At 40.2% G+C, this 72,089-nt stretch overlaps 3 protein-coding genes and 1 pseudogene across 3 annotated transcripts; 2 read left to right on the forward strand and 2 right to left on the reverse strand.

Annotated features, from left to right (window-relative positions):
- Nucleotides 1–23,221: 23,221 nt before the first annotated feature.
- On the reverse strand, nt 23,222–27,564 carry LOC140372006 (uncharacterized). The gene is made up of 2 exons (XM_072459250.1): nt 26,477–27,564; nt 23,222–25,853 (listed from the first exon to the last, which is right to left on the reverse strand). Exons 1-2 carry the CDS (start codon nt 27,402–27,404, stop codon nt 23,776–23,778), a joined length of 3,006 nt encoding a protein of 1,001 aa, XP_072315351.1. The 5' UTR covers nt 27,405–27,564; the 3' UTR covers nt 23,222–23,775.
- A 1,388-nt stretch (nt 27,565–28,952) lies between these two features.
- On the reverse strand, nt 28,953–34,412 carry LOC140371573 (GTPase IMAP family member 4-like). The gene is made up of 4 exons (XM_072458741.1): nt 34,276–34,412; nt 33,328–33,387; nt 29,168–29,824; nt 28,953–29,089 (listed from the first exon to the last, which is right to left on the reverse strand). The coding sequence occupies exons 1-4, from the start codon at nt 34,295–34,297 to the stop codon at nt 28,953–28,955; spliced, it is 876 nt and encodes a 291-aa protein (XP_072314842.1). The 5' UTR covers nt 34,298–34,412.
- A 783-nt stretch (nt 34,413–35,195) lies between these two features.
- Nucleotides 35,196–39,390, forward strand: LOC140371574 (coiled-coil domain-containing protein 39-like). The gene is made up of 2 exons (XM_072458742.1): nt 35,196–35,264; nt 36,532–39,390. Exons 1-2 carry the CDS (start codon nt 35,196–35,198, stop codon nt 39,388–39,390), a joined length of 2,928 nt encoding a protein of 975 aa, XP_072314843.1.
- A 2,190-nt stretch (nt 39,391–41,580) lies between these two features.
- Nucleotides 41,581–42,729, forward strand: LOC140371773 (radial spoke head protein 3 homolog pseudogene; annotated as a pseudogene).
- Nucleotides 42,730–72,089: the final 29,360 nt, after the last annotated feature.

Consider the following 72,089-nt stretch of genomic DNA (forward strand, 5'->3'; position numbering starts at 1 on the left):
TACTAGTAATCAGAATGCAGTACAAGTAATCAGAATGTAGTACTAGTAATCAGCATGCAGTACTAGTAATCAGAATGTAGTACAGGTAATAAGAATGTAGTACTAGTACTAGTAATCAGCATGTAGCACTGGTAATCAGAATGCAGTACTAGTACTAGTAATCCGAATGTAGTACTAGTAATCAGAATGCAGTACTAGTACTAGTAATCAGAATGTAGTACAAGTAATAAGAATGTAGTACTAGTACTAGTAATCAGCATGTAGCACTGGTAATCAGAATGCAGTACTAGTACTAGTAATCAGAATGTAGTACTAGTAATCCGAATGTAGTACTAGTAATCAGAATGCAGTACTAGTACTAGTAATCAGCATGTAGCACTAGCAATCAGAATGTAGTACTAGTAATCAGCATGCAGTACTAGTAATCAGAATGTAGTACAGGTAATCAGAATGTAGTACTAGTAATCAGAATGCAGTACTAGTACTAGTAATCAGAATGTAGTACAAGTAATCAGAATGTAGTACTAGTAATCAGCATGCAGTACTAGTAATCAGAATGTAGTACAGGTAATCAGAATGTAGTACTAGTAATCAGAATGTAGTACAGGTAATCAGAATGTAGTACTAGTAATCAGAATGTAGTACTAGTAATCAGCATGTAGTACTAGTAATCAGAATGTAGTACAAGTAATCAGAATGTAGTACTAGTAATCAGCATGCAGTACTAGTAATCAGAATGTAGTACAGGTAATCAGAATGTAGTACTAGTAATCAGCATGCAGTACTAGTAATCAGAATGTAGTACAGGTAATCAGAATGTAGTACTAGTAATCAGAATGCAGTACTAGTAATCCGAATGTAGTACTAGTAATCAGAATGTAGTACAGGTAATCAGAATGTAGTACTAGTAATCAGCATGCAGTACTAGTAATCAGAATGTAGTACTAGTAATCAGAATGTAGTACTAGTACTAGTAATCAGAATGTAGTACTAGTAGTACAGGTAATCAGAATGTAGTACTAGTAATCAGAATGTAGTACTAGTAATCAGAATGTAGTACTAGTACTAGTAATCAGAATGTAGTACTAGTAATCAGAATGTAGTATTAGTAATCAGAATGTAGTACTAGTAATCAGAATGTAGTACAAGTAATCAGAATGCAGTACTAGTAATCAGAATGTAGTACTAGTAATCAGAATGTAGTACTAGTAATCAGAATGTAGTACAAGCAATCAGAATGCAGTACTATTAATCAGAATGTAGTACTAGTAATCAGAATGTAGTACAAGTAATCAGAATGTAGTACTAGTAATAAGAATGTAGTACTAGTAATCAGAATGTAGTACAAGCAATCAGAATGCAGTACTATTAATCAGAATGTAGTACTAGTAATCAGAATGTAGTACAAGCAATCAGAATGCAGTACTAGTAATCAGAATGTAGTACTAGTAATCAGAATGTAGTACAAGTAATCAGAATGCAGTACTAGTAATCAGAATGTAGTACTAGTAATCAGAATGTAGTACTAGTAATCAGAATGCAGTACTATTAATCAGAATGTAGTACTAGTAATCAGAATGTAGTACAAGCAATCAGAATGTAGTACTAGTAATCAGAATGTAGTACAGGTAATCAGAATGCAGTACTAGTAATCAGAATGTAGTACTAGTAATCAGAATGTAGTACAGGTAATCAGAATGCAGTACTAGTAATCAGAATGTAGTACTAGTAATCAGAATGTAGTACAAGCAATCAGAATGCAGTACTAGTAATCAGAATGTAGTACTAGTAATCAGAATGTAGTACTAGTAATCAGAATGCAGTACTATTAATCAGAATGTAGTACTAGTAATCAGAATGTAGTACAAGCAATCAGAATGTAGTACTAGTAATCAGAATGTAGTACAGGTAATCAGAATGCAGTACTAGTAATCAGAATGTAGTACTAGTAATCAGAATGTAGTACAGGTAATCAGAATGCAGTACTAGTAATCAGAATGTAGTACTAGTAATCAGAATGTAGTACAAGCAATCAGAATGCAGTACTAGTAATCAGAATGTAGTACTAGTAATCAGAATGTAGTACTAGTAATCAGAATGCAGTACTATTAATCAGAATGTAGTACAAGTAATCAGAATGTAGTACTAGTAATCAGCATGCAGTACTAGTAATCAGAATGTAGTACAGGTAATCAGAATGTAGTACTAGTAATCAGAATGTAGTACTAGTAATCAGCATGTAGTACTAGTAATCAGAATGCAGTACAAGTAATCAGAATGTAGTACTAGTAATCAGCATGCAGTACTAGTAATCAGAATGTAGTACAGGTAATAAGAATGTAGTACTAGTACTAGTAATCAGCATGTAGCACTGGTAATCAGAATGCAGTACTAGTACTAGTAATCCGAATGTAGTACTAGTAATCAGAATGCAGTACTAGTACTAGTAATCAGAATGTAGTACAAGTAATAAGAATGTAGTACTAGTACTAGTAATCAGCATGTAGCACTGGTAATCAGAATGCAGTACTAGTACTAGTAATCAGAATGTAGTACTAGTAATCAGAATGTAGTACAAGTAATCAGAATGTAGTACTAGTAATCAGAATGTAGTACTAGTTATCAGAATGTAGTACTAGTAATCAGAATGTAGTACAAGCAATCAGAATGCAGTACTATTAATCAGAATGTAGTACTAGTAATCAGAATGTAGTACAAGCAATCAGAATGCAGTACTAGTAATCAGAATGTAGTACTAGTAATCAGAATGTAGTACAAGTAATCAGAATGCAGTACTAGTAATCAGAATGTAGTACTAGTAATCAGAATGCAGTACTAGTAATCAGAATGTAGTACTAGTAATCAGAATGTAGTACTAGTAATCCGAATGTAGTACTAGTAATCCGAATGTAGTACTAGTAATCAGAATGCAGTACTAGTAATCCGAATGTAGTACTAGTAATCAGAATGTAGTACTAGTAATCAGAATGTAGTACTAGTAATCCGAATGTAGTACAAGCAATCAGAATGCAGTACTATTAATCAGAATGTAGTACTAGTAATCAGAATGTAGTACAAGTAATCAGAATGTAGTACTAGTAATAAGAATGTAGTACTTGTAATCAGAATGTAGTACAAGCAATCAGAATGCAGTACTATTAATCAGAATGTAGTACTAGTAATCAGAATGTAGTACAAGCAATCAGAATGTAGTACTAGTAATCAGAATGTAGTACTAGTAATCCGAATGTAGTACTAGTAATCAGAATGTAGTACTAGTAATCCGAATGTAGTACTAGTAATCAGAATGCAGTACTAGTAATCCGAATGTAGTACTAGTAATCAGAATGTAGTACTAGTAATCCGAATGTAGTACTAGTAATCAGAATGCAGTACTAGTACTAGTAATCAGAATGTAGTACAAGTAATCAGAATGTAGTACTAGTAATCAGCATGCAGTACTAGTAATCAGAATGTAGTACAGGTAATCAGAATGTAGTACTAGTAATCAGCATGTAGTACTAGTAATCAGAATGTAGTACAAGTAATCAGAATGTAGTACTAGTAATCAGAATGTAGTACTAGTAATCAGAATGTAGTACTAGTAATCAGAATGCAGTACTAGTAATCCGAATGTAGTACTAGTAATCAGAATGTAGTACTATTAATCCGAATGTAGTACTAGTAATCAGAATGCAGTACTAGTACTAGTAATCAGAATGTAGTACAAGTAATCAGAATGTAGTACTAGTAATCAGCATGTAGTACTAGTAATCAGAATGTAGTACAAATAATCAGAATGTAGTACTAGTAATCAGAATGTAGTACTAGTAATCAGAATGTAGTACTAGTAATCAGAATGCAGTACTAGTAATCCGAATGTAGTACTAGTAATCAGAATGTAGTACTAGTAATCCGAATGTAGTACTAGTAATCAGAATGCAGTACTAGTAATCCGAATGTAGTACTAGTAATCAGAATGTAGTACTAGTAATCAGAATGTAGTACTAGTAATCCGAATGTAGTACTAGTAATCAGAATGTAGTACAAGTAATCAGAATGTAGTACTAGTAATCAGCATGCAGTACTAATAATCAGAATGTAGTACAGGTAATCAGAATGTAGTACTAGTAATCAGAATGTAGTACTAGTAATCAGCATGTAGTACTAGTAATCAGAATGCAGTACAAGTAATCAGAATGTAGTACTAGTAATCAGCATGCAGTACTAGTAATCAGAATGTAGTACAGGTAATAAGAATGTAGTACTAGTACTAGTAATCAGCATGTAGCACTGGTAATCAGAATGCAGTACTAGTACTAGTAATCCGAATGTAGTACTAGTAATCAGAATGCAGTACTAGTACTAGTAATCAGAATGTAGTACAAGTAATAAGAATGTAGTACTAGTACTAGTAATCAGCATGTAGCACTGGTAATCAGAATGCAGTACTAGTACTAGTAATCAGAATGTAGTACTAGTAATCCGAATGTAGTACTAGTAATCAGAATGCAGTACTAGTACTAGTAATCAGCATGTAGCACTAGCAATCAGAATGTAGTACTAGTAATCAGCATGCAGTACTAGTAATCAGAATGTAGTACAGGTAATCAGAATGTAGTACTAGTAATCAGAATGCAGTACTAGTACTAGTAATCAGAATGTAGTACAAGTAATCAGAATGTAGTACTAGTAATCAGCATGCAGTACTAGTAATCAGAATGTAGTACAGGTAATCAGAATGTAGTACTAGTAATCAGAATGTAGTACAGGTAATCAGAATGTAGTACTAGTAATCAGAATGTAGTACTAGTAATCAGCATGTAGTACTAGTAATCAGAATGTAGTACAAGTAATCAGAATGTAGTACTAGTAATCAGCATGCAGTACTAGTAATCAGAATGTAGTACAGGTAATCAGAATGTAGTACTAGTAATCAGCATGCAGTACTAGTAATCAGAATGTAGTACAGGTAATCAGAATGTAGTACTAGTAATCAGAATGCAGTACTAGTAATCCGAATGTAGTACTAGTAATCAGAATGTAGTACAGGTAATCAGAATGTAGTACTAGTAATCAGCATGCAGTACTAGTAATCAGAATGTAGTACTAGTAATCAGAATGTAGTACTAGTACTAGTAATCAGAATGTAGTACTAGTAGTACAGGTAATCAGAATGTAGTACTAGTAATCAGAATGTAGTACTAGTAATCAGAATGTAGTACTAGTACTAGTAATCAGAATGTAGTACTAGTAATCAGAATGTAGTATTAGTAATCAGAATGTAGTACTAGTAATCAGAATGTAGTACAAGTAATCAGAATGCAGTACTAGTAATCAGAATGTAGTACTAGTAATCAGAATGTAGTACTAGTAATCAGAATGTAGTACAAGCAATCAGAATGCAGTACTATTAATCAGAATGTAGTACTAGTAATCAGAATGTAGTACAAGTAATCAGAATGTAGTACTAGTAATAAGAATGTAGTACTAGTAATCAGAATGTAGTACAAGCAATCAGAATGCAGTACTATTAATCAGAATGTAGTACTAGTAATCAGAATGTAGTACAAGCAATCAGAATGCAGTACTAGTAATCAGAATGTAGTACTAGTAATCAGAATGTAGTACAAGTAATCAGAATGCAGTACTAGTAATCAGAATGTAGTACTAGTAATCAGAATGTAGTACTAGTAATCAGAATGCAGTACTATTAATCAGAATGTAGTACTAGTAATCAGAATGTAGTACAAGCAATCAGAATGTAGTACTAGTAATCAGAATGTAGTACAGGTAATCAGAATGCAGTACTAGTAATCAGAATGTAGTACTAGTAATCAGAATGTAGTACAGGTAATCAGAATGCAGTACTAGTAATCAGAATGTAGTACTAGTAATCAGAATGTAGTACAAGCAATCAGAATGCAGTACTAGTAATCAGAATGTAGTACTAGTAATCAGAATGTAGTACTAGTAATCAGAATGTAGTACAAGTAATCAGAATGTAGTACAGGTAATCAGAATGCAGTACTAGTAATCAGAATGTAGTACAAGTAATCAGAATGTAGTACAAGTAATCAGAATGTAGTACAGGTAATCAGAATGTAGTACTAGTAATCAGAATGTAGTACAAGTAATCAGAATGTAGTACAGGTAATCAGAATGCAGTACTAGTAATCAGAATGTAGTACAAGTAATCAGAATGTAGTACAAGTAATCAGAATGTAGTACAGGTAATCAGAATGTAGTACAAGCAATCAGAATGCAGTACTAGTAATCAGAATGTAGTACTAGTAATCAGAATGCAGTACTAGTAATCAGAATGTAGTACTAGTAATCAGAATGTAGTACTAGTAATCCGAATGTAGTACTAGTAATCAGAATGCAGTACTAGTACTAGTAATCAGAATGTAGTACAAGTAATCAGAATGTAGTACTAGTAATCAGAATGTAGTACTAGTAATCAGAATGCAGTACTAGTAATCAGAATGTAGTACTAGTAATCAGAATGTAGCACTAGTAATCCGAATGTAGTACTAGTAATCCGAATGTAGTACTAGTAATCAGAATGCAGTACTAGTACTAGTAATCAGAATGTAGTACTAGTAATCAGAATGTAGTACTAGTAATCAGAATGCAGTACTAGTACTAGTAATCAGAATGTAGTACAAGTAATCAGAATGTAGTACTAGTAATCAGCATGCCTTACTAATAATCAGAATGTAGTACTAGTAATCAGAATGTAGTACTAGTAATCAGAATGTAGTACTAGTAATCCGAATGTAGTACTAGTAATCAGAATGCAGTACTAGTAATCCGAATGTAGTACTAGTAATCAGAATGTAGTACTAGTAATCAGAATGTAGTACAAGTAATCAGAATGTAGTACTAGTAATCAGCATGCAGTACTAGTAATCAGAATGTAGTACAGGTAATCAGAATGTAGTACTAGTAATCAGAATGTAGTACAGGTAATCAGAATGTAGTACTAGTAATCAGAATGCAGTACTAGTAATCAGAATGTAGTACAGGTAATCAGAATGTAGTACTAGTAATCAGAATGCAGTACTAGTAATCCGAATGTAGTACTAGTAATCAGAATGTAGTACAAGTAATCAGAATGCAGTACTAGTACTAGTAATCAGAATGTAGTACAAGTAATAAGAATGTAGTACTAGTACTAGTAATCAGCATGTAGCACTAGTAATCAGAATGCAGTACTAGTACTAGTAATCAGAATGTAGTACTAGTAATCTGAATGTAGTACTAGTAATCAGAATGCAGTACTAGTACTAGTAATCAGCATGTAGCACTAGTAATCAGAATGTAGCACTAGTAATCAGAATGTAGTACTAGTAATCCGAATGTAGTACTAGTAATCAGAATGCAGTACTAGTACTAGTAATCAGAATGTAGTACAAGTAATCAGAATGTAGTACTAGTAATCAGCATGCAGTACTAGTAATCAGAATGTAGTACAGGTAATCAGAATGTAGTACTAGTAATCAGAATGTAGTACAGGTAATCAGAATGTAGTACTAGTAATCAGCATGTAGTACTAGTAATCAGAATGTAGTACAAGTAATCAGAATGTAGTACTAGTAATCAGCATGCAGTACTAGTAATCAGAATGTAGTACAGGTAATCAGAATGCAGTACTATTAATCAGAATGTAGTACAAGCAATCAGAATGCAGTACTAGTAATCAGAATGTAGTACAAGTAATCAGAATGTAGTACAGGTAATCAGAATGTAGTACTAGTAATCAGAATGTAGTACTAGTAATCAGAATGTAGTACTAGTAATCAGAATGCAGTACTAGTACTAGTAATCAGAATGTAGTACAAGTAATCAGAATGTAGTACTAGTAATCAGCATGCCTTACTAATAATCAGAATGTAGTACAAGTAATCAGAATGTAGTACTAGTAATCCGAATGTAGTACTAGTAATCAGAATGCAGTACTAGTACTAGTAATCAGAATGTAGTACAAGTAATCAGAATGTAGTACTAGTAATCAGCATGCAGTACTAGTAATCAGAATGTAGTACAGGTAATCAGAATGTAGTACTAGTAATCAGCATGTAGTACTAGTAATCAGAATGTAGTACAAGTAATCAGAATGTAGTACTAGTAATCAGAATGTAGTACTAGTAATCAGAATGTAGTACTAGTAATCAGAATGCAGTACTAGTAATCCGAATGTAGTACTAGTAATCAGAATGTAGTACTATTAATCCGAATGTAGTACTAGTAATCAGAATGCAGTACTAGTACTAGTAATCAGAATGTAGTACAAGTAATCAGAATGTAGTACTAGTAATCAGCATGTAGTACTAGTAATCAGAATGTAGTACAAATAATCAGAATGTAGTACTAGTAATCAGAATGTAGTACTAGTAATCAGAATGTAGTACTAGTAATCAGAATGCAGTACTAGTAATCCGAATGTAGTACTAGTAATCAGAATGTAGTACTAGTAATCCGAATGTAGTACTAGTAATCAGAATGCAGTACTAGTAATCCGAATGTAGTACTAGTAATCAGAATGTAGTACTAGTAATCAGAATGTAGTACTAGTAATCCGAATGTAGTACTAGTAATCAGAATGTAGTACAAGTAATCAGAATGTAGTACTAGTAATCAGCATGCAGTACTAATAATCAGAATGTAGTACAGGTAATCAGAATGTAGTACTAGTAATCAGAATGTAGTACTAGTAATCAGCATGTAGTACTAGTAATCAGAATGCAGTACAAGTAATCAGAATGTAGTACTAGTAATCAGCATGCAGTACTAGTAATCAGAATGTAGTACAGGTAATAAGAATGTAGTACTAGTACTAGTAATCAGCATGTAGCACTGGTAATCAGAATGCAGTACTAGTACTAGTAATCCGAATGTAGTACTAGTAATCAGAATGCAGTACTAGTACTAGTAATCAGAATGTAGTACAAGTAATAAGAATGTAGTACTAGTACTAGTAATCAGCATGTAGCACTGGTAATCAGAATGCAGTACTAGTACTAGTAATCAGAATGTAGTACTAGTAATCCGAATGTAGTACTAGTAATCAGAATGCAGTACTAGTACTAGTAATCAGCATGTAGCACTAGCAATCAGAATGTAGTACTAGTAATCAGCATGCAGTACTAGTAATCAGAATGTAGTACAGGTAATCAGAATGTAGTACTAGTAATCAGAATGCAGTACTAGTACTAGTAATCAGAATGTAGTACAAGTAATCAGAATGTAGTACTAGTAATCAGCATGCAGTACTAGTAATCAGAATGTAGTACAGGTAATCAGAATGTAGTACTAGTAATCAGAATGTAGTACAGGTAATCAGAATGTAGTACTAGTAATCAGAATGTAGTACTAGTAATCAGCATGTAGTACTAGTAATCAGAATGTAGTACAAGTAATCAGAATGTAGTACTAGTAATCAGCATGCAGTACTAGTAATCAGAATGTAGTACAGGTAATCAGAATGTAGTACTAGTAATCAGCATGCAGTACTAGTAATCAGAATGTAGTACAGGTAATCAGAATGTAGTACTAGTAATCAGAATGCAGTACTAGTAATCCGAATGTAGTACTAGTAATCAGAATGTAGTACAGGTAATCAGAATGTAGTACTAGTAATCAGCATGCAGTACTAGTAATCAGAATGTAGTACTAGTAATCAGAATGTAGTACTAGTACTAGTAATCAGAATGTAGTACTAGTAGTACAGGTAATCAGAATGTAGTACTAGTAATCAGAATGTAGTACTAGTAATCAGAATGTAGTACTAGTACTAGTAATCAGAATGTAGTACTAGTAATCAGAATGTAGTATTAGTAATCAGAATGTAGTACTAGTAATCAGAATGTAGTACAAGTAATCAGAATGCAGTACTAGTAATCAGAATGTAGTACTAGTAATCAGAATGTAGTACTAGTAATCAGAATGTAGTACAAGCAATCAGAATGCAGTACTATTAATCAGAATGTAGTACTAGTAATCAGAATGTAGTACAAGTAATCAGAATGTAGTACTAGTAATAAGAATGTAGTACTAGTAATCAGAATGTAGTACAAGCAATCAGAATGCAGTACTATTAATCAGAATGTAGTACTAGTAATCAGAATGTAGTACAAGCAATCAGAATGCAGTACTAGTAATCAGAATGTAGTACTAGTAATCAGAATGTAGTACAAGTAATCAGAATGCAGTACTAGTAATCAGAATGTAGTACTAGTAATCAGAATGTAGTACTAGTAATCAGAATGCAGTACTATTAATCAGAATGTAGTACTAGTAATCAGAATGTAGTACAAGCAATCAGAATGTAGTACTAGTAATCAGAATGTAGTACAGGTAATCAGAATGCAGTACTAGTAATCAGAATGTAGTACTAGTAATCAGAATGTAGTACAGGTAATCAGAATGCAGTACTAGTAATCAGAATGTAGTACTAGTAATCAGAATGTAGTACAAGCAATCAGAATGCAGTACTAGTAATCAGAATGTAGTACTAGTAATCAGAATGTAGTACTAGTAATCAGAATGTAGTACAAGTAATCAGAATGTAGTACAGGTAATCAGAATGCAGTACTAGTAATCAGAATGTAGTACAAGTAATCAGAATGTAGTACAAGTAATCAGAATGTAGTACAGGTAATCAGAATGTAGTACTAGTAATCAGAATGTAGTACAAGTAATCAGAATGTAGTACAGGTAATCAGAATGCAGTACTAGTAATCAGAATGTAGTACAAGTAATCAGAATGTAGTACAAGTAATCAGAATGTAGTACAGGTAATCAGAATGTAGTACAAGCAATCAGAATGCAGTACTAGTAATCAGAATGTAGTACTAGTAATCAGAATGCAGTACTAGTAATCAGAATGTAGTACTAGTAATCAGAATGTAGTACTAGTAATCCGAATGTAGTACTAGTAATCAGAATGCAGTACTAGTACTAGTAATCAGAATGTAGTACAAGTAATCAGAATGTAGTACTAGTAATCAGAATGTAGTACTAGTAATCAGAATGCAGTACTAGTAATCCGAATGTAGTACTAGTAATCAGAATGTAGCACTAGTAATCCGAATGTAGTACTAGTAATCCGAATGTAGTACTAGTAATCAGAATGCAGTACTAGTACTAGTAATCAGAATGTAGTACTAGTAATCAGAATGTAGTACTAGTAATCAGAATGCAGTACTAGTACTAGTAATCAGAATGTAGTACAAGTAATCAGAATGTAGTACTAGTAATCAGCATGCCTTACTAATAATCAGAATGTAGTACTAGTAATCAGAATGTAGTACTAGTAATCAGAATGTAGTACTAGTAATCCGAATGTAGTACTAGTAATCAGAATGCAGTACTAGTAATCCGAATGTAGTACTAGTAATCAGAATGTAGTACTAGTAATCAGAATGTAGTACAAGTAATCAGAATGTAGTACTAGTAATCAGCATGCAGTACTAGTAATCAGAATGTAGTACAGGTAATCAGAATGTAGTACTAGTAATCAGAATGTAGTACAGGTAATCAGAATGTAGTACTAGTAATCAGAATGCAGTACTAGTAATCAGAATGTAGTACAGGTAATCAGAATGTAGTACTAGTAATCAGAATGCAGTACTAGTAATCCGAATGTAGTACTAGTAATCAGAATGTAGTACAAGTAATCAGAATGCAGTACTAGTACTAGTAATCAGAATGTAGTACAAGTAATAAGAATGTAGTACTAGTACTAGTAATCAGCATGTAGCACTAGTAATCAGAATGCAGTACTAGTACTAGTAATCAGAATGTAGTACTAGTAATCAGCATGCCTTACTAATAATCAGAATGTAGTACAAGTAATCAGAATGTAGTACTAGTAATCCGAATGTAGTACTAGTAATCAGAATGCAGTACTAGTACTAGTAATCAGAATGTAGTACAAGTAATCAGAATGTAGTACTAGTAATCAGCATGCAGTACTAGTAATCAGAATGTAGTACAGGTAATCAGAATGTAGTACTAGTAATCAGCATGTAGTACTAGTAATCAGAATGTAGTACAAGTAATCAGAATGTAGTACTAGTAATCAGAATGTAGTACTAGTAATCAGAATGTAGTACTAGTAATCAGAATGCAGTACTAGTAATCCGAATGTAGTACTAGTAATCAGAATGTAGTACTATTAATCCGAATGTAGTACTAGTAATCAGAATGCAGTACTAGTACTAGTAATCAGAATGTAGTACAAGTAATCAGAATGTAGTACTAGTAATCAGCATGTAGTACTAGTAATCAGAATGTAGTACAAATAATCAGAATGTAGTACTAGTAATCAGAATGTAGTACTAGTAATCAGAATGTAGTACTAGTAATCAGAATGCAGTACTAGTAATCCGAATGTAGTACTAGTAATCAGAATGTAGTACTAGTAATCCGAATGTAGTACTAGTAATCAGAATGCAGTACTAGTAATCCGAATGTAGTACTAGTAATCAGAATGTAGTACTAGTAATCAGAATGTAGTACTAGTAATCCGAATGTAGTACTAGTAATCAGAATGTAGTACAAGTAATCAGAATGTAGTACTAGTAATCAGCATGCAGTACTAATAATCAGAATGTAGTACAGGTAATCAGAATGTAGTACTAGTAATCAGAATGTAGTACTAGTAATCAGCATGTAGTACTAGTAATCAGAATGCAGTACAAGTAATCAGAATGTAGTACTAGTAATCAGCATGCAGTACTAGTAATCAGAATGTAGTACAGGTAATAAGAATGTAGTACTAGTACTAGTAATCAGCATGTAGCACTGGTAATCAGAATGCAGTACTAGTACTAGTAATCCGAATGTAGTACTAGTAATCAGAATGCAGTACTAGTACTAGTAATCAGAATGTAGTACAAGTAATAAGAATGTAGTACTAGTACTAGTAATCAGCATGTAGCACTGGTAATCAGAATGCAGTACTAGTACTAGTAATCAGAATGTAGTACTAGTAATCCGAATGTAGTACTAGTAATCAGAATGCAGTACTAGTACTAGTAATCAGCATGTAGCACTAGCAATCAGAATGTAGTACTAGTAATCAGCATGCAGTACTAGTAATCAGAATGTAGTACAGGTAATCAGAATGTAGTACTAGTAATCAGAATGCAGTACTAGTACTAGTAATCAGAATGTAGTACAAGTAATCAGAATGTAGTACTAGTAATCAGCATGCAGTACTAGTAATCAGAATGTAGTACAGGTAATCAGAATGTAGTACTAGTAATCAGAATGTAGTACAGGTAATCAGAATGTAGTACTAGTAATCAGAATGTAGTACTAGTAATCAGCATGTAGTACTAGTAATCAGAATGTAGTACAAGTAATCAGAATGTAGTACTAGTAATCAGCATGCAGTACTAGTAATCAGAATGTAGTACAGGTAATCAGAATGTAGTACTAGTAATCAGCATGCAGTACTAGTAATCAGAATGTAGTACAGGTAATCAGAATGTAGTACTAGTAATCAGAATGCAGTACTAGTAATCCGAATGTAGTACTAGTAATCAGAATGTAGTACAGGTAATCAGAATGTAGTACTAGTAATCAGCATGCAGTACTAGTAATCAGAATGTAGTACTAGTAATCAGAATGTAGTACTAGTACTAGTAATCAGAATGTAGTACTAGTAGTACAGGTAATCAGAATGTAGTACTAGTAATCAGAATGTAGTACTAGTAATCAGAATGTAGTACTAGTACTAGTAATCAGAATGTAGTACTAGTAATCAGAATGTAGTATTAGTAATCAGAATGTAGTACTAGTAATCAGAATGTAGTACAAGTAATCAGAATGCAGTACTAGTAATCAGAATGTAGTACTAGTAATCAGAATGTAGTACTAGTAATCAGAATGTAGTACAAGCAATCAGAATGCAGTACTATTAATCAGAATGTAGTACTAGTAATCAGAATGTAGTACAAGTAATCAGAATGTAGTACTAGTAATAAGAATGTAGTACTAGTAATCAGAATGTAGTACAAGCAATCAGAATGCAGTACTATTAATCAGAATGTAGTACTAGTAATCAGAATGTAGTACAAGCAATCAGAATGCAGTACTAGTAATCAGAATGTAGTACTAGTAATCAGAATGTAGTACAAGTAATCAGAATGCAGTACTAGTAATCAGAATGTAGTACTAGTAATCAGAATGTAGTACTAGTAATCAGAATGCAGTACTATTAATCAGAATGTAGTACTAGTAATCAGAATGTAGTACAAGCAATCAGAATGTAGTACTAGTAATCAGAATGTAGTACAGGTAATCAGAATGCAGTACTAGTAATCAGAATGTAGTACTAGTAATCAGAATGTAGTACAGGTAATCAGAATGCAGTACTAGTAATCAGAATGTAGTACTAGTAATCAGAATGTAGTACAAGCAATCAGAATGCAGTACTAGTAATCAGAATGTAGTACTAGTAATCAGAATGTAGTACTAGTAATCAGAATGTAGTACAAGTAATCAGAATGTAGTACAGGTAATCAGAATGCAGTACTAGTAATCAGAATGTAGTACAAGTAATCAGAATGTAGTACAAGTAATCAGAATGTAGTACAGGTAATCAGAATGTAGTACTAGTAATCAGAATGTAGTACAAGTAATCAGAATGTAGTACAGGTAATCAGAATGCAGTACTAGTAATCAGAATGTAGTACAAGTAATCAGAATGTAGTACAAGTAATCAGAATGTAGTACAGGTAATCAGAATGTAGTACAAGCAATCAGAATGCAGTACTAGTAATCAGAATGTAGTACTAGTAATCAGAATGCAGTACTAGTAATCAGAATGTAGTACTAGTAATCAGAATGTAGTACTAGTAATCCGAATGTAGTACTAGTAATCAGAATGCAGTACTAGTACTAGTAATCAGAATGTAGTACAAGTAATCAGAATGTAGTACTAGTAATCAGAATGTAGTACTAGTAATCAGAATGCAGTACTAGTAATCCGAATGTAGTACTAGTAATCAGAATGTAGCACTAGTAATCCGAATGTAGTACTAGTAATCCGAATGTAGTACTAGTAATCAGAATGCAGTACTAGTACTAGTAATCAGAATGTAGTACTAGTAATCAGAATGTAGTACTAGTAATCAGAATGCAGTACTAGTACTAGTAATCAGAATGTAGTACAAGTAATCAGAATGTAGTACTAGTAATCAGCATGCCTTACTAATAATCAGAATGTAGTACTAGTAATCAGAATGTAGTACTAGTAATCAGAATGTAGTACTAGTAATCCGAATGTAGTACTAGTAATCAGAATGCAGTACTAGTAATCCGAATGTAGTACTAGTAATCAGAATGTAGTACTAGTAATCAGAATGTAGTACAAGTAATCAGAATGTAGTACTAGTAATCAGCATGCAGTACTAGTAATCAGAATGTAGTACAGGTAATCAGAATGTAGTACTAGTAATCAGAATGTAGTACAGGTAATCAGAATGTAGTACTAGTAATCAGAATGCAGTACTAGTAATCAGAATGTAGTACAGGTAATCAGAATGTAGTACTAGTAATCAGAATGCAGTACTAGTAATCCGAATGTAGTACTAGTAATCAGAATGTAGTACAAGTAATCAGAATGCAGTACTAGTACTAGTAATCAGAATGTAGTACAAGTAATAAGAATGTAGTACTAGTACTAGTAATCAGCATGTAGCACTAGTAATCAGAATGCAGTACTAGTACTAGTAATCAGAATGTAGTACTAGTAATCTGAATGTAGTACTAGTAATCAGAATGCAGTACTAGTACTAGTAATCAGCATGTAGCACTAGTAATCAGAATGTAGCACTAGTAATCAGAATGTAGTACTAGTAATCCGAATGTAGTACTAGTAATCAGAATGCAGTACTAGTACTAGTAATCAGAATGTAGTACAAGTAATCAGAATGTAGTACTAGTAATCAGCATGCAGTACTAGTAATCAGAATGTAGTACAGGTAATCAGAATGTAGTACTAGTAATCAGAATGTAGTACAGGTAATCAGAATGTAGTACTAGTAATCAGCATGTAGTACTAGTAATCAGAATGTAGTACAAGTAATCAGAATGTAGTACTAGTAATCAGCATGCAGTACTAGTAATCAGAATGTAGTACAGGTAATCAGAATGCAGTACTATTAATCAGAATGTAGTACAAGCAATCAGAATGCAGTACTAGTAATCAGAATGTAGTACAAGTAATCAGAATGTAGTACAGGTAATCAGAATGTAGTACTAGTAATCAGAATGTAGTACTAGTAATCAGAATGTAGTACTAGTAATCAGAATGCAGTACTAGTACTAGTAATCAGAATGTAGTACAAGTAATCAGAATGTAGTACTAGTAATCAGCATGCCTTACTAATAATCAGAATGTAGTACAAGTAATCAGAATGTAGTACTAGTAATCCGAATGTAGTACTAGTAATCAGAATGCAGTACTATTAATCCGAATGTAGTACTAGTAATCAGAATGTAGTACTAGTAATCAGAATGTAGTACTAGTAATCCGAATGTAGTACTAGTAATCAGAATGCAGTACTAGTACTAGTAATCAGAATGTAGTACAAGTAATCAGAATGTAGTACTAGTAATCAGAATGTAGTACTAGTAATCAGAATGCAGTACTAGTAATCCGAATGTAGTACTAGTAATCAGAATGTAGTACTAGTAATCCGAATGTAGTACTAGTAATCCGAATGTAGTACTAGTAATCAGAATGCAGTACTAGTACTAGTAATCAGAATGTAGTACTAGTAATCAGAATGTAGTACTAGTAATCAGAATGCAGTACTAGTACTAGTAATCAGAATGTAGTACAAGTAATCAGAATGTAGTACTAGTAATCAGCATGCCTTACTAATAATCAGAATGTAGTACTAGTAATCAGAATGTAGTACTAGTAATCAGAATGTAGTACTAGTAATCCGAATGTAGTACTAGTAATCAGAATGCAGTACTAGTAATCCGAATGTAGTACTAGTAATCAGAATGTAGTACTAGTAATCAGAATGTAGTACAAGTAATCAGAATGTAGTACTAGTAATCAGCATGCAGTACTAGTAATCAGAATGTAGTACAGGTAATCAGAATGTAGTACTAGTAATCAGAATGTAGTACAGGTAATCAGAATGTAGTACAAGTAATCAGAATGCAGTACTAGTACTAGTAATCAGAATGTAGTACAAGTAATAAGAATGTAGTACTAGTACTAGTAATCAGCATGTAGCACTAGTAATCAGAATGCAGTACTAGTACTAGTAATCAGAATGTAGTACTAGTAATCTGAATGTAGTACTAGTAATCAGAATGCAGTACTAGTACTAGTAATCAGCATGTAGCACTAGTAATCAGAATGTAGCACTAGTAATCAGAATGTAGTACTAGTAATCAGAATGTAGTACTAGTAATCAGAATGCAGTACTAGTACTAGTAATCAGAATGTAGTACAGGTAATCAGAATGTAGTACTAGTAATCAGCATGCAGTACTAGTAATCAGAATGTAGTACTAGTAATCAGAATGTAGTACTAGTACTAGTAATCAGAATGTAGTACTAGTAGTACAGGTAATCAGAATGTAGTACTAGTAATCATAATGTAGTACTAGTAATCAGAATGTAGTACTAAGACTAGTAATCAGAATGTAGTACTAGTAATCAGAATGTAGTATTAGTAATCAGAATGTAGTACTAGTAATCAGAATGTAGTACAAGTAATCAGAATGCAGTACTAGTAATCAGAATGTAGTACTAGTAATCAGAATGTAGTATTAGTAATCAGAATGTAGTACTAGTAATCAGAATGTAGTACTAGTAATCAGAATGTAGTACTAGTAATCAGAATGTAGTACAAGCAATCAGAATGCAGTACTATTAATCAGACTGTAGTACTAGTAATCAGAATGTAGTACTAGTAATCAGAATGCAGTACTATTAATCAGAATGTAGTACTAGTAATCAGAATGTAGTACAAGCAATCAGAATGTAGTACTAGTAATCAGAATGTAGTACAAGTAATCAGAATGTAGTACTAGTAATCAGAATGTAGTACAAGCAATCAGAATGCAGTACTATTAATCAGAATGTAGTACAAGCAATCAGAATGCAGTACTAGTAATCAGAATGTAGTACTAGTAATCAGAATGCAGTACTAGTAATCAGAATGTAGTACAAGTAATCAGAATGTAGTACAAGTAATCAGAATGTAGTACTAGTAATCAGAATGTAGTACAAGTAATCAGAATGTAGTACAAGTAATCAGAATGTAGTACAAGTAATCAGAATGTAGTACTAGTAATCAGAATGTAGTACTAGTAATCAGAATGTAGTACAAGTAATCAGAATGTAGTACAAGTAATCAGAATGTAGTACAGGTAATCAGAATGTAGTACTAGTAATCAGAATGTAGTACTAGTAATCAGAATGTAGTACAAGTAATCAGAATATCAGAATGTAGTACTAGTAATCAGAATGTAGTACTAGTAATCAGAATGTAGTACTAGTAATCAGAATGTAGTACAAGTAATCAGAATATCAGAATGTAGTACTAGTAATCAGAATGTAGTACTAGTAATCAGAATGTAGTACTAGTAATCAGAATGTAGTACTAGTAATCAGAATGTAGTACAAGTAATCAGAATGTAGTACAGGTAATCAGAATGCAGTACTAGTAATCAGAATGTAGTACAAGTAATCAGAATGTAGTACAAGTAATCAGAATGTAGTACAGGTAATCAGAATGTAGTACTAGTAATCAGAATGTAGTACAAGTAATCAGAATGTAGTACAGGTAATCAGAATGCAGTACTAGTAATCAGAATGTAGTACAAGTAATCAGAATGTAGTACAAGTAATCAGAATGTAGTACAGGTAATCAGAATGTAGTACAAGCAATCAGAATGCAGTACTAGTAATCAGAATGTAGTACTAGTAATCAGAATGCAGTACTAGTAATCAGAATGTAGTACTAGTAATCAGAATGCAGTACTAGTACTAGTAATCAGAATGTAGTACAAGTAATCAGAATGTAGTACTAGTAATCAGAATGTAGTACTAGTAATCAGAATGCAGTACTAGTAATCCGAATGTAGTACTAGTAATCAGAATGCAGTACTAGTACTAGTAATCAGAATGTAGTACTAGTAATCAGAATGTAGTACTAGTAATCAGAATGCAGTACTAGTACTAGTAATCAGAATGTAGTACTAGTAATCAGAATGTAGTACTAGTAATCAGAATGCAGTACTAGTACTAGTAATCAGAATGTAGTACAAGTAATCAGAATGTAGTACTAGTAATCAGCATGCCTTACTAATAATCAGAATGTAGTACTAGTAATCAGAATGTAGTACTAGTAATCAGAATGTAGTACTAGTAATCCGAATGTAGTACTAGTAATCAGAATGCAGTACTAGTAATCCGAATGTAGTACTAGTAATCAGAATGTAGTACTAGTAATCAGAATGTAGTACAAGTAATCAGAATGTAGTACTAGTAATCAGCATGCAGTACTAGTAATCAGAATGTAGTACAGGTAATCAGAATGTAGTACTAGTAATCAGAATGTAGTACAGGTAATCAGAATGTAGTACTAGTAATCAGAATGCAGTACTAGTAATCAGAATGTAGTACAGGTAATCAGAATGTAGTACTAGTAATCAGAATGCAGTACTAGTAATCCGAATGTAGTACTAGTAATCAGAATGTAGTACAAGTAATCAGAATGCAGTACTAGTACTAGTAATCAGAATGTAGTACAAGTAATAAGAATGTAGTACTAGTACTAGTAATCAGCATGTAGCACTAGTAATCAGAATGCAGTACTAGTACTAGTAATCAGAATGTAGTACTAGTAATCTGAATGTAGTACTAGTAATCAGAATGCAGTACTAGTACTAGTAATCAGCATGTAGCACTAGTAATCAGAATGTAGCACTAGTAATCAGAATGTAGCACTAGTAATCAGAATGTAGTACTAGTAATCCGAATGTAGTACTAGTAATCAGAATGCAGTACTAGTACTAGTAATCAGAATGTAGTACAAGTAATCAGAATGTAGTACTAGTAATCAGCATGCAGTACTAGTAATCAGAATGTAGTACAGGTAATCAGAATGTAGTACTAGTAATCAGAATGTAGTACAGGTAATCAGAATGTAGTACTAGTAATCAGCATGTAGTACTAGTAATCAGAATGTAGTACAAGTAATCAGAATGTAGTACTAGTAATCAGCATGCAGTACTAGTAATCAGAATGTAGTACAGGTAATCAGAATGCAGTACTATTAATCAGAATGTAGTACAAGCAATCAGAATGCAGTACTAGTAATCAGAATGTAGTACAAGTAATCAGAATGTAGTACAGGTAATCAGAATGTAGTACTAGTAATCAGAATGTAGTACTAGTAATCAGAATGTAGTACTAGTAATCAGAATGCAGTACTAGTACTAGTAATCAGAATGTAGTACAAGTAATCAGAATGTAGTACTAGTAATCAGCATGCCTTACTAATAATCAGAATGTAGTACAAGTAATCAGAATGTAGTACTAGTAATACGAATGTAGTACTAGTAATCAGAATGCAGTACTATTAATCCGAATGTAGTACTAGTAATCAGAATGTAGTACTAGTAATCAGAATGTAGTACTAGTAATCCGAATGTAGTACTAGTAATCAGAATGCAGTACTAGTACTCGTAATCAGAATGTAGTACAAGTAATCAGAATGTAGTACTAGTAATCAGAATGTAGTACTAGTAATCAGAATGCAGTACTAGTAATCCGAATGTAGTACTAGTAATCAGAATGTAGTACTAGTAATCCGAATGTAGTACTAGTAATCCGAATGTAGTACTAGTAATCAGAATGCAGTACTAGTACTAGTAATCAGAATGTAGTACTAGTAATCAGAATGTAGTACTAGTAATCAGAATGCAGTACTAGTACTAGTAATCAGAATGTAGTACAAGTAATCAGAATGTAGTACTAGTAATCAGCATGCCTTACTAATAATCAGAATGTAGTACTAGTAATCAGAATGTAGTACTAGTAATCAGAATGTAGTACTAGTAATCCGAATGTAGTACTAGTAATCAGAATGCAGTACTAGTAATCCGAATGTAGTACTAGTAATCAGAATGTAGTACTAGTAATCAGAATGTAGTACAAGTAATCAGAATGTAGTACTAGTAATCAGCATGCAGTACTAGTAATCAGAATGTAGTACAGGTAATCAGAATGTAGTACTAGTAATCAGAATGTAGTACAGGTAATCAGAATGTAGTACAAGTAATCAGAATGCAGTACTAGTACTAGTAATCAGAATGTAGTACAAGTAATAAGAATGTAGTACTAGTACTAGTAATCAGCATGTAGCACTAGTAATCAGAATGCAGTACTAGTACTAGTAATCAGAATGTAGTACTAGTAATCTGAATGTAGTACTAGTAATCAGAATGCAGTACTAGTACTAGTAATCAGCATGTAGCACTAGTAATCAGAATGTAGCACTAGTAATCAGAATGTAGTACTAGTAATCAGAATGTAGTACTAGTAATCAGAATGCAGTACTAGTACTAGTAATCAGAATGTAGTACAGGTAATCAGAATGTAGTACTAGTAATCAGCATGCAGTACTAGTAATCAGAATGTAGTACTAGTAATCAGAATGTAGTACTAGTACTAGTAATCAGAATGTAGTACTAGTAGTACAGGTAATCAGAATGTAGTACTAGTAATCATAATGTAGTACTAGTAATCAGAATGTAGTACTAAGACTAGTAATCAGAATGTAGTACTAGTAATCAGAATGTAGTATTAGTAATCAGAATGTAGTACTAGTAATCAGAATGTAGTACAAGTAATCAGAATGCAGTACTAGTAATCAGAATGTAGTACTAGTAATCAGAATGTAGTATTAGTAATCAGAATGTAGTACTAGTAATCAGAATGTAGTACTAGTAATCAGAATGTAGTACTAGTAATCAGAATGTAGTACAAGCAATCAGAATGCAGTACTATTAATCAGACTGTAGTACTAGTAATCAGAATGTAGTACTAGTAATCAGAATGCAGTACTATTAATCAGAATGTAGTACTAGTAATCAGAATGTAGTACAAGCAATCAGAATGTAGTACTAGTAATCAGAATGTAGTACAAGTAATCAGAATGTAGTACTAGTAATCAGAATGTAGTACAAGCAATCAGAATGCAGTACTATTAATCAGAATGTAGTACAAGCAATCAGAATGCAGTACTAGTAATCAGAATGTAGTACTAGTAATCAGAATGCAGTACTAGTAATCAGAATGTAGTACAAGTAATCAGAATGTAGTACAAGTAATCAGAATGTAGTACTAGTAATCAGAATGTAGTACAAGTAATCAGAATGTAGTACAAGTAATCAGAATGTAGTACAAGTAATCAGAATGTAGTACTAGTAATCAGAATGTAGTACTAGTAATCAGAATGTAGTACAAGTAATCAGAATGTAGTACAAGTAATCAGAATGTAGTACAGGTAATCAGAATGTAGTACTAGTAATCAGAATGTAGTACTAGTAATCAGAATGTAGTACAAGTAATCAGAATATCAGAATGTAGTACTAGTAATCAGAATGTAGTACTAGTAATCAGAATGTAGTACTAGTAATCAGAATGTAGTACAAGTAATCAGAATATCAGAATGTAGTACTAGTAATCAGAATGTAGTACTAGTAATCAGAATGTAGTACTAGTAATCAGAATGTAGTAGTACCGAATACACCGAATACAAGTACAAGTTTCCAGTAAATCTTCTCTTTCATTTGGTGGTTTTCGGAAACAGTGACTTTTCTAAAATCTGAGGAAATCATCACGGTATTTGAAATAGTATGAAAATTGTATTTCTTTTTGAAACGCAGCTGTTGTATAGTATAGTGTGTATGTGTGTGCTATATTTATTATTTATTAAAGTTTGATAAAGTCCACGTGAAGGATCGTGTTTTCCTAATTCTGACGTTGTTGAGTTTGTGGTAAATATTGATTGGACAATTTTGTAGAAGTTGAAGAAAGATTGAAATTTTATTTGTCACAAATGAATACAAATTAACATTCCATCAACATCGTAGAGTAAAAAAAGTGAGTTTTGATAATCAGTCAGTAATTTAAGTCAGTTTATTGTGTATTTTCTACATGCCCCGGGCACCACAAGCCACTAGGGGGCGCCAAGGCTTCATCTGTGGATCCAAGACAGTTGAATGTGTCCAACACACAATAATCAACAAGCCATGTAGTGATTGTATTTATAATAATAATACACTGTCATAAAATATCTCTTGACCATAATATGTCTATGAAGTGTTTTTGCTCGAGTCATTTGAAATATTTTTTTTTTAAATAAAATCAATCAATGAATATTTGACATATTCTATGACTTTGCCTTTCATCGCTTCCATAGATATCACAGAATCTCAAATGTGTAAAACACTCTTTTACAACTCGCATTAATTTGGAAAATCACAATTAAAAGACACTGGGAAAATAGAGCCTCAACAGCTTCATCATTTACTGCATCATTTGACTCTTTTAATTAATTATGCAAAATATTGAAAAACAAAATCCCTTGGATGACGTTTCTGTCTCTGAGCGTTTCACCAAAAGTGAAAAAAGTTTTCTGTAAACATGTGAAATAGAATAAAAACCATATATGACACAATAAGTATGAATCCATAAATCCATAAATCCATGCAGCGTTTACAGCACGGAGCAGCGTCCTTCCTCCAGAAACATCCTCCTCTTGATCTGATCCATCTCCATTTGGTGTTTGGTCTTGAGTCGGTCCAGTTCCACCTCGTTCACTTTTCCTCCAGCTTTTCTCTCAAATCTCTCCATTTCCTGTTGCTGTTTCTTCTCTAACTCTCTCGTTTTTCTGGCCCAATGATTTGTATTTTTCTCTAGAAGCTTCTTGGTGACGTTGTTCATCTCTTTCTCATGTTTTTTCTTTATTTCGTCCACCTTTTCCTTCAGCTGCTGCTTCCTCTCGTTCCACAGCTTGGATTCTACATCTTTTAATTGTTTTTGGTGTTTCTCAGACAGTTCTTTCTTTCTCAGTGAGAGGTCTTCTTCTTCCACTTGCTCCAGGTCTTCCACTTCCTCCAGGTCTTCCACTTCCTCCAGGTCTTCCACTTCTAGCTTCTGCCTTTTCTTTAGCTTCTCTACTTTCCGTTTACGCTCTTGTTCAAACTGATCCGAAACCTCTTTTTCGCACGTTTTTACCTCTTGTTTGTGCTTTCTCTGGATGTTCCTTATCTCCTCGTTGTTCTTCTTCTCTTCCATCAGGGCGATTATTGCCAAATCGATCAGTTCTTGCTTGTGTGCGCTCTGCAGTTTTTCCATGTCCGTTTTCAAAGTGGTTTCGTTGTGAGTCTTAAGGACTTCCAAGCTTTTGTATTCGCCCTCTTTTCGCGTGACGTCCTCTTTCAGGCGCTGAGCTTCTTCCAGGTGTCGGTTTATGAGCGCCGCAAAGTCGATCTCCTTTCCCTTCTTGAACTCGTTGAATTCTTCCGCCTGTTTCCGCGCCTCGTCCTTGTACTTCCTTTCCAGGTCGTCGATCTGTCGATGATGTTCCTTCTCCAGCTCCTTCCTCGTCGTCTCCTCTTGTTCGCGCAGTCGTCGATCGTTCTCTCTTTCCTTCGTCCACGTTTCCAGCTTTTCGTTGTACTCCTGCTCCTGCTTTCTGAGCCTCTCTTGCTCCTCCTGCCACTTCCTTTGCTCCTCTTCGTATCGTCTTTCGCTCTCCCCCCGTTCTTCCACCCAGGCTTTCCTTTCCCGCTCAATTTGATCTTTGCTCTCCAGAGATTTCAAATCAAAACTACGTAGAAGGTTCTCCTCCAGTTTCTGAATGTTCTGTTCATACTCCTGTCGTTGATCTTCCTCCATTTGTTTTTCCTTTCTATATTCCTCCTCTTTCTTCTTCTGATTCTTGCTCCACTGCTTCCGATCCTTTCTGATTTGAGTTTTCATTGCTCTCAGTTCTCTGTCCTTCTCTTCTCTCACTCTCTCCGTCTCCTCGCGCTCTTTGTCCATTTTGGTTTGGATTTCCCAAATCTCTCGTTCGTGTTGATCTCTCATTTCTTGCATTTCTCTCCTCAGCTCGTCCTCCTTTTCCTTCAGCAGCCGTTGCACCTCTTCCTGAATGGCGGCCTCGGCTTCTTTGAGCATGTCGTTTGTGTAGCAGCTTCCGCCGTTTTCCTCCACCAGAGCGTCAATCTTTTGGATCAGCTCATCGACCTGGACTTGTGTTTTACTCTCGTCGCAGTTGTTGAAGACCTGGTACCTGTTCCCACATTCGGAGATGAGCCTCTGACACAAAGGGTCACACTTGTTTTCAATAAAATCTTTAATGGTCGTCTTATTTTTATCCAACACATCTCCGTGAGTGAAGAGAACAATCGTGTATCTCTGCGCGTCTTTTCCAAACCCTTTCTTGATCAGGTTGAGGGTCTCGTTCTCCTCTGGCGTGAACCTGTCGATTCCCAGCACCAACAGAAAGACGTGCGGCCCCGGAGCCAAAAGACTGATGCATTTCATCATTTCATCGTTGATCTCGTGATTGGACATGCTCATGTCGAACAGGCCGGGCGTGTCCACGACATCCACGCAGCAGCGCTTCAGTTTGCTCTGCTCTTTCTGACAGAACTTGGTGGTGGCTTTTTGGCCGTAATCGCAGTTGAACACTTCTCTTCCCAGGATGGTGTTTCCAGAGGAGCTCTTGCCCCGGCCGGTCTTTCCAATCAGAACGATCCGCAGAGTCTTCTCGCTCGTTCTGCCCTCTGCAAACAAAGAAATCTGGGGTTACGACAGTTTGACAAGAACTGCATCAAAACACAACAGGCAATTCGGGATTCTAGTGTTTCTAGAGATTCACTGATACAGATATGACAAAGTGCAGGCAAACTCGACTTTAAGGAGCTTATCACCAGAGCAAGACTGTTTTCCCTTCTCGTTTATCCACTGGGACTTGTATTTGGAGTGATTTGGGTCATCTTTAGTCTACATTCAAGACGCAGTTGCCCTTCGATCACACGCTCGCTGATCCAGACTAAGCTCGTCAAACACATTGGATTTCTTGCCACCTTCACATAATAAATACGTGAAAACTGGAAGCGTGATCTGGTCATGATGTCTTTGAGTCTATTACAACATCTCACCACAGTTTTGAGTCTCAAAAGTGGATTATGTCGTCAGAAGATCTATCATTGTGGGAGAAGTTCTTTTGTCCTGTCATGTGAACACATGAAGTGATGTTTTATAAGTGCGTGTTTTACTCTCCTTCTGCGTTTGTCCTTGTCAGATTGTGTCCGAAACATCTAGAGCAGGACGTCAATCAACATGAACTGTGTCAAACGACTGATTAAAGACAAAGAATAGTGCAGTTTTTAATTAAAGTACTCACGTTTGACGAATCTTGTTTGAGAAGAAGATGCTCGAGTAAATCTTTCTATTTGAATCTTTGCAAATTCTTCTGTTGTGTACCGGTTCCTGGACTTTTCTATTTCTTCCACCACTTGAGGAACTTGTGCTTTGTCGTTGATGTTGAAGAAGACGCTTCCTCTACAGCTTTCACACAGACTCCGGAGGTCCTCGTGTCGGTTCACAAACTCAGTAAAAGCCGGGCTGTTGGGATCGGACTCCACGGTGAAGAGGACCACAGAGCAGTTGTTGATCCTGGAGCTGAAGGCGTCCTGGAGGGTTTTAAACTCTGCCTTGTCTTCATCGGTGAGAGCTTTCAGAGGTAAAACCATGACAAAAACGTGGACTCCATCTGGACCACACATGGAGATGCAGCTCAAACACTCCTCCATCACCTCCTTCTGGGTTTTCCCCGACAGCGCCGGCAGCTTCACGATAGAAACCGGTCTTGAGGACACTTCTCCGTCACGCTTCGTGCACTTTGATGGACTCCGGGCCGAATAACAGACTGCTTCACCTAAAATGGCTTGAGCCACAGACGCCTTCCCTGATCCTTGTCTTCCAAAGAAAACTAAGTTCAGACGCATTTTTGTTTCTCTGGTTAATGTGACGCAAGATCCATGGTTTTTATCAACCATCGTTTCTATAATATTCATTAACTGGCTGCGGTTTTCTTTGAACATCTTGTAGAATCGTCCTTCGCAGTCACGAAGCAGCTGAGAAGCACCATCACTCTCTTCATCATGAGTAAAAACCACGACGGCAGATTTAAAAGCATTTGGCTCAAACAAAGTCAGGATGAAGTTGAGTGTTTGTCTGTGTCTCTCTTTGAATTCAGAAGGCTTCACTAAAAGCAGGAGCACGTTTGGACCTGGATCACACGCTCTCACACATCTCCTCATGTCGTCCATCACTTCTGGAACAGTCACACTGAAGACGTCTGTCGATCTCACTACTTTCAGGAGCTTCCCTCTCCATTCATCAATGTCTACTTTAGAGCTACTTTGATGACTCGATCTTTGGCATATCAGTTTAAGAAGGGCTTTCTTTTTCTCATCACTTCTTCCGATTAACAGAATTCGACCATGGCAGTCTGAGGGGAGAAACAGAATGACAGGTTAGTACACAGCTATTTGAAAATGAGTTTCAGTTGATTCTAGTGTAAAAACAGGACTATTTTGGAATAAACCAGGTCTGAAATAAATGTAATGTAATTCTTATACTAAACAAGGGTTATACAAAGGAGGACAAAATGTGGATTAAATTGACTGAATATTTGAACTGTGGAAACCACCAGAAGCTCTCGTGCTTCCAGTGGTACACGCACCAGAGTTTTAAAAACACTGCTCTAGACTAGAGCTTCTCACTCTGCATTTGAGTCAAACCTTAAACAGAAGAATTATGTCTCTGCATATTTTATCTCAAATAGTATTTATTATTATTACAGTGTATTTATATAGCTCTTTTCCACCTTCAAGGCCCTCGACGTGCTTCACGTGGCAACGACATTCCCTGACCAGGTGTGGCAGCAGGTGTGGCAGGTGTGACAGCAGGTGTGGCAGGTTTGACAGCAGGTGTGGAAGCAGGTGTGGCAGGTGTGGTAGCAGGTGTGGCAGGTGTGACAGGTGTGGCAGGTGTGACAGCAGGTGTGGCAGCAGGTGTGGAAGCAGGTGTGGCAGGTGTGACAGCAGGTGTGGAAGGTGTGGTAGCAGGTGTGACAGGTGTGACAGCAGGTGTGGAAGCAGGTGTGGTAGCAGGTGTGGCAGGTGTGACAGCAGGTGTGGAAGGTGTGGTAGCAGGTGTGGCAGGTGTGACAGGTGTGGCAGGTGTGACAGCAGGTGTGGCAGCAGGTGTGGCAGCAGGTGTGGAAGCAGGTGTGGCAGGTCTGGTAGCAGGTGTGGAAGCAGGTGTGGCAGGTGTGGTAGCAGGTGTGGCAGGTGTGACAGGTGTGGCAGGTGTGACAGCAGGTGTGGCAGCAGGTGTGGCAGCAGGTGTGGCAGGTGTGACAGGTGTGGCAGCAGGTGTGGCAGCAGGTGTGGCAGCAGGTGTGGCAGGTGTGGCAGCAGGTGTGGAAGCAGGTGTGACAGCAGGTGTGACAGGTGTGGCAGTAGGTGTGACAGGTGTGGAAGCAGGTGTGACAGGTGTGGCAGTAGGTGTGGAAGCAGGTGTAACAGCAGGTGTGACAGGTGTGGAAGCAGGTGTGGCAGGTGTGGCAGCAGGTGTGACAGGTGTGACAGGTGTGACAGACGTGATTTGAGTTGTTCATTCTGGTTTGGTGTTTGGCGTTTGGGACTAGAAGAACGGGGCGGATCTGAATCTGTGACTTGTGGCTTAACATCCACAACCCTTGAAACATGAAAAGTTAAGAAAATATATCTCAACATTTCCTAGCAGACTAAATGGATTTAAAGGACCTGAAATACTTGTTTCATGGCACTTTTTGTCCAATACATCTGGTTTCAGTACAAACATGACAGAAGAACTGCAGTGACGTTTCCACAGAAGTTCTGTTCTATAGTAAAACCGATCTCGATTCTCATGGAATAATTACCTTGTGGGTCACTTTTACTGGGACTGGATTGGATCCCAGTCAATCCTGTAATGAAATCACAATGACACTTTACAAAACAGTAAGCAGAAAATGCACAGAATATATCTTAGTTGTTAGACTTACCAGAGTTTTTAACAGTTTCGACGAGCCCAGTTAAACCTTCTTTCATTCTGAGGGCGAGATTAGGCTTTTCTGAAGCTGCAGGTGTGACGGTATCTTCAAACCTCTCATACTTTAAATGTTCTCCGGAATTCTCTTGAACTATCTGCGCCAGTCGTGTAAACAACACTTTGCGTGTAAAACCCTTCAGTTCTTCGTCCTCAGAGTGTTCCATGCACATAAACCTGAATCTGCATTCTGTGATCAGGCTTTGTAAATGAGGCTCCTTCAGCACATTCAGTCGGCTGGTGGACAACAGCACCAGCGCGTGCTGGAACCACTGCTCGCAGAACCTGGTCAATGACGTCTGAAGCCGCAGACGTTGTGGTTCTGTGAAGTTCTCTGGCTTTAGAACCAGCAGGAGCACATGTGGCCCGGGTTCAGCGGCCTGTGCAGCCTCAGAGACTAAGACGCTCAGCCGGGCATCGGTCAGGTCTGGGCGGAGCAGGTCTGCAGCGTTAGTGACGGTTATGGTCTTGTCCTTTGATAGAACCGCTCGTTCTGTCACACAGTCCTGCGGGTCTGCGTCCTCATCGAAAACACGAGCGTTCACTAAGAGGTTCCCCACCACAGCTCGGTCAGTCCAGCTGTTCCCCAGAAGAATCACGCGCAGTTCAGGAACTGGAATGAAAACATGCATTAGTTTTAATGCAGCATCTGAAAATCAGCCTCATTTAAAGAAAACAACAAAATATTCATGTTTGAGGCGGTCTCACTAAAGGGTCTCCTGAGCGGCTTTGACCGTTCGCAAAGTTTATTTGTAGAACACATTTCACACACACGGCAATTCAAACACAACAAGAGGCCGGTCCATGTTTAGTCCTGACTCTGGCACCAGCAGGAGGCCGGTCCATGTTCAGTCCTGACTCTGGCACCAGCAGGAGGCTGGTCCATGTTTAGTCCTGACTCTGGCACCAGCAGGAGGCTGGTCCATGTTTAGTCCTGACTCTGGCACCAGCAGGAGGCCGGTCCATGTTTAGTCCTGACTCTGGCACCAGCAGGAGGCTGGTCCATGTTTAGTCCTGACTCTGGCACCAGCAGGAGGCTGGTCCATGTTTAGTCCTGACTCTGGCACCAGCAGGAGGCCGCTCCATGTTTAGTCCTGACTCTGGCACCAGCAGGAGGCCGGTCCATGTTTAGTCCTGACTCTGGCACCAGCAGGAGGCTGGTCCATGTTTAGTCCTGACTCTGGCACCAGCAGGAGGCCGGTCCATGTTTAGTCCTGACTCTGGCACCAGCAGGAGGCCGGTCCATGTTTAATCCTGACTCTGGCACCAGCAGGAGGCCGGTCCATGTTTAGTCCTGACTCTGGCACCAGCAGGAGGCCGGTCCATGTTTAGTCCTGACTCTGGCACCAGCAGGAGGCCGGTCCATGTTTAGTCCTGACTCTGGCACCAGCAGGAGGCCGGTCCATGTTTAGTCCTGACTCTGGCACCAGCAGGAGGCCGGTCCACACACTGATCTGTTGATGCAGTGACAGAGTGAATGGTCCATATTCACCTGTGACAGTGAAACATAGATCTGACTCGTCTGCATCATGTGATTCATTTTCACTGCGTGTCATGTGACCTAACAGCAGCATGTAGAGGTTGAACAGAAGGGGTCCCAGGACTGACCCTTGGAGCACCCACAGGTCAGGGGCATATGGTCTGAGACACAAAGTACTTCCTGTCTTCCATGATCGACAAAGGAGAATGTCTTAAGGAGAATGATAAAAGTGTTTGTGTGAAAAACAGATCCTTAAACTAGAAATGTTGTAATGGCAGAAACTGTTGTGACTGTGGAATGTTGATGATGATCGAGTGAAAAGTCTAGAAAATATGGAGAAAATGATCAATTAAAAAAAGGTGTGGGTGTAATTCCTCATTCGTCCAGGAGGGTTCCATTGAAGGAAAAGATTCAGTTTCATCTGGACTCAGTTTGTTGATGAGTCGAAAAGTTTTGTTTTTTCAGATCCAGATGAAAAAAAACATTTTTGTTTTGATTTGTTTTTTTTTAGTACGGCGAATAAAATACTGAAAAGATTTGGGGGGGAAACCAAAACATTGTTTGACAGTACTTTTGTTTTTTAAACGTGTAAATGTTGAAAACTTTGAAAATGTTTAAACTTTTAAAAATCTGAAACATTGTAAATGTTGAAACATTTGAAAGTCTTTACAGTTCTGCAAAGTCAGAACCATTTGAAACAGTCCAACATTAGAAGCATGCGTTGCCATGGAAACCAATGGAAACAAATAGGGAAACTTTTAACTTGTCATTCTGAAAAAACGACAGGATGAAAAAATACAAAAATGAACACCAATAATCACAAGGTCAACTTCTCGACCAAACATGTGACCTGCGAAGGAGCCAGTGAAACATGTGACCTGCGAAGGAGCCAGTGAAACATGTGACCTGCGAAGGAGCCAGTGAAACATGTGACCTGCGAAGGAGCCAGTGAAACATGTGACCTGCGAAGGAGCCAGTGAAACATGTGACCTGCGAAGGAGCCAGTGAAACATGTGACCTGCGAAGGAGCCAGTGAAACATGTGACCTGCGAAGGAGCCAGTGAAACATGTGACCTGCGAAGGAGCCAGTGAAACATGTGACCTGCGAAGGAGCCAGTGAAACATGTGACCTGCGAAGGAGCCAGTGAAACATGTGACCTGCGAAGGAGCCAGTGAAACATGTGACCTGCGAAGGAGCCAGTGAAACATGTGACCTGCGAAGGAGCCAGTGAAACATGTGACCTGCGAAGGAGCCAGTGAAACATGTGACCTGCGAAGGAGCCAGTGAAACATGTGACCTGCGAAGGAGCCAGTGAAACATGTGACCTGCGAAGCAGCCAGTGAAACATGTGACCTGCGAAGGAGCCAGTGAAACATGTGACCTGCGAAGGAGCCAGTGAAACATGTGACCTGCGAAGGAGCCAGTGAAACATGTGACCTGCGAAGGAGCCAGTGAAACATGTGACCTGCGAAGGAGCCAGTGAAACATGTGACCTGCGAAGGAGCCAGTGAAACATGTGACCTGCGAAGGAGCCAGTGAAACATGTGACCTGCGAAGGAGCCAGTGAAACATGTGACCTGCGAAGGAGCCAGTGAAACATGTGACCTGCGAAGGAGCCAGTGAAACATGTGACCTGCGAAGGAGCCAGTGAAACATGTGACCTGCGAAGGAGCCAGTGAAACATGTGACCTGCGAAGCAGCCAGTGAAACATGTGACCTGCGAAGGAGCCAGTGAAACATGTGACCTGCGAAGGAGCCAGTGACCTGACCCACATCCACCAAGAGTAATAGCAATAACCAGAGTGAAGAGTGAACACATTTAGAACAATTATCACATGTAAAAACAGACAAAAAATGGGGAAAATGGAAAATGAAAAAAGAAAAATAATAAAAACAGCAGAAGAAATCGTGACAGCAGAACTGGTGGTAATAACCGTCATGTAATAAAGAGTTTATAAATACATCGTTTGCAGCTGAAACAAAGAGTTGTGGTTTTGTCTTTCGTTCTGAGATAATCATGACGTCCAGAAGTCTTTGTTTCCCTTCATCCTTCTGGTTCATGTGACTGGATTATTTGGGCAGTTTAATGTGACGGTCAGTGGAATGTGGAGCTGGACAGAGAAGAGCGGTCAGCATGTTCCAGCGCCTCCTGCTGGTGCTGCTGGTGCATTACCAGTCCATGTGGCGTTGCCCTTGTGGCTGTTTTGGCTCATATTTATTCCCCCGTTTGACAATTGAGTGAAAGTTTGTATCTACATTTTGGGTTAAATTGCGTAGGTTATTTAAATATTGTGTCCATGAGTTATTAAATGAAGCAGGTTACAGGTAGGCCTACATTCTACACACGGGCCTATAATACTTATTCTCAGCACCCCTAAACCAAAATATGATCCTCAGTCTTTTTATCATTTCCATTCCATGAAAAATGTACCGAACAACAGTAATAACACAGTAATAACACAGTAATAACACAGTAATAACAGTAATAACACAGTAAGAACAGTAATAACACAGTAATAACACAGTAATAACACAGTAATAACAGTAATAACACAGTAATAACACAGTAATAACACAGTAATAACAGCCTTCTGCAGCGTAACGTCAGGTCGAGTTCTGTGTTGTTCAAACTTACAGTCAAGTAGGAACTCCCGAAATATCTCAGACATACTGGAGCGTCTCGACGGCTTCCATGCTGCGAATGACATAATAATGTTAGTCCTATGCTTTTCTGTAAAAGAAATAATAACAGTTTAAATGACTTCTTTCACATTCTTGTTCCTGAGTTTCTGACTCTGTTGTAATGAACCATGGGGTTTATAAAAGTCAAGCCGCTTGTTGAGAGGATGAAATAAATGAAGATAAGTTTGTTATCTGAAGTTCAAGAGCAGGACCACGCCCCTTTCACGCCCCTTTCACGCCCCTTCCTGCGGCTACTTACATGACGTCGTGCCCCTCCCTCTTTAGTCATTGTAATCATTCTCATTTATGTCCTACACGGGGGATCGAGGAGCCTACAGCCCTCATCGCCTGAAGACCCCAAACTGCCTCCACCTCTTTGTGTTGTTCATGTTTCTCCTACGTCAATAAACATTTTGCATCGTAGCCGGGGGCGTGGCCCTTCTTAGTGAACTAATCAAATGAAACACAACTTATGCTTGAAATAATTTTCCATTGAATGATTCTGATCTGAAACATGTCGCGAGGTTTAATAATGCAAAGTGTGAATGTTTGTTGTTGTTACTTCAGCTTCATTCATTCGTCTGGTACATTGGGCCCGTTAGGGGCCCGACGGACTGGAGCCCGTTAGGGGCCCGAGGGACTGGAGCCCGTTGGGGCCCGAGGGGCTGGAGCCCATTAAGGGCCCGAGGGGCTGGAGCCCGTTAGGGGCCCGAGGGACTGCAGCCCGTTAGGGGCCGAGGGACTGGAGCCCGTTGGGGCCGAGGGGCTGAAGCCCGTTGGGGCCTGAGGGGCTGGAGCCCATTAGGGGCCCGAGGAGCTGGAGCCCGTTAGGGGCCCGCGGGACTGTTAGGGGCCCGCGGGACTGGAGCCGGTCCCAGTGACGTTGACACTTTGAACTCACCATCTTCAGCTGCAGTTGCCATTGTCTTACTTCAACTTGGTTCCACATCGAAGCTTTGAAGACACAAATCACAGTCATTAGTATTTATTACATTGATGTGTATTTATCAAGTGCTTTGAAAGGTTAAATGAACCGTATGTTTATGTTCACGTGCAACAGGTCGAGGCTCGTCGGGCCATTTTCTTATTCTAAAAAGAAAAAAGAAGTTAAGTTTGACTCGTGGAATGTAATTAGTGAGAGATAATGATGAAGTCAGGTTACGTCATTATACGTTTGTAAAGGTAAATACTGCATTCATGTTACTATTATCATGAATATGAACAATAGTATTTAAGCCTCGTGAAGCTAAAACAAAAGTGAAACTAAAATGATCGAGCCTCTAAAATGAACCACTTGAAAAAGGCTCCAAACTCTCCTTTATGTCTCTTTATTTTGCACAAATACTTAATCTGTGCAAATGTAGAGAAGATCTGTCAAAAACACCAGAAATGCAGCACAAAATAACACAAAAGCGTCACGAACCTTCAGCGCAGCGCTCTTTCGGCCGCTCCAGTGACGTCATCACGTCACGCCCCCGGTCACGCACAGTAGACACGTGGGCGCGCGCTCACGTCTGCACGCGGAACACACGCGGGACACACACGCGGGACAGACGCGGGACAGACGCGGGAGCGGCTCCCGGTGCTTCACAGTGATGAGTTCTGTTTAGTTTGAAGTGTTCAAGTTTGTTTGGTTCATTCGACATTTCCACGTGTTTATTTTACGTGACACTAAAATAAACGCTGCTTTTCGAAAATAGAAATCCACGATATTAGACCCTGTGATTTAAAGTCTTAAAGTTTGTCCTTGTGGTAAATATTGATTGTACTTTTACATCAGTCGTGTTGCACTTTGTGAAGAAAATTTGACCAAAGTTGAAAATGACGGGAAACAGAGCAGAATCCCTCTGTGATGTCATCAAAAAGCGCCGTTCCAACAACACTTTGAATGTGACTTACACCTTTCTGACAGTTTAAACAATCATTCAACGAAATAAGATGTAAGATTTAAATAGACTTTGGCTCTTGTTTACTCTCTGGTTGCTAGGTAACAGTTGCAGAATTGCCGCTATGTCATATTTGCTGGGAACGTCAAACGAGGAAGTGACATTATAAACGTCACCAAAACGACAAAATGCTTTGACACTCAAGGGTCGTCTTACTGCGAGCGCCTCTCCACAGACCGGACCTGTAACCCGCTCGTCTTACTGCGAGCGCCTCTCCACAGACCGGACCTGTAACCCGCTCGTCTTACTGCGAGCGCCTCTCCACAGACCGGACCTGTAACCCGCTCGTCTTACTGCGAGCGCCTCTCCACAGACCGGACCTGTAACCCGCTCGTCTTACTGCGAGCGCCTCTCCACAGACCTGACCTGTAACCTGCTCGTCTTACTGCGAGCGCCTCTCCACAGACCGGACCTGTAACCCGCTCGTCTTACTGCGAGCGCCTCTCCACAGACCGGACCTGTAACCCGCTCGTCTTACTGCGAGTTCCAATTCAAGTATTAAAACAACACTTTAAACTACATCAAAACTGTTAACTGTTGTTGTTGTGTTACTTTTAATGCAGCCTTCTTCTTCTTCTTCTTCTTCTTCTTCTTCTTCTTCTTCTTGTTTTACGCTTTACTGTAAAAAAAAAGAAAAAAAGAAGAAAGAATTCAATGACCTGTTGTTGCTTGATGACATCATTAAAACTATGATGTCATATAGTCCTACAGCTTATGAGTCAAGTCCTCATTTAGCTACCAAACGCCATTAAAAGCACCACAACAACAACAACAACACAACAACCGCCATTAAAAGCGCCACAACAACAACAACAACAACAACACAACAACAACCGCCATTAAAAGCACCACAACAACAACAACAGCCATTAGAAGAAGAAGAAATCTGTGTGAAAAAGTCTAAGGAATAAAGTCTGGCAATAATTTAGCGCTTGGATACCAACCGCCATAAAACACCGAAGAAGAAGAAGAAGAAGAAGAAGAAGAAGAAGAAGAAGAAGAAGAAGAAGAAGAAGAAGAAGAAGAAGAAGAAGAAGAAGAAGAAGAAGGAGAAGGAGAAGAAGGAGAAGGAGAAGGAGAAGGAGAAGGAGAAGGAGAAGGAGAAGGGGACTCTTAAGGCCATCTAAACTGTAAAGTATAAAGTCTAAAAAATAAAGTAGGTGGCGGTAAATGCCCCTTGGCCGCCATTAAAACAACAACAACAACAACAGATCGGACTTGTTTATTCTATACTCGACGTGTCAAGCACTGCTCATTCCCTCATGGCAAACCTGGACTGGGACGTGCACCTGGCACTGCCCAACTGCAACGCACAAAACAGAGCGCTGATAGAAGAGCTTCAAAATAAAAACAAGCAACTGATGGAAGTGGAGGAGAAACTCAGGAAGAACAAAGATGTGAAGCAGATGCAGACCGCAGACCTCAAGTTCCTCAAACAAACGCTGGAAAGCGCTGAGGCTTTTTACCGAGCCGTGGCGAGAGAGGAGGAATCGGAGAAGCACCTGACGGCACTGGCGGAGCGAGAGGCCGGGCGACTGGCGCAGGAGTCCTCCAAGTTGAAAAATGAGGTCCGAACGTTGGACGACCGGAGCAACATGACGGAGATCCAGATATCCAAGGTCAAACAGAAGCTGCAAGACTTCAAGAATCAGATGAACTGGAACCAGCAGACAATGGACGCCTTCTTAGAGGAGTCGGGCCACAAAGACGAGGACACCATGGCCATTATCAAGTACCGCCAACAGGACGAGCAGACCATCAAGTCCCTCACTTTAGACATTGAGAAGATGACTGTGGAGGTCAAGGAAAAACGCAAAGCTCTCGACAAAGAGGTAACGGAGACACTGTCTACACAGATTGCCCTGGACCAAACCAATGACAATATGCGTCAAGTTCATCAGGAAACACAGCAGTTCATTCAGCAGTGGGAATTCACCCTGAAGCACATGAAGCAAAGCGACAGTGAGATGAATGACTGTGCCAAGCAATTGGCAGCGATGAACCAGCAAGTCAGAGAAAAGAACATCACTATTAGAGAAAATGAGCAGTTGCTCAAAGCCCAACAGATAAACAACAGAGAGATCGAGAGGAAAGTGCTGAGGGCCAAGCAGCTCGACCTCGAAATGCATAAGGAGCTGAAGGCGCACGAGGACAACTTCAACTGTCTCAAGGACGAGTTAAGCACCTGCAGGAATACTCTGGAGAGGACAAAATGGGAAGTGGATGCCGCTAAGCCCCGCATATCTCGACTGAAGAAAGAGATCTGTGACAATGATACAAAACTGACAACAGTCAGAGCCCGAAACAAAGGCCTGGAGGAGAAGCTCAAAAGAGTGACTGAGACAGCTCTGAGTGAAGAGGAAAAGGCGGCTCAGATGGAGCGCTTTCTTCAGGAGGAGGAGGAGACAATCGCAGAGTTGGAAAAGCATCTGCAAAAATACACGCAAGAGTTGTTCAATAGCAATAACAAGCTGCAGAGTCTGAAGGGTGAAGAGAAAAAGGCTCACTCCCAAATCAGCAGGAGCAAGAGCACCATTCTCAAGCTGGAAAATGAGCAAAGGAACGTTGAAAGGGCTCTACTGTCACAGCAGATAACCATAAACCAACAGGAAGCTGAAATCAACGCCCTCACTGCCAAACTGGAGCGGCTGCAGGGGACAAGGGACGCAGAGGAGAAGGAAACGTACGACAGGAAGATCTTAGAGCTGACGGTGGCTCTGGAGGAGAAGAGGAAACAAGCGGCTTCGCAGAGCAGCATGCTGAAGAAAGTCGAGGAGGACATCTGCAGTTTTAGAAAGAAACTGGACAGATGTGAAACCCAGAGGAGCAATCTGGAGGAGAAAGTGGAAGAGCTCGAGCTGCTGTGCAAGACCAACCAGAAGGAGCTCAATCTGTGTCGGTCGCAGAAGCCGCAAAACAAGATGGAGCACAATATCCTCAAAATGGAGGTGAAGCGTAAGCGCGATCTGTTGTACGATAAGAGTAACAGTGTGAAGTCTCTGGAGACACAGCGACTGGAGTTTCAGAGAGTGATGAAGGTGCAAGAGGAAACGATCCGCTTTAACAAAGAGGTGCAGGCCCAAGAGCTCAAGTTCATCGAGCAGGAGAGGCTCGAGCTGAGCGTAAAGTTGAATGAGAAGTTGTTAAAGGTCGACTTGACGATGAAACGCTTTGATGTTTTGACCATTTCCATGACGGGTCCCGAGGGGGAGGAGCCTGAAGTTTACTACGTCATACGGGCTGCCCAAGAAAAGGAAGATCTGAAGCGCAACAGAAACAGCCTGGACGCTAAAATACATAAAATTGAACGTGACAATCATGCACTAGAGAACACTATTTATATTTTCAACTGTTCCAACTCGTTATTTCGTGAGTCCTTGAATAGAGACAAAGAATCCATCCCCGAGTTCTCGGAAAAGACAAAGCTAGAGGAGCAGCTGAAGGAGGCAGAGGCCACACTGACGCTGAAGAAGATGCAAGTGCAGGGGCTGGAGCAGGATTTAGAGGACATGAACAGCACCTTTGAGAATCTGCTGCAGGAAGAAAGTCTCGAGAAAGAAAAGGTTGAGGGCAAGACGGCGCTCGTCGCTAAAATCAAAAAAGAAGTGGCGTCTCAGCAAGAAAAGATTGACAGAGCTGCAAAAGAGTGCTCAAAGTTGATAAGAGACATCCGCTCAGCTAAACAAAGCAAGGGTGAGACGTTTGAAGAGAAGGACATAAGGCTCAAAGAACTAAAGGAATTCCACCGAAACATTGACAAGATGCTGGTTGAAGCCATGCAGAAACACCCCGAGCTCAGAGCAGCGCTGACAATGACCTTTGATCAGGCAAACCTGTCTTTGCCTTCTCTGGCCTCCACTCCCTCCAGCGGCAGCAGCAGGACCAAATCCGGCGTGGCCCATAGCTCTGTATCACTGCCGTCCCCCTCGGGAAGCCGCGCTAGGTCCTCGAATTCCCAGTTGCCCACTGTGAACACGGTAGAGCTGGGCCTCAATCTACCCGTCGTGTCCCGTACACCCTTTGCCTACGGCAGCCTGAGCTCGTGCAGTGGCAGCAGAAAGAAACGATAGAGTCAAGACTGTATTATTTAAAACAGTCATTTCTAAAGTACAAAATAGAAGTACAAGATGTTCACTCAAAACTCAAACAGGTCGCCTCCACCTCGCATATTCCACCTGGTTCCTACAAAAAAAAAAAAACGTACAAACTTATTGCCTTAGCTAAACCAAGTAGCATCGCTTCAAAGAAAGGAGCAAAGGAAAAAACACCCTTTACTTATTTCTTTGGAGTAATTCATCTTTCATCCATCCATCTTCCACTTATCCAGGGCCGGGTCACGGGGGCAGCAGTCTAAGCAGGGATTCCCAGACTTCCTCTCCCCAGACACTTCACCCAACTCCTCCGGGGGGATCCCGAGGCGTTTCCAGGCCAGCCGAGAGACATCCAGCCGAGAGCCATCCGGCCGAGAGACATCCAGCCGAGAGACAACCAGCGAGTCCTGAGTCTTCCCCGGGACCGCTTCCCGGTGGGATATGCCCGAAACACCTCCCCAGGGTGGCGCCCAGGAGGCAACCGGAACAGATGCCCGAGCCACCTCAGCTGGAGGAGCAGCAGCTCACACACACCCCTTGAACAGAGGGACCATCACCCCGGTCTGCCAGTCCAGAGGCACTGTCCCCAACCGCCACCTGATGTGAGATGGGACCGCCAGAGACGTGTCAGTCAAGACAGTCCTACAACGGAGCCCTGCCACTGAGGAGTTTGACAACAACCTCAGTGACTTCAGCTTGGGTGATGGACGAGTCAGCCTCTGAGTCCCCGGTCTCTTCTTCCTCTTCAGAAGACGTGACTGAGGGATTAAGGAGATCCTCAAAGTCCTTCCACTGTCCGACGACATCCACAGTCGAGGTCAGAGGTCAGCAGGCCTCCACCCGCACCATAAATGGTGTTGGTGAAGCACTGCTTCCTCCTCCTGAGGCGCCGGACGGTTTGCCAGAATTTCTTTCAGGCCGACCTGATACTGATACTTGTCAACGGCCACAGGAGTCCTACCAGCCAAAGAGGCCTGTCATGCCTCCTTTTTCCGCCTGACGACATTACCTTACTTCCAATAATTTTAATCTTACATTTGATAAAGTTGTGTATTGGTTGTGTACATTTCACCATTCTCCTGTTCTTCTTTTGAAAACATTCACTTACACTTAACTGATAAGTTCAAATGTACAGTACAATAATAAAGTTTTTAGACTTGGTCCAGGGCAAAAATGGGTTGTTGGTAGAACATTTTATTGATCAAAAAGATTTGGTTTGTTTGAATGATGGGCAAGGGACCCAATATAATGTGAAAAACGTGCAACGAGATAGCGGGCTTTAGCAGTTGGGAAGTTCTTAATAGTTTGTCATTTGGAAGCGATCACTGCATTGAAAGCTTCTAGCCTGGTCATACTGTGCTGACTAAAAAAAAAAAAAAAACACAAATTCAAAAGCCATTTTTCAAACTGTCAGTGTTTTATGCCACAATTCACAGGAACTTGCTTCTGTGATTCGGTGCATCCTACGACGATGAACAATAATAAAAGCATTAGAATAATAATCTTATATAGAATAAGGCACGAATAAAAGAAAAACAGAAAGAAAAACAATGATGATCAACCATGAATAATTTGATATGGGCAACAATACAACAGTTTGACAGCTAAACATTTAAACACACATTCTTCAGTATTTTGTGTGCAATTCAAATATTTGAGTAAATATATATTTTAGACAGCGCTAAATCCCACCGCGTCGTTCAAACTGGACCAGACGTGTTTCAGGAAGTGCCAACTCCACTGGACAAAGTGAAGTATTACTGTGATGTCATCCGAGAGCCTGCAGCGCATTGAGTCATGTGACTGATCACATGGCTTGTTGTCGTGGGAACCTGACTTAAAGCTTGATGATGTCAGAGTCAAAGCGTACTTATGAGGCCTGCAGAGGGGTATTATGTCTTCCGTGAGTCTGGTGGAAGAAGAAGAACTGAAGAATGTGTCTAAAGGATAAAGTCTGGCGGTGATGTAACTCTTGGATACCAGCCGCCAGAAAACACCATAGAAGAAGGTTTCCGTTGATCTCCTGTCCACACTCAATCCAGTAGGTGGTGGTAAATGCACCTTTTCAGTTGGCCGCCAACTGCCATTACAAGTAACACAACAACAACATCACACACAGAGCCCACGACCGAACCACGCTCATTTTGAAGAGTCAAATATGGCTTTGTTTCACAGAGAAAGATGAGCACCACCTTTGCCTCCTCCAGCCGGCCCAGAGCCGTGAAGAACCAGAGCCGCTACAGAGAAGAGCCGCCGGACCAGACTCAAAGCCACTATGGAAACATTATGTACGATCGCCGTGTGGTCAGAGGAAACACCTACGCCCGGCACCTCATGTCCAAAAGCACTCAAGCCGAGTTGGATGAGATACAGAGGCAGGAGGAGCAGAAGAGGAAAGCTGCGGCACGAAGAAGAACTCGGGAACAGGTCCGAGTGAGAACTCCAGAGCCTGTGCAGGGCCGGCAGCACATCGAGGTCCAAACGGAGCTGTACCTGGAGGAGCTGAGCTACATCGTGATGACCAGTGATTGTCACTGCCAGACGGACACCTTCCTGGACAAACCGGACCCTCCTCTGTTCATCCCAGCCAAATCTGGTATGGACGCAGCCACTCAGATCCAGGACGGAGAGCTGTTTGACTTTGACCGGGAGGTGCAGGGCATCCTGGAGGTGATGGTGGGGAAAGTGATGGAGCAGTCGCTGTGTGAGGTGATGGAGGAGGAGGAGCTGGCTTGTCTGCTAGCTCAGCAGAGGGCATTTGAGGAGAGACGAAACGCAGAGCTGGTCGAGGTCCAGAGACTGCGGGAACAGGAGAGGAGGCACATGGAGGAGAAGGAGCGGAGGATTGTCCAGCAGAAGGAAGTCTTGAAGAAAGAGAAGGAAATAGCAGAGAAGGTTGCAGCTCGAGCATTCACGCGGCAATACCTGGCCAACCTCGTCCCATCCGTCTTCACGTCGCTGCGATGTCATGGATTCTTCGTCGACACAGTTCAAACTGACGTTGAAACTAATTTCATGCCATGGCTGATGAACGAGGTCCTCTCCACTTTGGACAAAAGATTTGCTGCACGCTCTGCACTGGATGATTTCATACAACTGACCTGTACTGAACGATTGAATGCATCTGACCTGAACTGGATGATTTAATAACCACCCCGACACCTGACCACACCCCTGACACATGACCACACCCCTGACACATGACCGCACCCCTGACACCTGACCACACCCCTGACACATGACCACACCCCTGACACCTGACCACACCCCTGACACCTGACCACACCCCTGACACATGACCACACCCCTAAAACCAGATTAAAGGTGGACTGCTGATGGAAATGAGCGCTTTATCTACAATCTGGTGTTGAACATCTTTGTTTTTTACCAGCTCAATGTCTCTGTACATTGTCCCTTCAAATAAAGACTGAACTAAAACAGAGACAGAGTGAATTGACAGGTCCATATTCACCTGCCGTGAATGACACATAGACATGAGTGTCGTTTGCATAATTGCGATGGGACACACCACTGTTTTGTATTAGCTGTCCCAATGGCAGCATGAACAGATTGAACAGAAGGGGTCCAAGGATTGACCCTTGGGGCACCCCACAGGTCAATGCCATGCTCTCAGAGTCACCAATCTCAACAAAGTATTTCCTGTTTTTAAGGTACGACTTCAACCAATTTAAGGTCATACCAGTGATGCCCTCCCAGTCCTCTGACCTCTGTAGAAGTATCCTGTGATCGACCGTGTCAAATTCAGCACTGAGGTCCAAAGACTAAAGCAGGCCTTACCATCATCAGTGCTCAGACGGATGTCATTTGTCACCTTAATGAGAGCCGTCTCAGAGCTGTGATGTCATCTAAAACCGGACTGGAAGTCATCAAAGGAGTCACTTATCAGGAGGAACTGAATAAGCTGTTGATAAATGACTTTCTCAAAGACTTTTCCCAGGAAAGGCAAGTTTGAAATAGGTTAATGGTTGTTTAGTGTTGTGGGATCGAGGCTGCTCTTTAGCCGCGGCTTAATAAACTCAGTTTTCAAGGCCGTTGGGAATGTTTTGGATTTAAGTGACATGTTGACTATTTCAGTAAGTGGAGTCAACAAACTACTCAGCACGGACTTTAAAAGTCTAGTGGGCAACATGTCAAGGCAGCAGGTAGAAGAACTCTCGCAAGTAGAGGGCTGATGATGGTCTCATGGACACTTTCTTCAGTCACAGGTACAAACTGAGGCAGCTCCACGTGTTTAACTGGCTGTTGAATTGCTATTTGTATTGTGGGATTGAAGGTGTTCTTAATGTTCTGCATCGACCACATTGACATTTGAAATAAACACCCCAAAAAACAACCTGTGGGTAATTATTTCATCTCTGAAGACAGCACAGACTCTGTCCCCCTTTTTGTTTTGTCGTGTTTCGGATTCAAACTCAAAGTTGGGTGAGGCAGATTCAATTAGAACTACATTTCCTGTGTTTTTGCCATGTTTCAGTTCAAAACATAAAATCGAGATTATAAGAAGAAATGAAATGATTAACTAGATAATGTACAATGGCTGAAGCTATTGTTAGTGTCTGCATTCTTGCGTAAAAGTACTACATGTGTGTAGTAAAGACTTTATTCTTGTTAGGCTCGAGCCATGGAATGGAATGTTCATTCCATGGAATCCTGGAGTCTATTGTTCTTCTCCTGGTTTCTTATTCCTATTATTCCTATTTTTCATGTTCAGACCGGGGCATTTCTCACCCTGAACATGGGGTCATAGTTCACACATGGGGTCATAGGTCACACATGGGGTCATAGGTCACACATGGGGTCATGGGTCACACATGGGGTCATAGGTCACACATGGGGTCATAGGTCACACATGGGGTCATGGGTCACACATGGGGTCATGGGTCACACATGGGGTCATAGGTCACACATGGGGTCATGGGTCACACATGCGGTCATAGGTCACACATGGGGTCATAGGTCACACATGGGGACATAGGTCACACATGGGGTCATAGGTCACACATGGGGTCATAGGTCACACATGGGGTCATAGACGCCTAAACTCCAATAAAATGGAGCTTGCGGATCCACACGGCCGTGTGGTTTGTTTAAGCTGAAGTTGTGTCGTGTAGTTTAGTTAGTTTATTTATTTATTTATTGTGGTTTGGTCAAAAACAAAACAAAAGGTGCTCAACATTCAAGCACAAAACTAAATTCGAGACATTAATGTTTTTTGACCAAGTGCAGCAGAAGCCAAGGCTTATTGTGCCGACCTGTCACTCAAACGCTCAACATTGATGGAAATTTTATAGTTCACAAGACACAGTTCATCAACAAAAACAACACTACATAATACTGGACACTACATCACACTGGACACTACATCACACTGGACAGTACATAATACTGGACAGTACATAATACTGGACACTACATAACACTGGACAGTACATAATACTGGACAGTACATAATACTGGACACTACATAACACTGGACAGTACATAATACTGGACACTACATAACACTGGACAGTACATCACACTGGACACTACATAATACTGGACACTACATCACACTGGACACTACATAATACTGGACACTACATCACACTGGACAGTACATAATACTGGACACTACATCACACTGGACACTACATCACACTGGACACTACATCACACTGGACACTACATAATACTGGACACTACATAATACTGGACACTACATAATACTGGACAGTACATAATACTGGACACTACATAATACTGGACACTACATCACACTGGACACTACATAATACTGGACAGTACATAACACTGGACAGTACATCACACTGGACACTACATAATACTGGACACTACATCACACTGGACACTACATCACACTGGACACTACATCACACTGGACACTACATAATACTGGACACTACATAATACTGGACACTACATAATACTGGACAGTACATAATACTGGACACTACATAACACTGGACAGTACATCACACTGGACACTACATAATACTGGACACTACATCACACTGGACAGTACATAATACTGGACACTACATAACACTGGACAGTACATCACACTGGACACTACATAATACTGGACACTACATCACACTGGACAGTACATAATACTGGACACTACATCACACTGGACACTACATAATACTGGACACTACATAATACTGGACACTACATAATACTGGACAGTACATAATACTGGACACTACATAACACTGGACAGTACATCACACTGGACACTACATCACACTGGACACTACATAATACTGGACACTACATAATACTGGACAGTACATAATACTGGACACTACATAACACTGGACAGTACATCACACTGGACACTACATAATACTGGACACTACATCACACTGGACAGTACATAATACTGGACACTACATAACACTGGACAGTACATCACACTGGACACTACATAATACTGGACACTACATCACACTGGACACTACATCACACTGGACACTACATAATACTGGACAGTACATAATACTGGACACTACATAACACTGGACAGTACATCACACTGGACACTACATAATACTGGACACTACATCACACTGGACAGTACATAATACTGGACACTACATAACACTGGACAGTACATCACACTGGACACTACATAATACTGGACACTACATCACACTGGACACTACATCACACTGGACACTACATAATACTGGACACTACATAACACTGGACACTACATAATACTGGACACTACATCACACTGGACACTACATAATACTGGACACTACATCACACTGGACAGTACATAATACTGGACACTACATAACACTGGACAGTACATCACACTGGACACTACATAATACTGGACACTACATCACACTGGACACTACATCACACTGGACACTACATAATACTGGACACTACATCACACTGGACACTACATCACACTGGACAGTACATAATACTGGACACTACATAACACTGGACAGTACATCACACTGGACACTACATAATACTGGACACTACATCACACTGGACACTACATCACACTGGACAGTACATAATACTGGACACTACATAACACTGGACAGTACATCACACTGGACACTACATAATACTGGACACTACATAATACTGGACACTACATAACACTGGACACTACATAATACTGGACACTACATCACACTGGACACTACATCACACTGGACACTACATAACACTGGACAGTACATCACACTGGACACTACATAATACTGGACACTACATAACACTGGACAGTACATAATACTGGACACTACATAACACTGGACACTACATCACACTGGACACTACATAACACTGGACACTACATCACACTGGACACTACATCACACTGGACACTACATAATACTGGTCACTACATCACACTGGACACTACATCACACTGGACACTACATCACAAGTTTCCTTCACAAACATTCAAGGTTTTATAACAAAGCTGCATTTTTATTCTGTTAAATATTTTTCTATGATTGTTTCCTTAAAGATCCTTTTAAACAGAAATAAAGAAATGGCATTTTTTAATTCATCGCAACAATTGTTCCATAATTTAACTCCTTTACTTGACAAACAATGACCCTCGGCGTGGTTCTCACATAAGCTCTGTCACACACACACGCACAATGACCCTCGGCGTGGTTCTCACATAAGCTCTGTCACACACACACGCACAATGACCCTCGGCGTGGTTCTCACATAAGCTCTGTCACACACACGCACAATGACCCTCGGCGTGGTTCTCACATAAGCTCTGTCACACACACACGCACAATGACCCTCGGCGTGGTTCTCACATAAGCTCTGTCACACACACGCACAATGACCCTCGGCGTGGTTCTCACATAAGCTCTGTCACACACACACGCACAATGACCCTCGGCGTGGTTCTCACATAAGCTCTGTCACACACACACGCACAATGACCCTCGGCGTGGTTCTCACATAAGCTCTGTCACACACACACGCACAATGACCCTCGGCGTGGTTCTCACATAAGCTCTGTCACACACACACGCACAATGACCCTCGGCGTGGTTCTCACATAAGCTCTGTCACACACACACGCACAATGACCCTCGGCGTGGTTCTCACATAAGCTCTGTCACACACACGCACAATGACCCTCGGCGTGGTTCTCACATAAGCTCTGTCACACACACGCACAATGACCCTCGGCGTGGTTCTCACATAAGCTCTGTCACACACACGCACAATGACCCTCGGCGTGGTTCTCACATAAGCTCTGTCAAATATACACGTTCCCCTTAAATTATATTTACTTTCCCTCTGGGTAAACTTTATCCTCAATGATGTAGGGACTTGATTACATTTAACTAAATACATCAATTTAGCAGTAAACAGGTTTTACCAAATCATAACATTTTAAAAGCTTAGATTGAATGAACAGAGTGACTCGGCGAGTTATAAGATGCAGGATTGATCCGTCTAATGGCCTTTTTTTGTAGAATGAAAATTGGTTTGGTTCTAGTTTTGTTTGTGTTTCCCCAGATCTCAATACCATATGTTAAATATGTTAAATATGTTAAATATGGAGTAATGAGAGAACAGTAAAGTAAATATAAGGCATTTTTGTTCAAAATATACTGCAATTTGTACAAAATTGCAATAGTTTTTGACACTTTTTTCAGTACATTTTGTATGTGTGTTTTCCATAAAATTTTGCAATCTATGATCACTCCAAGAAACTTAATGTAATTGACTCTTTCAATTTCATAACTATTTATTTTGATTTTGATATAATTATCTACATGTTTGTTACTGAATACCATACATTTTGTTTTATTTAAGTTCAATGATAATTTATTTAATGCAAACCAGTTGTTTCGTTTATGCAGTTCTCTCTCCATCACCTTCTGTGGTATCGTCTGTAGTAAACTGTGGTATCGTCTGTAGTAAACTGTGGTATCATCTGTAGTAAACTGTGGTATCGTCTCTGTGGTATCGTCTGTAGTAAACTGTGGTATCGTCTCTGTGGTATCGTCTGTAGTAAACTGTGGTATCGTCTGCAGTAAACTGTGGTATCGTCTGCAGTAAACTGTTGTATCGTCTGTAGTAAACTGTGGTATCGTCTGTAGTAAACTGTGGTATCGTCTGTAGTAAACTGTGGTATCGTCTGTAGTAAACTGTGGTATCGTCTGTAGTAAACTGTGGTATCGTCTGTAGTAAACTGTGGTATCGTCTGTAGTAAACTGTGGTATCGTCTGTAGTAAACTGTGGTATCGTCTGTAGTAAACTGTGGTATCGTCTGTAGTAAACTGTGGTATCGTCCGTAGTAAACTGTGGTATCGTCCGTAGTAAACTGTGGTATCGTCTGTAGTAAACTGTGGTATCGTCTGTAGTAAACTGTGGTATCGTCTGTAGTAAACTGTTGTATCGTCAGTAGTAAACTGTGGTATCGTCTGTAGTAAACTGTGGTATCGTCTGTAGTAAACTGTGGTATCGTCTGTAGTAAACTGTGGTATCGTCTGTAGTAAACTGTGGTGTCGTCTGTAGTAAACTGTGGTATCGTCTGTAGTAAACTGTGGTATCGTCTGTAGTAAACTGTGGTATCGTCTGTAGTAAACTGTGGTATCGTCTGTAGTAAACTGTGGTATCGTCTGTAGTAAACTGTGGTATCGTCTGCAGTAAACTGTGGTATCGTCTGCAGTAAACTGTGGTGTCGTCTGTAGTAAACTGTGGTATCGTCTGTAGTAAACTGTGGTATCGTCTGCAGTAAACTGTGGTATCGTCTGTAGTAAACTGTGGTATCGTCTGCAGTAAACTGTGGTATCGTCTGTAGTAAACTGTGGTATCGTCTGTAGTAAACTGTGGTATCGTCTGTAGTAAACTGTGGTATCGTCTGCAGTAAACTGTGGTATCGTCTGTGGTAAACTGTGGTATCGTCTGTAGTAAACTGTGGTATCGTCTGTAGTAAACTGTGGTATCGTCTGTAGTAAACTGTGGTGTCGTCTGTAGTAAACTGGTATCGTCTGTAGTAAACTGTGGTATCGTCTGTAGTAAACTGTGGTATCGTCTGTAGTAAACTGTGGTATCGTCTGTAGTAAACTGTGGTATCGTCTGTAGTAAACTGTGGTATCGTCTGTAGTAAACTGTGGTATCGTCTGTAGTAAACTGTGGTATCGTCTGTAGTAAACTGTGGTATCGTCTGTAGTAAACTGTGGTATCGTCTGTAGTAAACTGTGGTATCGTCTGTAGTAAACTGTGGTATCGTCTGCAGTAAACTGTGGTATCGTCTGTAGTAAACTGTGGTATCGTCTCTGTGGTATCGTCTGCAGTAAACTGTGGTGTCGTCTGTAGTAAACTGTGGTATCGTCTGTAGTAAACTGGTATCGTCTGTAGTAAACTGTGGTATCGTCTGTAGTAAACTGTGGTATCGTCTGTAGTAAACTGTGGTATCGTCTGCAGTAAACTGTGGTATCGTCTGTAGTAAACTGTGGTATCGTCTGTAGTAAACTGTGGTATCGTCTGTAGTAAACTGTGGTATCGTCTGTAGTAAACTGTGGTATCGTCTGTAGTAAACTGTGGTATCGTCTGTAGTAAACTGTGGTGTCGTCTGTAGTAAACTGGTATCGTCTGTAGTAAACTGTGGTATCGTCTGTAGTAAACTGGTATTGTCTGTAGTAAACTGTGGTATCGTCTGTAGTAAACTGTGGTATCGTCTGTAGTAAACTGTGGTATCGTCTGCAGTAAACTGTGGTATCGTCTGTAGTAAACTGTGGTATCGTCTGTAGTAAACTGTGGTATCGTCTGCAGTAAACTGTGGTATCGTCTGTAGTAAACTGTGGTATCGTCTGTAGTAAACTGTGGTGTCGTCTGCAGTAAACTGTGGTATCGTCTGTAGTAAACTGTGGTATCGTCTGTAGTAAACTGTGGTGTCGTCTGTAGTAAACTGTGGTATCGTCTGTAGTAAACTGTGGTATCGTCTGTAGTAAACTGTGGTATCGTCTGCAGTAAACTGTTGTATCGTCTGTAGTAAACTGTGGTATCGTCTGTAGTAAACTGTGGTATCGTCTGTAGTAAACTGTGGTATCGTCTGTAGTAAACTGTGGTATCGTCTGTAGTAAACTGTGGTATCGTCTGTAGTAAACTGTGGTATCGTCTGTAGTAAACTGTGGTATCGTCTGTAGTAAACTGTGGTATCGTCTGTAGTAAACTGTGGTGTCGTCTGTAGTAAACTGTGGTATCGTCTGTAGTAAACTGTGGTATCGTCTGTAGTAAACTGTGGTATCGTCTGTAGTAAACTGTGGTATCGTCTGTAGTAAACTGTGGTATCGTCTGCAGTAAACTGTGGTATCGTCTGCAGTAAACTGTGGTGTCGTCTGTAGTAAACTGTGGTATCGTCTGTAGTAAACTGTGGTATCGTCTGCAGTAAACTGTGGTGTCGTCTGTAGTAAACTGTGGTATCGTCTGTAGTAAACTGTGGTATCGTCTGCAGTAAACTGTGGTATCGTCTGTAGTAAACTGTGGTATCGTCTGCAGTAAACTGTGGTATCGTCTGTAGTAAACTGTGGTATCGTCTGTAGTAAACTGGTATCGTCTGTAGTAAACTGTGGTATCGTCTGTAGTAAACTGGTATCGTCTGTAGTAAACTGTGGTATCGTCTGTAGTAAACTGTGGTATCGTCTGTAGTAAACTGTGGTATCGTCTGTAGTAAACTGTGGTATCGTCTGTAGTAAACTGTGGTGTCATCTGTAGTAAACTGGTATCGTCTGTAGTAAACTGTGGTATCGTCTGTAGTAAACTGGTATTGTCTGTAGTAAACTGTGGTATCGTCTGTAGTAAACTGTGGTATCGTCTGTAGTAAACTGTGGTATCGTCTGTAGTAAACTGTGGTATCGTCTGTAGTAAACTGTGGTATCGTCTGTAGTAAACTGGTATCGTCTGTAGTAAACTGTGGTATCGTCTGTAGTAAACTGTGGTGTCGTCTGTAGTAAACTGGTATCGTCTGTAGTAAACTGTGGTATCGTCTGTAGTAAACTGGTATCGTCTGTAGTAAACTGTGGTATCGTCTGTAGTAAACTGTGGTATCGTCTGTAGTAAACTGTGGTATCGTCTGTAGTAAACTGTGGTATCGTCTGTAGTAAACTGTGGTATCGTCTGTAGTAAACTGTGGTATCGTCTGTAGTAAACTGTGGTATCGTCTGCAGTAAACTGTGGTATCGTCTCTGTGGTATCGTCTGCAGTAAACTGTGGTGTCGTCTGTAGTAAACTGTGGTGTCGTCTGTAGTAAACTGGTATCGTCTGTAGTAAACTGTGGTATCGTCTGTAGTAAACTGGTATCGTCTGTAGTAAACTGTGGTATCGTCTGTAGTAAACTGTGGTATCGTCTGTAGTAAACTGTGGTATCGTCTGTAGTAAACTGTGGTATCGTCTGTAGTAAACTGTGGTATCGTCTGTAGTAAACTGTGGTATCGTCTGTAGTAAACTGTGGTATCGTCTGTAGTAAACTGTGGTATTGTCTGTAGTAAACTGTGGTATCGTCTGCAGTAAACTGTGGTATCGTCTGTAGTAAACTGTGGTATCGTCTGTAGTAAACTGTGGTATCGTCTGTAGTAAACTGTGGTATCGTCTGTAGTAAACTGTGGTATCGTCTGTAGTAAACTGTGGTATCGTCTGTAGTAAACTGTGGTGTCATCTGTAGTAAACTGGTATCGTCTGTAGTAAACTGTGGTATCGTCTGTAGTAAACTGGTATTGTCTGTAGTAAACTGTGGTATCGTCTGTAGTAAACTGTGGTATCGTCTGTAGTAAACTGTGGTATCGTCTGTAGTAAACTGTGGTATCGTCTGTAGTAAACTGTGGTATCGTCTGTAGTAAACTGGTATCGTCTGTAGTAAACTGTGGTATCGTCTGTAGTAAACTGTGGTGTCGTCTGTAGTAAACTGGTATCGTCTGTAGTAAACTGTGGTATCGTCTGTTGTAAACTGGTATCGTCTGTAGTAAACTGTGGTATCGTCTGTAGTAAACTGTGGTATCGTCTGTAGTAAACTGTGGTATCGTCTGTAGTAAACTGTGGTATCGTCTCTGTGGTATCGTCTGCAGTAAACTGTGGTATCGTCTGTAGTAAACTGTGGTATCGTCTCTGTTGTATCGTCTGCAGTAAACTGTGGTATCGTCTGTAGTAAACTGTGGTATCGTCTGTAGTAAACTGTTGTATCGTCTGTAGTAAACTGTGGTATCGTCTGCAGTAAACTGTGGTATCGTCTGTAGTAAACTGTGGTATCGTCTGTAGTAAACTGTGGTATCGTCTGTAGTAAACTGTGGTGTCGTCTGTAGTAAACTGTGGTATCGTCTGTAGTAAACTGTGGTATCGTCTGCAGTAAACTGTGGTATTGTCTGTAGTAAACTGTGGTATCGTCTGCAGTAAACTGTGGTATCGTCTGTAGTAAACTGTGGTATCGTCTGTAGTAAACTGTGGTATCGTCTGCAGTAAACTGTGGTATCGTCTGTAGTAAACTGTGGTATCGTCTGCAGTAAACTGTGGTATCGTCTGTAGTAAACTGTGGTATCGTCTGTAGTAAACTGTGCTATCGTCTGCAGTAAACTGTGGTATCGTCTGTAGTAAACTGTGGTATCGTCTGTAGTAAACTGTGGTATCGTCTGCAGTAAACTGTGGTATCGTCTGTAGTAAACTGTGGTGTCGTCTGTAGTAAACTGTGGTATCGTCTGTAGTAAACTGTGGTATCGTCTGCAGTAAACTGTGGTATCGTCTGTAGTAAACTGTAGTATCGTCAGTAGTAAACTGTGGTATCTTCTGCAGTAAACTGTGGTATCGTCTGTAGTAAACTGTGGTGTCGTCTGTAGTAAACTGTGGTATCGTCTGTAGTAAACTGTGGTATCGTCTGTAGTAAACTGTGGTATCGTCTGTAGTAAACTGTGGTATCGTCTGTAGTAAACTGTGGTATCGTCTATCGTCTGTAGTAAACTGTGGTATCGTCTGTAGTAAACTGTGGTATCGTCTGTAGTAAAATGTGGTGTCGTCTGCAGTAAACTGTGGTATCGTCTGTAGTAAACTGTGGTATCGTCTGTAGTAAACTGTGGTATCGTCTGTAGTAAACTGTGGTATCGTCTGTAGTAAACTGTGGTATCGTCTGTAGTAAACTGGTATCGTCTGTAGTAAACTGTGGTATCGTCTGTAGTAAACTGTGGTATCGTCTGTAGTAAACTGTGGTATCGTCTGTAGTAAACTGTGGTATCGTCTCTGTGGTATCGTCTGCAGTAAACTGTGGTATCGTCCGTAGTAAACTGTGGTATCGTCTCTGTGGTATCGTCTGCAGTAAACTGTGGTATCGTCTGTAGTAAACTGTGGTATCGTCTGTAGTAAACTGTGGTATCGTCTGTAGTAAACTGTGGTATCGTCTGTAGTAAACTGTGGTATCGTCTGTAGTAAACTGTGGTATCGTCTGCAGTAAACTGTGGTATCGTCTGTAGTAAACTGTGGTATCGTCTGTAGTAAACTGTGGTATCGTCTGTAGTAAACTGTGGTATCGTCTGTAGTAAACTGTGGTATCGTCTGTAGTAAACTGTGGTATCGTCTGTAGTAAACTGTAGTATCGTCTGTAGTAAAATGTGGTATCGTCTGCAGTAAACTGTGGTATCGTCTGTAGTAAACTGTGGTATCGTCTGTAGTAAACTGTGGTATCGTCTGTAGTAAACTGTGGTGTCGTCTGCAGTAAACTGTGGTATCGTCTGTAGTAAACTGTGGTGTCGTCTGTAGTAAACTGTGGTATCGTCTGTAGTAAACTGTGGTATCGTCTGTAGTAAACTGTGGTATCGTCTGCAGTAAACTGTGGTATCGTCTGCAGTAAACTGTGGTATCGTCTGTAGTAAACTGTGGTATCGTCTGTAGTAAACTGTGGTATCGTCTCTGTGGTATCGTCTGTAGTAAACTGTGGTATCGTCTGCAGTAAACTGTGGTATCGTCTGTAGTAAACTGTGGTATCGTCTGCAGTAAACTGTGGTATCGTCTGTAGTAAACTGTGGTATTGTCTGTAGTAAACTGTGGTATCGTCTGTAGTAAACTGTGGTATCGTCTGTAGTAAACTGTGGTGTCGTCTGTAGTAAACTGTGGTATCGTCTGTAGTAAACTGTGGTATCGTCTGTAGTAAACTGTGGTATCGTCTGTAGTAAACTGTGGTGTCGTCTGTAGTAAACTGTGGTATCGTCTGCAGTAAACTGTGGTATCGTCTGCAGTAAACTGTGGTATCGTCTGTAGTAAACTGTGGTATCGTCTGCAGTAAACTGTGGTATCGTCTGTAGTAAACTGTGGTATCGTCTGTAGTAAACTGTGGTATCGTCTGTAGTAAACTGTGGTATCGTCTGTAGTAAACTGTGGTATCGTCTGTAGTAAACTGTGGTGTCGTCTGTAGTAAACTGTGGTATCGTCTGCAGTAAACTGTGGTATCGTCTGTAGTAAACTGTGGTATCGTCTCTGTGGTATCGTCTGCAGTAAACTGTGGTGTCGTCTGTAGTAAACTGTGGTATCGTCTCTGTGGTATCGTCTGCAGTAAACTGTGGTGTCGTCTGTAGTAAACTGTGGTATCGTCTGTAGTAAACTGTGGTATCGTCTGCAGTAAACTGTAGTATCGTCAGTAGTAAACTGTGGTATCGTCAGTAGTAAACTGTGGTATCGTCTGTAGTAAACTGTGGTATCGTCTGCAGTAAACTGTGGTATCGTCTGTAGTAAACTGTGGTATCGTCTCTGTGGTATCGTCTGCAGTAAACTGTGGTGTCGTCTGTAGTAAACTGTGGTATCGTCTGTAGTAAACTGTGGTATCGTCTGTAGGAAACTGTGGTATCGTCTGTAGTAAACTGTGGTATCGTCTGCAGTAAACTGTGGTATCGTCTGTAGTAAACTGTGGTATCGTCTGTAGTAAACTGTGGTATCGTCTGTAGTAAACTGTGGTATCGTCTGTAGTAAACTGTGGTGTCGTCTGTAGTAAACTGGTATCGTCTGTAGTAAACTGTGGTATCGTCTGTAGTAAACTGGTATCGTCTGTAGTAAACTGTGGTATCGTCAGTAGTAAACTGTGGTGTCGTCTGTAGTAAACTGGTATCGTCTGTAGTAAACTGTGGTATCGTCTGTAGTAAACTGTGGAATCGTCTGTAGTAAACTGTGGTATCGTCTGTAGTAAACTGGTATCGTCTGTAGTAAACTGTGGTATCGTCTGTAGTAAACTGTGGTGTCGTCTGTAGTAAACTGGTATCGTCTGTAGTAAACTGTGGTATCGTCTGTAGTAAACTGGTATCGTCTGTAGTAAACTGTGGTATCGTCTGTAGTAAACTGTGGTATCGTCTGTAGTAAACTGTGGTATCGTCTGTAGTAAACTGTGGTATCGTCTCTGTGGTATCGTCTGCAGTAAACTGTGGTATCGTCTGTAGTAAACTGTGGTATCGTCTGTAGTAAACTGTAGTATCGTCAGTAGTAAACTGTGGTATCGTCTGCAGTAAACTGTGGTGTCGTCTGTAGTAAACTGTGGTATCGTCTGTAGTAAACTGGTATCGTCTGTAGTAAACTGTGGTATCGTCTGTAGTAAACTGTGGTATCGTCTGTAGTAAACTGTGGTATCGTCTGCAGTAAACTGTGGTATCGTCTGTAGTAAACTGTGGTATCGTCTGTAGTAAACTGTGGTATCGTCTGTAGTAAACTGTGGTATCGTCTGTAGTAAACTGTGGTATCGTCTGTAGTAAACTGTGGTATCGTCTGTAGTAAACTGTGGTGTCGTCTGTAGTAAACTGGTATCGTCTGTAGTAAACTGTGGTATCGTCTGTAGTAAACTGGTATTGTCTGTAGTAAACTGTGGTATCGTCTGTAGTAAACTGTGGTATCGTCTGTAGTAAACTGTGGTATCGTCTGCAGTAAACTGTGGTATCGTCTGTAGTAAACTGTGGTATCGTCTGTAGTAAACTGTGGTATCGTCTGCAGTAAACTGTGGTATCGTCTGTAGTAAACTGTGGTATCGTCTGTAGTAAACTGTGGTGTCGTCTGCAGTAAACTGTGGTATCGTCTGTAGTAAACTGTGGTATCGTCTGTAGTAAACTGTGGTGTCGTCTGTAGTAAACTGTGGTATCGTCTGTAGTAAACTGTGGTATCGTCTGTAGTAAACTGTGGTATCGTCTGCAGTAAACTGTTGTATCGTCTGTAGTAAACTGTGGTATCGTCTGTAGTAAACTGTGGTATCGTCTGTAGTAAACTGTGGTATCGTCTGTAGTAAACTGTGGTATCGTCTGTAGTAAACTGTGGTATCGTCTGTAGTAAACTGTGGTATCGTCTGTAGTAAACTGTGGTATCGTCTGTAGTAAACTGTGGTATCGTCTGTAGTAAACTGTGGTGTCGTCTGTAGTAAACTGTGGTATCGTCTGTAGTAAACTGTGGTATCGTCTGTAGTAAACTGTGGTATCGTCTGTAGTAAACTGTGGTATCGTCTGTAGTAAACTGTGGTATCGTCTGCAGTAAACTGTGGTATCGTCTGCAGTAAACTGTGGTGTCGTCTGTAGTAAACTGTGGTATCGTCTGTAGTAAACTGTGGTATCGTCTGCAGTAAACTGTGGTGTCGTCTGTAGTAAACTGTGGTATCGTCTGTAGTAAACTGTGGTATCGTCTGCAGTAAACTGTGGTATCGTCTGTAGTAAACTGTGGTATCGTCTGCAGTAAACTGTGGTATCGTCTGTAGTAAACTGTGGTATCGTCTGTAGTAAACTGGTATCGTCTGTAGTAAACTGTGGTATCGTCTGTAGTAAACTGGTATCGTCTGTAGTAAACTGTGGTATCGTCTGTAGTAAACTGTGGTATCGTCTGTAGTAAACTGTGGTATCGTCTGTAGTAAACTGTGGTATCGTCTGTAGTAAACTGTGGTGTCATCTGTAGTAAACTGGTATCGTCTGTAGTAAACTGTGGTATCGTCTGTAGTAAACTGGTATTGTCTGTAGTAAACTGTGGTATCGTCTGTAGTAAACTGTGGTATCGTCTGTAGTAAACTGTGGTATCGTCTGTAGTAAACTGTGGTATCGTCTGTAGTAAACTGTGGTATCGTCTGTAGTAAACTGGTATCGTCTGTAGTAAACTGTGGTATCGTCTGTAGTAAACTGTGGTGTCGTCTGTAGTAAACTGGTATCGTCTGTAGTAAACTGTGGTATCGTCTGTAGTAAACTGGTATCGTCTGTAGTAAACTGTGGTATCGTCTGTAGTAAACTGTGGTATCGTCTGTAGTAAACTGTGGTATCGTCTGTAGTAAACTGTGGTATCGTCTGTAGTAAACTGTGGTATCGTCTGTAGTAAACTGTGGTATCGTCTGTAGTAAACTGTGGTATCGTCTGCAGTAAACTGTGGTATCGTCTCTGTGGTATCGTCTGCAGTAAACTGTGGTGTCGTCTGTAGTAAACTGTGGTGTCGTCTGTAGTAAACTGGTATCGTCTGTAGTAAACTGTGGTATCGTCTGTAGTAAACTGGTATCGTCTGTAGTAAACTGTGGTATCGTCTGTAGTAAACTGTGGTATCGTCTGTAGTAAACTGTGGTATCGTCTGTAGTAAACTGTGGTATCGTCTGTAGTAAACTGTGGTATCGTCTGTAGTAAACTGTGGTATCGTCTGTAGTAAACTGTGGTATCGTCTGTAGTAAACTGTGGTATTGTCTGTAGTAAACTGTGGTATCGTCTGCAGTAAACTGTGGTATCGTCTGTAGTAAACTGTGGTATCGTCTGTAGTAAACTGTGGTATCGTCTGTAGTAAACTGTGGTATCGTCTGTAGTAAACTGTGGTATCGTCTGTAGTAAACTGTGGTATCGTCTGTAGTAAACTGTGGTGTCATCTGTAGTAAACTGGTATCGTCTGTAGTAAACTGTGGTATCGTCTGTAGTAAACTGGTATTGTCTGTAGTAAACTGTGGTATCGTCTGTAGTAAACTGTGGTATCGTCTGTAGTAAACTGTGGTATCGTCTGTAGTAAACTGTGGTATCGTCTGTAGTAAACTGTGGTATCGTCTGTAGTAAACTGGTATCGTCTGTAGTAAACTGTGGTATCGTCTGTAGTAAACTGTGGTGTCGTCTGTAGTAAACTGGTATCGTCTGTAGTAAACTGTGGTATCGTCTGTTGTAAACTGGTATCGTCTGTAGTAAACTGTGGTATCGTCTGTAGTAAACTGTGGTATCGTCTGTAGTAAACTGTGGTATCGTCTGTAGTAAACTGTGGTATCGTCTCTGTGGTATCGTCTGCAGTAAACTGTGGTATCGTCTGTAGTAAACTGTGGTATCGTCTCTGTTGTATCGTCTGCAGTAAACTGTGGTATCGTCTGTAGTAAACTGTGGTATCGTCTGTAGTAAACTGTTGTATCGTCTGTAGTAAACTGTGGTATCGTCTGCAGTAAACTGTGGTATCGTCTGTAGTAAACTGTGGTATCGTCTGTAGTAAACTGTGGTATCGTCTGTAGTAAACTGTGGTGTCGTCTGTAGTAAACTGTGGTATCGTCTGTAGTAAACTGTGGTATCGTCTGCAGTAAACTGTGGTATTGTCTGTAGTAAACTGTGGTATCGTCTGCAGTAAACTGTGGTATCGTCTGTAGTAAACTGTGGTATCGTCTGTAGTAAACTGTGGTATCGTCTGCAGTAAACTGTGGTATCGTCTGTAGTAAACTGTGGTATCGTCTGCAGTAAACTGTGGTATCGTCTGTAGTAAACTGTGGTATCGTCTGTAGTAAACTGTGCTATCGTCTGCAGTAAACTGTGGTATCGTCTGTAGTAAACTGTGGTATCGTCTGTAGTAAACTGTGGTATCGTCTGCAGTAAACTGTGGTATCGTCTGTAGTAAACTGTGGTGTCGTCTGTAGTAAACTGTGGTATCGTCTGTAGTAAACTGTGGTATCGTCTGCAGTAAACTGTGGTATCGTCTGTAGTAAACTGTAGTATCGTCAGTAGTAAACTGTGGTATCTTCTGCAGTAAACTGTGGTATCGTCTGTAGTAAACTGTGGTGTCGTCTGTAGTAAACTGTGGTATCGTCTGTAGTAAACTGTGGTATCGTCTGTAGTAAACTGTGGTATCGTCTGTAGTAAACTGTGGTATCGTCTGTAGTAAACTGTGGTATCGTCTATCGTCTGTAGTAAACTGTGGTATCGTCTGTAGTAAACTGTGGTATCGTCTGTAGTAAAATGTGGTGTCGTCTGCAGTAAACTGTGGTATCGTCTGTAGTAAACTGTGGTATCGTCTGTAGTAAACTGTGGTATCGTCTGTAGTAAACTGTGGTATCGTCTGTAGTAAACTGTGGTATCGTCTGTAGTAAACTGGTATCGTCTGTAGTAAACTGTGGTATCGTCTGTAGTAAACTGTGGTATCGTCTGTAGTAAACTGTGGTATCGTCTGTAGTAAACTGTGGTATCGTCTCTGTGGTATCGTCTGCAGTAAACTGTGGTATCGTCCGTAGTAAACTGTGGTATCGTCTCTGTGGTATCGTCTGCAGTAAACTGTGGTATCGTCTGTAGTAAACTGTGGTATCGTCTGTAGTAAACTGTGGTATCGTCTGTAGTAAACTGTGGTATCGTCTGTAGTAAACTGTGGTATCGTCTGTAGTAAACTGTGGTATCGTCTGCAGTAAACTGTGGTATCGTCTGTAGTAAACTGTGGTATCGTCTGTAGTAAACTGTGGTATCGTCTGTAGTAAACTGTGGTATCGTCTGTAGTAAACTGTGGTATCGTCTGTAGTAAACTGTGGTATCGTCTGTAGTAAACTGTAGTATCGTCTGTAGTAAAATGTGGTATCGTCTGCAGTAAACTGTGGTATCGTCTGTAGTAAACTGTGGTATCGTCTGTAGTAAACTGTGGTATCGTCTGTAGTAAACTGTGGTGTCGTCTGCAGTAAACTGTGGTATCGTCTGTAGTAAACTGTGGTGTCGTCTGTAGTAAACTGTGGTATCGTCTGTAGTAAACTGTGGTATCGTCTGTAGTAAACTGTGGTATCGTCTGCAGTAAACTGTGGTATCGTCTGCAGTAAACTGTGGTATCGTCTGTAGTAAACTGTGGTATCGTCTGTAGTAAACTGTGGTATCGTCTCTGTGGTATCGTCTGTAGTAAACTGTGGTATCGTCTGCAGTAAACTGTGGTATCGTCTGTAGTAAACTGTGGTATCGTCTGCAGTAAACTGTGGTATCGTCTGTAGTAAACTGTGGTATTGTCTGTAGTAAACTGTGGTATCGTCTGTAGTAAACTGTGGTATCGTCTGTAGTAAACTGTGGTGTCGTCTGTAGTAAACTGTGGTATCGTCTGTAGTAAACTGTGGTATCGTCTGTAGTAAACTGTGGTATCGTCTGTAGTAAACTGTGGTGTCGTCTGTAGTAAACTGTGGTATCGTCTGCAGTAAACTGTGGTATCGTCTGCAGTAAACTGTGGTATCGTCTGTAGTAAACTGTGGTATCGTCTGCAGTAAACTGTGGTATCGTCTGTAGTAAACTGTGGTATCGTCTGTAGTAAACTGTGGTATCGTCTGTAGTAAACTGTGGTATCGTCTGTAGTAAACTGTGGTATCGTCTGTAGTAAACTGTGGTGTCGTCTGTAGTAAACTGTGGTATCGTCTGCAGTAAACTGTGGTATCGTCTGTAGTAAACTGTGGTATCGTCTCTGTGGTATCGTCTGCAGTAAACTGTGGTGTCGTCTGTAGTAAACTGTGGTATCGTCTCTGTGGTATCGTCTGCAGTAAACTGTGGTGTCGTCTGTAGTAAACTGTGGTATCGTCTGTAGTAAACTGTGGTATCGTCTGCAGTAAACTGTAGTATCGTCAGTAGTAAACTGTGGTATCGTCAGTAGTAAACTGTGGTATCGTCTGTAGTAAACTGTGGTATCGTCTGCAGTAAACTGTGGTATCGTCTGTAGTAAACTGTGGTATCGTCTCTGTGGTATCGTCTGCAGTAAACTGTGGTGTCGTCTGTAGTAAACTGTGGTATCGTCTGTAGTAAACTGTGGTATCGTCTGTAGGAAACTGTGGTATCGTCTGTAGTAAACTGTGGTATCGTCTGCAGTAAACTGTGGTATCGTCTGTAGTAAACTGTGGTATCGTCTGTAGTAAACTGTGGTATCGTCTGTAGTAAACTGTGGTATCGTCTGTAGTAAACTGTGGTGTCGTCTGTAGTAAACTGGTATCGTCTGTAGTAAACTGTGGTATCGTCTGTAGTAAACTGGTATCGTCTGTAGTAAACTGTGGTATCGTCAGTAGTAAACTGTGGAATCGTCTGTAGTAAACTGTGGTATCGTCTGTAGTAAACTGGTATCGTCTGTAGTAAACTGTGGTATCGTCTGTAGTAAACAGTGGTGTCGTCTGTAGTAAACTGGTATCGTCTGTAGTAAACTGTGGTATCGTCTGTAGTAAACTGGTATCGTCTGTAGTAAACTGTGGTATCGTCTGTAGTAAACTGTGGTATCGTCTGTAGTAAACTGTGGTATCGTCTGTAGTAAACTGTGGTATCGTCTCTGTGGTATCGTCTGCAGTAAACTGTGGTATCGTCTGTAGTAAACTGTGGTATCGTCTGTAGTAAACTGTAGTATCGTCAGTAGTAAACTGTGGTATCGTCTGCAGTAAACTGTGGTGTCGTCTGTAGTAAACTGTGGTATCGTCTGTAGTAAACTGTGGTATCGTCTGTAGGAAACTGTAGTATCGTCAGTAGTAAACTGTGGTATCGTCAGTAGTAAACTGTGGTATCGTCTGTAGTAAACTGTGGTATCGTCTGTAGTAAACTGTGGTATCGTCTGTAGTAAACTGTGGTATCGTCTGTAGTAAACTGTGGTATCGTCTGTAGTAAACTGTGGTGTCGTCTGTAGTAAACTGTGGTATCGTCTGTAGTAAACTGTGGTGTCGTCTGTGGTAAACTGTGGTATCGTCTGTAGTAAACTGTAGTATCGTCTGTAGTAAACTGTGGTATCGTCTGTAGGAAACTGTAGTATCGTCAGTAGTAAACTGTGGTATCGTCAGTAGTAAACTGTGGTATCGTCTGTAGTAAACTGTGGTATCGTCTGTAGTAAACTGTGGTGTCGTCTGTAGTAAACTGGTATCGTCTGTAGTAAACTGTGGTATCGTCTGTAGTAAACTGGTATCGTCTGTAGTAAACTGTGGTATCGTCTGTAGTAAACTGTGGTATCGTCTGTAGTAAACTGTGGTATCGTCTGTAGTAAACTGTGGTATCGTCTGTAGTAAACTGTGGTATCGTCTGTAGTAAACTGTAGTATCGTCTGTAGTAAACTGTGGTATCGTCTGTAGTAAACTGTGGTATCGTCTGTAGTAAACTGTGGTATCGTCTGCAGTAAACTGTGGTATCGTCTGTAGTAAACTGTGGTATCGTCTGTAGTAAACTGTGGTATCGTCTGTAGTAAACTGTGGTATCGTCTGTAGTAAACTGTGGTGTCGTCTGTAGTAAACTGGTATCGTCTGTAGTAAACTGTGGTATCGTCTGTAGTAAACTGTGGTATCGTCTGTAGTAAACTGTGGTATCGTCTGTAGTTAACTGTGGTATCGTCTGTAGTAAACTGTGGTATCGTCTGTAGTAAACTGTGGTATCGTCTGTAGTAAACTGTGGTATCGTCTGTAGTAAACTGTGGTATCGTCTGTAGTAAACTGTGGTATCGTCTGTAGTAAACTGTGGTATCGTCTGCAGTAAACTGTGGTATCGTCTGTAGTAAACTGTGGTATCGTCTCTGTGGTATCGTCTGCAGTAAACTGTGGTGTCGTCTGTAGTAAACTGTGGTATCGTCTGTAGTAAACTGGTATCGTCTGTAGTAAACTGTGGTATCGTCTGTAGTAAACTGTGGTATCGTCTGTAGTAAACTGTGGTATCGTCTGCAGTAAACTGTGGTATCGTCTGTAGTAAACTGTGGTATCGTCTGTAGTAAACTGTGGTATCGTCTGTAGTAAACTGTGGTATCGTCTGTAGTAAACTGTGGTATCGTCTGTAGTAAACTGTGGTATCGTCTGTAGTAAACTGTGGTATCGTCTGTAGTAAACTGTGGTGTCGTCTGTAGTAAACTGGTATCGTCTGTAGTAAACTGTGGTATCGTCTGTAGTAAACTGGTATTGTCTGTAGTAAACTGTGGTATCGTCTGTAGTAAACTGTGGTATCGTCTGTAGTAAACTGTGGTATCGTCTGCAGTAAACTGTGGTATCGTCTGTAGTAAACTGTGGTATCGTCTGTAGTAAACTGTGGTATCGTCTGCAGTAAACTGTTGTATCGTCTGTAGTAAACTGTGGTATCGTCTGTAGTAAACTGTGGTATCGTCTGTAGTAAACTGTGGTATCGTCTGTAGTAAACTGTGGTATCGTCTGTAGTAAACTGTGGTATCGTCTGTAGTAAACTGTGGTATCGTCTGTAGTAAACTGTGGTATCGTCTGTAGTAAACTGTGGTATCGTCTGTAGTAAACTGTGGTGTCGTCTGTAGTAAACTGTGGTATCGTCTGTAGTAAACTGTGGTATCGTCTGTAGTAAACTGTGGTATCGTCTGTAGTAAACTGTGGTATCGTCTGTAGTAAACTGTGGTATCGTCTGTAGTAAACTGTGGTATCGTCTGCAGTAAACTGTGGTATCGTCTGCAGTAAACTGTGGTGTCGTCTGTAGTAAACTGTGGTATCGTCTGTAGTAAACTGTGGTATCGTCTGCAGTAAACTGTGGTGTCGTCTGTAGTAAACTGTGGTATCGTCTGTAGTAAACTGTGGTATCGTCTGCAGTAAACTGTGGTATCGTCTGTAGTAAACTGTGGTATCGTCTGCAGTAAACTGTGGTATCGTCTGTAGTAAACTGTGGTATCGTCTGTAGTAAACTGGTATCGTCTGTAGTAAACTGTGGTATCGTCTGTAGTAAACTGGTATCGTCTGTAGTAAACTGTGGTATCGTCTGTAGTAAACTGTGGTATCGTCTGTAGTAAACTGTGGTATCGTCTGTAGTAAACTGTGGTATCGTCTGTAGTAAACTGTGGTGTCATCTGTAGTAAACTGGTATCGTCTGTAGTAAACTGTGGTATCGTCTGTAGTAAACTGGTATTGTCTGTAGTAAACTGTGGTATCGTCTGTAGTAAACTGTGGTATCGTCTGTAGTAAACTGTGGTATCGTCTGTAGTAAACTGTGGTATCGTCTGTAGTAAACTGTGGTATCGTCTGTAGTAAACTGTGGTATCGTCTGCAGTAAACTGTGGTATCGTCTGTAGTAAACTGTGGTATCGTCTGTAGTAAACTGTGGTATCGTCTGTAGTAAACTGTGGTATCGTCAGTAGTAAACTGTGGTATCGTCTGTAGTAAACTGTGGTATCGTCTGTAGTAAACTGGTATCGTCTGTAGTAAACTGTGGTATCGTCTGTAGTAAACTGTGGTATCGTCTGTAATAAACTGTGGTATCGTCTGTAGTAAACTGTGGTATCGTCTGTAGTAAACTGTGGTATCGTCTGTAGTAAACTGTGGTATCGTCTGTAGTAAACTGTGGTATCGTCAGTAGTAAACTGTGGTATCGTCTGTAGTAAACTGTGGTATCGTCTGTAGTAAACTGGTATCGTCTGTAGTAAACTGTGGTATCGTCTGTAGTAAACTGTGGTGTCGTCTGTAGTAAACTGGTATCGTCTGTAGTAAACTGTGGTATCGTCTGTAGTAAACTGGTATCGTCTGTAGTAAACTGTGGTATCGTCTGTAGTAAACTGTGGTATCGTCTGTAGTAAACTGTGGTATCGTCTGTAGTAAACTGTGGTATCGTCTGTAGTAAACTGTGGTATCGTCTGTAGTAAACTGTGGTATCGTCTGCAGTAAACTGTGGTATCGTCTCTGTGGTATCGTCTGCAGTAAACTGTGGTGTCGTCTGTAGTAAACTGTGGTGTCGTCTGTAGTAAACTGGTATCGTCTGTAGTAAACTGTGGTATCGTCTGTAGTAAACTGGTATCGTCTGTAGTAAACTGTGGTATCGTCTGTAGTAAACTGTGGTATCGTCTGTAGTAAACTGTGGTATCGTCTGTAGTAAACTGTGGTATCGTCTGTAGTAAACTGTGGTATCGTCTGTAGTAAACTGTGGTATCGTCTGTAGTAAACTGTGGTATTGTCTGTAGTAAACTGTGGTATCGTCTGCAGTAAACTGTGGTATCGTCTGTAGTAAACTGTGGTATCGTCTGTAGTAAACTGTGGTATCGTCTGTAGTAAACTGTGGTATCGTCTGTAGTAAACTGTGGTATCGTCTGTAGTAAACTGTGGTATCGTCTGTAGTAAACTGTGGTGTCATCTGTAGTAAACTGTGGTATCGTCTGTAGTAAACTGGTATTGTCTGTAGTAAACTGTGGTATCGTCTGTAGTAAACTGTGGTATCGTCTGTAGTAAACTGTGGTATCGTCTGTAGTAAACTGTGGTATCGTCTGTAGTAAACTGTGGTATCGTCTGTAGTAAACTGGTATCGTCTGTAGTAAACTGTGGTATCGTCTGTAGTAAACTGTGGTGTCGTCTGTAGTAAACTGGTATCGTCTGTAGTAAACTGTGGTATCGTCTGTAGTAAACTGGTATCGTCTGTAGTAAACTGTGGTATCGTCTGTAGTAAACTGTGGTATCGTCTGTAGTAAACTGTGGTATCGTCTGTAGTAAACTGTGGTATCGTCTCTGTGGTATCGTCTGCAGTAAACTGTGGTATCGTCTGTAGTAAACTGTGGTATCGTCTCTGTGGTATCGTCTGCAGTAAACTGTGGTATCGTCTGTAGTAAACTGTGGTATCGTCTGCAGTAAACTGTGGTATCGTCTGTAGTAAACTGTGGTATCGTCTGTAGTAAACTGTGGTATCGTCTGTAGTAAACTGTGGTGTCGTCTGTAGTAAACTGTGGTATCGTCTGTAGTAAACTGTGGTATCGTCTGCAGTAAACTGTGGTATCGTCTGTAGTAAACTGTGGTATCGTCTGCAGTAAACTGTGGTATCGTCTGTAGTAAACTGTGGTATCGTCTGTAGTAAACTGTGGTATCGTCTGCAGTAAACTGTGGTATCGTCTGTAGTAAACTGTGGTATCGTCTGCAGTAAACTGTGGTATCGTCTGTAGTAAACTGTGGTATCGTCTGTAGTAAACTGTGGTATCGTCTGCAGTAAACTGTGGTATCGTCTGTAGTAAACTGTGGTATCGTCTGTAGTAAACTGTGGTATCGTCTGCAGTAAACTGTGGTATCGTCTGTAGTAAACTGTGGTGTCGTCTGTAGTAAACTGTGGTATCGTCTGTAGTAAACTGTGGTATCGTCTGCAGTAAACTGTGGTATCGTCTGTAGTAAACTGTAGTATCGTCAGTAGTAAACTGTGGTATCTTCTGCAGTAAACTGTGGTATCGTCTGTAGTAAACTGTGGTGTCGTCTGTAGTAAACTGTGGTATCGTCTGTAGTAAACTGTGGTATCGTCTGTAGTAAACTGTGGTATCGTCTGTAGTAAACTGTGGTATCGTCTATCGTCTGTAGTAAACTGTGGTATCGTCTGTAGTAAACTGTGGTATCGTCTGTAGTAAAATGTGGTATCGTCTGCAGTAAACTGTGGTATCGTCTGTAGTAAACTGTGGTATCGTCTGTAGTAAACTGTGGTATCGTCTGTAGTAAACTGTGGTATCGTCTGTAGTAAACTGGTATCGTCTGTAGTAAACTGTGGTATCGTCTGTAGTAAACTGTGGTATCGTCTGTAGTAAACTGTGGTATCGTCTGTAGTAAACTGTGGTATCGTCTCTGTGGTATCGTCTGCAGTAAACTGTGGTATCGTCCGTAGTAAACTGTGGTATCGTCTCTGTGGTATCGTCTGCAGTAAACTGTGGTATCGTCTGTAGTAAACTGTGGTATCGTCTGTAGTAAACTGTGGTATCGTCTGTAGTAAACTGTGGTATCGTCTGTAGTAAACTGTGGTATCGTCTGTAGTAAACTGTGGTATCGTCTGTAGTAAACTGTGGTATCGTCTGCAGTAAACTGTGGTATCGTCTGTAGTAAACTGTGGTATCGTCTGTAGTAAACTGTGGTATCGTCTGTAGTAAACTGTGGTATCGTCTGTAGTAAACTGTGGTATCGTCTGTAGTAAACTGTGGTATCGTCTGTAGTAAACTGTAGTATCGTCTGTAGTAAACTGTGGTGTCGTCTGCAGTAAACTGTGGTATCGTCTGTAGTAAACTGTGGTGTCGTCTGTAGTAAACTGTGGTATCGTCTGTAGTAAACTGTGGTATCGTCTGTAGTAAACTGTGGTATCGTCTGCAGTAAACTGTGGTATCGTCTGCAGTAAACTGTGGTATCGTCTGTAGTAAACTGTGGTATCGTCTGCAGTAAACTGTGGTATCGTCTGTAGTAAACTGTGGTATCGTCTGTAGTAAACTGTGGTATCGTCTGTAGTAAACTGTGGTATCGTCTCTGTGGTATCGTCTGTAGTAAACTGTGGTATCGTCTGCAGTAAACTGTGGTATCGTCTGTAGTAAACTGTGGTATCGTCTGCAGTAAACTGTGGTATCGTCTGTAGTAAACTGTGGTATTGTCTGTAGTAAACTGTGGTATCGTCTGTAGTAAACTGTGGTATCGTCTGTAGTAAACTGTGGTGTCGTCTGTAGTAAACTGTGGTATCGTCTGTAGTAAACTGTGGTATCGTCTGTAGTAAACTGTGGTATCGTCTGTAGTAAACTGTGGTGTCGTCTGTAGTAAACTGTGGTATCGTCTGCAGTAAACTGTGGTATCGTCTGCAGTAAACTGTGGTGTCGTCTGTAGTAAACTGTGGTATCGTCTGCAGTAAACTGTGGTATCGTCTGTAGTAAACTGTGGTATCGTCTCTGTGGTATCGTCTGCAGTAAACTGTGGTGTCGTCTGTAGTAAACTGTGGTATCGTCTCTGTGGTATCGTCTGCAGTAAACTGTGGTGTCGTCTGTAGTAAACTGTGGTATCGTCTGTAGTAAACTGTGGTATCGTCTGCAGTAAACTGTAGTATCGTCAGTAGTAAACTGTGGTATCGTCAGTAGTAAACTGTGGTATCGTCTGTAGTAAACTGTGGTATCGTCTGCAGTAAACTGTGGTATCGTCTGTAGTAAACTGTGGTATCGTCTCTGTGGTATCGTCTGCAGTAAACTGTGGTGTCGTCTGTAGTAAACTGTGGTATCGTCTGTAGTAAACTGTGGTATCGTCTGTAGGAAACTGTGGTATCGTCTGTAGTAAACTGTGGTATCGTCTGCAGTAAACTGTGGTATCGTCTGTAGTAAACTGTGGTATCGTCTGTAGTAAACTGTGGTATCGTCTGTAGTAAACTGTGGTATCGTCTGTAGTAAACTGTGGTATCGTCTGTAGTAAACTGTGGTGTCGTCTGTAGTAAACTGGTATCGTCTGTAGTAAACTGTGGTATCGTCTGTAGTAAACTGGTATCGTCTGTAGTAAACTGTGGTATCGTCAGTAGTAAACTGTGGAATCGTCTGTAGTAAACTGTGGTATCGTCTGTAGTAAACTGGTATCGTCTGTAGTAAACTGTGGTATCGTCTGTAGTAAACTGTGGTGTCGTCTGTAGTAAACTGGTATCGTCTGTAGTAAACTGTGGTATCGTCTGTAGTAAACTGGTATCGTCTGTAGTAAACTGTGGTATCGTCTGTAGTAAACTGTGGTATCGTCTGTAGTAAACTGTGGTATCGTCTGTAGTAAACTGTGGTATCGTCTCTGTGGTATCGTCTGCAGTAAACTGTGGTATCGTCTGTAGTAAACTGTGGTATCGTCTGTAGTAAACTGTAGTATCGTCAGTAGTAAACTGTGGTATCGTCTGCAGTAAACTGTGGTGTCGTCTGTAGTAAACTGTGGTATCGTCTGTAGTAAACTGTGGTATCGTCTGTAGGAAACTGTAGTATCGTCAGTAGTAAACTGTGGTATCGTCAGTAGTAAACTGTGGTATCGTCTGTAGTAAACTGTGGTATCGTCTGTAGTAAACTGTGGTATCGTCTGTAGTAAACTGTGGTATCGTCTGTAGTAAACTGTGGTATCGTCTGTAGTAAACTGTGGTATCGTCTGTAGTAAACTGTGGTGTCGTCTGTAGTAAACTGTGGTATCGTCTGTAGTAAACTGTGGTGTCGTCTGTAGTAAACTGTGGTATCGTCTGTAGTAAACTGTAGTATCGTCTGTAGTAAACTGTGGTATCGTCTGTAGGAAACTGTAGTATCGTCAGTAGTAAACTGTGGTATCGTCAGTAGTAAACTGTGGTATCGTCTGTAGTAAACTGTGGTATCGTCTGTAGTAAACTGGTATCGTCTGTAGTAAACTGTGGTATCGTCAGTAGTAAACTGTGGTGTCGTCTGTAGTAAACTGGTATCGTCTGTAGTAAACTGTGGTATCGTCTGTAGTAAACTGTGGTGTCGTCTGTAGTAAACTGGTATCGTCTGTAGTAAACTGTGGTATCGTCTGTAGTAAACTGGTATCGTCTGTAGTAAACTGTGGTATCGTCTGTAGTAAACTGTGGTATCGTCTGTAGTAAACTGTGGTATCGTCTGTAGTAAACTGTGGTATCGTCTGTAGTAAACTGTGGTATCGTCTGTAGTAAACTGTAGTATCGTCTGTAGTAAACTGTGGTATCGTCTGTAGTAAACTGTGGTATCGTCTGTAGTAAACTGTGGTATCGTCTGCAGTAAACTGTGGTATCGTCTGTAGTAAACTGTGGTATCGTCTGTAGTAAACTGTGGTATCGTCTGTAGTAAACTGTGGTATCGTCTGTAGTAAACTGTGGTGTCGTCTGTAGTAAACTGGTATCGTCTGTAGTAAACTGTGGTATCGTCTGTAGTAAACTGGTATCGTCTGTAGTAAACTGTGGTATCGTCAGTAGTAAACTGTGGTGTCGTCTGTAGTAAACTGGTATCGTCTGTAGTAAACTGTGGAATCGTCTGTAGTAAACTGTGGTATCGTCTGTAGTAAACTGGTATCGTCTGTAGTAAACTGTGGTATCGTCTGTAGTAAACTGTGGTGTCGTCTGTAGTAAACTGGTATCGTCTGTAGTAAACTGTGGTATCGTCTGTAGTAAACTGGTATCGTCTGTAGTAAACTGTGGTATCGTCTGTAGTAAACTGTGGTATCGTCTGTAGTAAACTGTGGTATCGTCTGTAGTAAACTGTGGTATCGTCTCTGTGGTATCGTCTGCAGTAAACTGTGGTATCGTCTGTAGTAAACTGTGGTATCGTCTGTAGTAAACTGTAGTATCGTCAGTAGTAAACTGTGGTATCGTCTGCAGTAAACTGTGGTATCGTCTGTAGTAAACTGTGGTATCGTCTGTAGTAAACTGTGGTATCGTCTGCAGTAAACTGTGGTATCGTCTGTAGTAAACTGTGGTATCGTCTGCAGTAAACTGTGGTATCGTCTGTAGTAAACTGTAGTATCGTCAGTAGTAAACTGTGGTATCGTCTGTAGTAAACTGTGGTATCGTCTGTAGTAAACTGTGGTATCGTCTGCAGTAAACTGTGGTATCGTCTGTAGTAAACTGTGGTATCGTCTGCAGTAAACTGTAGTATCGTCAGTAGTAAACTGTGGTATCGTCTGCAGTAAACTGTGGTATCGTCTGTAGTAAACTGTGGTATCGTCTGTAGTAAACTGTGGTATCGTCTGTAGTAAACTGTGGTATCGTCTGTAGTAAACTGTGGTATCGTCTGTAGGAAACTGTAGTATCGTCAGTAGTAAACTGTGGTATCGTCAGTAGTAAACTGTGGTATCGTCTGTAGTAAACTGTGGTATCGTCTGTAGTAAACTGTGGTGTCGTCTGTAGTAAACTGTGGTATCGTCTGTAGTAAACTGTGGTATCGTCTGTAGTAAACTGTGGTATCGTCTGTAGTAAACTGTGGTATCGTCTGTAGTAAACTGTGGTATCGTCTCTGTGGTATCGTCTGCAGTAAACTGTGGTATCGTCTGTAGTAAACTGTTGTATTGTCTGTAGTAAACTGTGGTATCGTCTGTAGTAAACTGTGGCGTCGTCTGCAGTAAACTGTGGTATCGTCTGCAGTAAACTGTGGTATCGTCTGTAGTAAACTGTGGTATCGTCTGCAGTAAACTGTGGTATCGTCTGTAGTAAACTGTGGTATCGTCTGTAGTAAACTGTGGTATCGTCTGCAGTAAACTGTGGTATCGTCTGTAGTAAACTGTGGTATCGTCTGCAGTAAACTGTGGTATCGTCTGTAGTAAACTGTAGTATCGTCAGTAGTAAACTGTGGTATCGTCTGCAGTAAACTGTGGTATCGTCTGTAGTAAACTGTGGTGTCGTCTGTAGTAAACTGTGGTATCGCCTGTAGTAAACTGTGGTATCGTCTGCAGTAAACTGTGGTGTCGTCTGTACTAAACTGTGGTATCGTCTGCAGTAAACTGTGGTATCGTCTGTAGTAAACTGTGGTATCGTCTGTAGTAAACTGTGGTATCGTCTGTAGTAAACTGTGGTATCGTCTGTAGTAAACTGTGGTATCGTCTGTAGTAAACTGTGGTATCGTCTGCAGTAAACTGTGGTATCGTCTGTAGTAAACTGTGGTATCGTCTGTAGTAAACTGTGGTATCGTCTGCAGTAAACTGTGGTATCGTCAGTAGTAAACTGTGGTATCGTCTGTAGTAAACTGTGGTATCGTCTGTAGTAAACTGTGGGATCGCCTGTAGTAAACTGTGGTATCGTCTGTAGTAAACTGTGGTATCGTCTGTA

Source organism: Eucyclogobius newberryi, unplaced genomic scaffold (assembly GCF_026437365.1).
Source record: "Eucyclogobius newberryi isolate DKJ021-1_F unplaced genomic scaffold, fEucNew1.0.hap1 SCAF_22, whole genome shotgun sequence".
Classification (NCBI taxonomy): Eukaryota; Metazoa; Chordata; class Actinopteri; order Gobiiformes; family Gobiidae; genus Eucyclogobius; species Eucyclogobius newberryi.

Excerpts from the sequence above, each read along its gene's own strand:
- LOC140372006 (XM_072459250.1), bottom strand. The coding sequence starts at position 27,404 with ATGGACGACATGAGGAGATGTGTGAGAGCGTGTGATCCAGGTCCAAAC. Across the intron at positions 25,854-26,476 it reads TCAAACAAGATTCGTCAAAC|AGGGCAGAACGAGCGAGAAG; the intron begins GTGAGTACTTTA and ends CTTTGTTTGCAG.
- LOC140371573 (XM_072458741.1), bottom strand. The coding sequence starts at position 34,297 with ATGGCAACTGCAGCTGAAGATG. Across the intron at positions 29,825-33,327 it reads TCGGGAGTTCCTACTTGACT|TTCCTGAACTGCGCGTGATT; the intron begins GTAAGTTTGAAC and ends TTTTCATTCCAG. Across the intron at positions 29,090-29,167 it reads CGAAACTGTTAAAAACTCTG|GATTGACTGGGATCCAATCC; the intron begins GTAAGTCTAACA and ends ATTTCATTACAG.
- LOC140371574 (XM_072458742.1), top strand. The coding sequence starts at position 35,196 with ATGACGGGAAACAGAGCAGAATCCCTCTGTGATGTCATCAAAAAGCGC. Across the intron at positions 35,265-36,531 it reads GTTCCAACAACACTTTGAAT|ATCGGACTTGTTTATTCTAT; the intron begins GTGACTTACACC and ends CAACAACAACAG.